Raw genomic sequence first — 72,089 nt, forward strand, 5'->3', positions numbered from 1 at the left:
ATGTTTCGTTATTATCTCGACACGCTCAATTATAGTTCCATCCATCAAACTTTTTACTATTATGTCTGTTTTTATTTCTTTCCTTATACTTTTAACTATCATATATTTGGTCTTATCTGCATTCATTTTTAACATATTCACATTCATCCATTCTTCAAGTATACCGAGCACCATATTTAGTTTTATTTCTAATTCCTCACAACTTTCTCCTGTTACACTTGCGGTCGTGTCATCTGCAAATAATCTAAATATACTTCCCTCCGGACAGACTTTAACTATATCATTTATATACAAAATAAACAATAGAGGTCCTAATACTGATCCCTGTAGCACGTCATATACTGTCTCAATTATTTTAGAACATATATCATTGAATCTAACTTGCTGCTTTCTATTACTTAAATACGATATTATCCATTCCAGTACCACTCCTCTTATTCCATACTGATATAATTTTTCCACTAATCTTACCCTATCTATTGTCTCAAACGCTCTCCTGAGATCCAGGAATAACACCCCCATCATTTTTTTCTCCTCAATTATCAACTTCCATTCTTCGATAAAACTTTGAATTGCTGTCTCACACGACTGCTGTTTCCTAAATCCCGATTGGTATTCGGTTATTATTTCATTGTCTTCTAGAAATTTTTCCAACTGTTTTTTTACAACTAACTCTCATACTTTTTCATATATCGGTAACATATTAATCGGTCTATACTCGCTCGCTTTTTTTGGTTTGTTTACCTTTGGTATCGGTATTATCGTAGATGTTTTCCATCCTTCTGGAAATTTACCTGAGAGAGAGAGAGAGAGAGAGAGAGAGAGAGAGAGAGAGAAAGAGAGAGAAATGATTGATCATATAGTCAATGCGTACATAGTAAGTGCTCAGGTGACCGTAGTCGCTCTTACAATTGACGAAATAGGTGAAAAATTATTACTGCGTATTCAAAGAGAACTTTCAAAGTGAAATTTAAGAGGAATTTAAATATTTCTTATTCTTAATATAAAATAACTATGTAGTAAAAGAAAAACAATTTTGTAAATGATAATATCTTGTCACTCCCAAAAACGTTACATAATGTAAAAATTTATTTAAATATTGCATATACAAGGTGTACCATTTAAAACAGTACAGTTAAATAACTCATAAAGGAAAAGGTTGAGAAAAAATGTATTAGGCGAAAGTTTTATACGGTTCGAAGAGGGCCAATAGATCATATATTATTAGATTTTGGATTATCCGGGGCCCGTGTTGGCGACTCAAGGCTCAATTCTTTTAAGTGAAAACCCTTATTTTTTATTATATCATTGTTTTCTACTAATTAATTTTAACAATTTTTTAATTTTACGATTATGTAATGTGTAAACCGTAATAGGGTAACTTGGGGGAATATGTCACTGTGGGGAATATGCCACTCGTTGTGTTTAACAAAGCTACGGCTAAAAACGCTCTTGTAAATACCATGAAATTGTTTATAGTTTTATATCTGATGTTTTGCATAAGTTTTGTTTATTTCCTGACAATATTATAATTTTTATTTTAATAATATTATTGAAATTCAAAGAAAGTAATAAAAACACATTTTTTACACGTTTTAAAACACATGTTTTAAACAATAATGCCTTGAATGTATACGAGGATGACTAAAAAAATATATATATAGTTGAAAAAAGTGTAGCTGTCAGTTATAAAATTTAAAGTTATAAAATTTACAAAGTTTTAAGATTTCAAGGTTTATAAGGTTTTAAAATTTGTAAGGTTTAAGGTTTTAAAGTTTTTAAAATTTATTTTTTATTGCTTTCTCATAGAGGAAGCTTTGTGATGATAAAAAAATTTTTTTTCGAGATTTGAAAGAAAATAGATTTAGAATGTTCTAAAATGTCGAGAAATTAATACTGTATAAAGGCTCAATATATCAAATATTAGAATTAAACAGGCAATAAGAGCCAAGCGTGGTTACAATCGCTAAAATTTATTACATGTCAATAAAGTGTCAATTACAAAATTACGTACGTTTCGACCCTTTTTTTGGGTCATCCTCAGCGCGTTGTCTACACATTACATAGTACTAAATCTAAATAGGGCCTTCCTTTTTCTTTTCCGTAAGCCTCTTCGACGAATCAATTCCTCCTAACAGTCTTTTGGGCAGATGCACACTCCGAAGCCTTCCCAGGTATCTTAGTGTGTGATTTCCTGGTTTGAGCGCCAGGAAATTCGTTTGCAGATAATCAGTCATGATTCGATGGAAAAGATACCTATACAGATACTCAGAGTGACAACTACCCCAGGACTGTATGCATACAACACGTTATGCGATGCGTAACGCTACTTACAGATAGTGCAGTCATTCGTCACATCGCAGTTATTCTCCTTGCACGACTATCCGTGACAGCAAAGGAACGGACTGTGTCTCGTCAACGTTTAGACGAACAATGACACAACCGCTCTTACAATATCATTGCTGTACATGGAAGGGGAAATATGACAAACAAGAACAACAATGTTTTTATATTTTCGCAAGACCTTCAATAACATTTATATATATTTCAGGCAAATTCTCCGTGTCTGTTTGCAAATTTATACCGTTTGTTTGTTTTTTTATGTAAATCATTTCAGATATTAATCTTTTATTTAGAAACCGTTTCCTATCTAAGATCTTTACATCATTCCAAATAAAATCGTGATTGCATTCAACCCTATGGTCCGTCACCACTGAATGACCGCTACCATTCCTCCTTATGTGAGATTCATGCTCTTTTATTTTCGTATGCAGTTGTCTACCGGTCTGTCCAACATAGGATATGCATCACAGTTTTTACAGTTAATTTGGTATACTACGTTCCTAGCTGACGAATTAGGAAGAACATCCTTATGTACTTTAATGAATGTGATACCATATGTCCCCACATTAACAGAAAAATACAGAAATATCACGAGAGATCTTGAATTAAAAGTCACAAACAAATTAAACAAATTCATTAAAGTACATAAGGATGTTCTTCTTAATTCGTCAGCTAGGAACGTAGTATACCAAATTAACTGTAAAAACTGTAATGCATCCTATGTTGGACAGACCGGTAGACAACTGCATACGAGAATAAAAGAGCATAAATCTCACATAAGGAGGAATGGTAGTGGTCATTCAGTGGTGACGGACCATAGGGTTGAATGTAATCACGATTTTATTTGGAATGATGTGAAGATCTTAGAACAATCTTAGGGAACGGTTTCTAAATAAAAGATTAATATCTGAAATGATTTACATAAAAAAACAAACGAACGGTATAAATTTGCAAACGGACACGGAGAATTTGCCTGAAATGTATATAAATGTTATTGAAGGTCTTGCGAAAATATAAAAACATTGTTGTTCTTGTTCGTCATATTTCCCCTTCCATGTACAGCAATGATATTGTAAGAGCGGTTGTGTCATTGTTCGTCTAAGCGTTGACGAGACACAGTCCGTTCCTTTGCTGCACGGATAGCCGTGCAAGGAGAATAACTGCGATGTGACGAATGACTGCACTATCTGTAAGTAGCGTTACGCATCGCATAACGTGTTGTATGCATACAGTCCTGGGGTAGTTGTCACTCTGAGTATCTGTATAGGTATCTTTTCCATCGAATCATGACTGATTATCTGCAAACGAATTTCCTGGCGCTCAAACCAGGAAATCACACACTAAGATACCTGGGAAGGCTTCGGAGTGTGCATCTGCCCAAAAGACTGTTAGGAGGAATTGATTCGTCGAAGAGGCTTACGGAAAAGAAAAAGGAAGGCCTTATTTAGATTTAGTACTATGTAATGTGTAGACAACGCGCTGAGGATGACCCAAAAAAAGGGTCGAAACGTACGTAATTTTGTAATTGACACTTTATTGACATGTAATAAATTTTAGCGATTGTAACCACGCTTGGCTCTTATTGCCTGTTTAATTCTAATATTCGAGAAATTATATTAGTAGAAAATGCCCGGAGTATGTATGTATGTGTGTGTGTACGAATTTTTGTACATGCATCTACTTCTACAATTTTTTAGATACCGAGTTGAAGTTTTGCACACAAATAAAGTATCATAGAAAGTATGTTCTCCTCCAATTTTATTAAAATCCGTCGACAGGTACGGATTTTAAGGGGATTTTCATTTTTTAGAAAAGCGTGTTTACGCTATAGCTTTCTCAATATTTGAGATATCGATCTATTTCTAATTCTATTATATTTTTCAGTTTTTTCTGCCCCTATTTCATATATAATTCTTTAAAATTTAATTAATCAGTTCTTGAGTTATAGAAATTTCAATAAACTTGACTGCTTTTTTTAACAGAAATTGGTAACTCCTTTATTATTAACAATTTTTATTAATTCTATTATATTCTTCAGTATTTTCTACCCCTATTTCATATATAATTCGTTAAGATTAGTTCTGGATTTGGTTGATTAGTTACCAATTTCTGTTAAAAAAAAAAACAGAAAAGTTTACTGAAATTTCTATAACTCAAGAATTGATTAATTAAATTTTAAAGGATTATGTATGAAATATAGAGGTAAAAATAATTGAAGAATGTAATAGAATTAATAAAAATTTCTAATAATAAAAAGGTTACCGATTTATGTGTAAAAAAATCTACGTGATTACTCTAATTTCCGCAAATTTTGAGATATCAACCCAAATACAACACCAATCTATCTTTAATGATACTCTATTTATAAAAAAAAGTGTGCAAGTAGAAACTTGCACATTGCTTCCTCATAGTTTTTAAGTGTGCAAGTAGAAACTTGCACATTGCTTTCTCATATTATATCTTAACCTTTATTTATTTAATCTTAACGAATTATTTTAATTTTAATTGTTATAATCCAATATTACAATAATTTTAACATTACAATTTAATTTTAAAATTTTATTTTTTATGTTAAAAACTATTTGTACTGATTATACTGACTTATTTTAAAGACTATTTGTACTGTTTTTATAAATAAAGTAACTTTTGAAGTTAAATTACTACATATTTGTATGTAGTAGGAAAGACCGGGGCTAACTCGACATCGGGGCAAACTTGACACTAGACTTTTTGCTAATTTAAATCTTTCGTAGAAACTTGTCTTTCCTACTGTAAATGCGTCTTTATGTGCTAGTATTATCAACGGGATTTGATGACATTCTGAGTTATGGTGTAATTTTTAGCGCGACATAAGCGTTTTTGATGGTGAAAAGTAATTTTTCTGATCTCTCGAAAATTTCTACTCTTTCATCGAGCTTTACTCTTGCAAACCTATATGTAAGTGATTTTCATGGGAAATTTGATACTCTATATGGGGATCCGATAATCGTTTTTGGATATTTTCAAAATTTTCATGTTTTTGAAGTGACAAAAGTGAAAAACGACGTCCGGGGCAAAGTCAACACCACGCCGCGCGCCGTTTCGTCGGTTCTCAGTAACAAACGATGCTTATCATGCAGCCGTATGGCTCATGACAAATGTATGCGCACGTCCGATCGCGAGTTTACCTGCATTAAATATTTTTCAGACATGAGTTTAGATGAAGATAATTAAAAGTTCAACAATTTTTGTTCTCATTATTTTAAATGATTGTTCTAGCTACTTTATTCCGAATTTTTGTACTTTTTAAATACACAATAAACAATGTATTTTCATTTTCAGACAGTAAAAAATAAGTTCCAGATCAAATTGTGTCGATCAGACAAAGTGTTGAGTTTGCCCCGGCGGGGTATCGAATTTACCCCGGCATTTTTCAATTCAAAAATTTGTCTTTGCGTCACTTTTTCTTTCCTGGCGGCAAAACAAAGCGACGTACAGCAAAACTTTTTGAATCAATTTTACCTAAAGGAACACTTTTTAAATATATACCATTAAATTTGCCTAAAAATTTTAATTAAATATTAAAAATTGTTTTTGAGAAAATAGTGTCGAGTTAGCACCGATCTCCCTTATATTATTTTATACTATGTGGCATATTACCTATATGGTTGGGTAATAGTTATTTGTGTAACAAGTGTGGGAAGTTGCGAATTAGACACGAGTGCGGAGTGGACGCACGAGCCGAAGACGAGTGCGATCACCCGCACGCGTGTCCAATTTTCAATCCGCACGTGTTACACACCCTATTTTATATTACAAAGTGCGTGGAAAGTGGCCGATTATTGCGCGCGCGCCATCTGTGCGACGGATGGCCAATTCCACACACGAGTCGAAACAGTGCGGTAATGTTACATTACCGCACTGTTTTGATTCGTGTATGGAATTGGCTATTTGTCGCACAGATGACGCGCGCGTAATGGGTCACTTTTCACGCACGTGTGATATAATATGCCATTTTGCAACACTTTTGTATTTCTTTCTTTTTAATAGTAGGTAAGCAATTAAAATATTTGATTAAAGTCATGTACAAATGACAGATAAAAGAAGGAAAAAAGAGACCAGTATGCAAAAAAACTTCAAAGAGAAAGAAAAATTAAAAAATCAAATTTTTTTTAAGTGTGGCGTATTCCCCCGAGTTATCCTATACAGTATTTCGCATGCTATGTTTAAGTATTGCATAAAATGCACATAGACTTTACACAAGAATTTTTTGCATTTGTTAAATAAGATAGAGCAATACAAATGTAAAATGTACTCGTATACGTACTAAACGTATGTAAGCACATTATATTTCTCACTTAATACGTACCTATTCGTTGTAAATTAACTATAACCCAATCTTCACTCACATGTACAAAGTGATCTATACTCATCGAAACATACCGCATTGACTTGGATGAAGGAAAATTACTTTCCTCCATCACCATTGCGATATAATAAGATATCTACCACTCATTTTCGCTTTCCTTTGTACTTGTACTCTCTGTTGTTACTATGAAGTGAGTCTTATTTTGCGTAACATTCATCACAGGATAATGCTCTCGCGTCATCCAAGCCTCCATTGTCTCTTTTTAAATTTAAGTACATTACATCCTGCTCGTCATAAGCAGCTTGCATAGAAATCCAGAAAGCTTTAATATCTTCTATTCCATAAGAAGGACTATAAAATTTAACGATATTATTATTAATAAATATTCTAATAAGTTGCATTACGTAATTTAAAATTATTACATTTTTATACTAGCAGAAAAATTTATATTATACTTTATACATGTTACACACACAAATCTTGAATATTATACATCACTTAAATTCATTATTATATTTCCTAGTATTTTAGAAATTATGATGTTACAATTTTTACTTACTCATTGCTGAAATATTTTTTTAAACCATTCTGAAACACGAATTTACGAAGCGTCCGTTGTAACATGCGCAATATATAGCAGGTGCTACGAAAATTCACGTTATAAAATGAGATCATATACATTTAAATCGTATTTGTTGTAATCTACGCATATATTCGTCAAAATAATTAATCTTGAAAAAAGATAACAAATTTAGTTCCTCAAATTAATTATATTTTTCTATTTTTTCTTTTACTATAAAATTTAATTTATAATATGTAGAATAAAAATAAATATTTATAACTTATTCTTCTTTGACGTTTAAAAATTTATAGACTATTATTTAATTTTATTTATAATTGCTAATTTACCTTTGATATAACAGGCAAAATAAAAACCTGAATCAATGTCAGAAGAACCGTTTACTTCTGATATAAGAGGCTTCATGATGGAATCAGTATCGAGACAAAGTGTTTCTTGTAGAGTTTGAATCACACAAACAAATCTTTTATATGGTAATTTTGGTAAACCTAGAAATGAAACGTTTTAATTTAATTTAATTTAATTTAATTTAATCGATAAATATTTAATTGAGCTGAGTAAAATTTCTGTAAAATGTGTAATGTCAATAATTCAGATAAGCTAGTATCTGAATTACTCGAAAAAGATCTTTGCAGATCTTTACTCTATCAATTTTATTTTAATATATGTTCTATTGTTTTTAAATATATGTCCTAATTTTGTGAAATTGCGTTAATTTAAAAATACCTGATCGATAGCGTCCATTGCGAGTAACATTGAAATACCCTGATTCAACCATATGTAAGACCAAGAAGATAAACCGTTGCGGTTACTAAGGCACTGATATGCCACTGCATGTCCTAATAAACGGGCAATGTCTATTTGACGCATAGGCGGATCTTTCTTTTCATCAAATATAAAGGTGCGATTTCATTGACGCTAGAAACCAGCGGCAGCGTCAAAAAAATGTAGTGGGGGAAGAAGTTCAGACCGTCTCAATTTTTTAACGTCAATGAAATCGCACCTTTATAGCTGTTTCTCTAGAAAACATTTTGTAATAGTAGGATTATTATACATTTTTGTTGTTCCTTCTGTTTAACTGTATGAGAGATATTAACATAAAAAGTGCATATGCGTGTGCGTGTGCGCGTGTGTGTGTGTGTGTGTGTGTGTGTGTGTTTATTTGTTTGTTTGCTTGTTTACACCGTTAGTCATAATATATATCAATACAGTCATGATATATCAAATTTCAAATAAATCTTGCCGCTTTCTTTAATTGTCACTTATTGCAAAATGGCATATAAATTGATTATTTTATATTGTATAGGTACTATAACCGAGAATTATTTCTATATACACTGTTATATTTGTAATGTCAAATTACATTCAATTTAATTTATGTTTATCGATTCGAAGAGGTCGCCACTGCTCCTCCTCAATATTGTCAATTTAACAACATAATGTTAATTTAACTAAACAAAAGGAGTTATAATACTCGCTTGTGCTAAAATAATAAATTTTGATACACGTGGTACGTGTCTCAATAACAAAATATTTTCTGACGTAAGGTACTGATTTAAAATTTTTTAATGTTTAACGGTGTATTTGCATTTTTGCAAAATAATAAACTAATAATTTGTGGCTCAAACGTGTTATAATATATTAATATGCATACATGCTATATATAAGGTCACAAAAATAAATTTATATTGTTCTATATTTTTTTTGTATATTGTTCTTTTAAAAATATGATATTATAATGTATTGCATGCATATTTCAAAACGTATGTGAGACAATAATTAAATATAAAAAATGTGTTTCTAAAATTTCTATAATGTTAAAAAAAACTATTATCTCTTTAAATATTCCTTCATACACTTGTCATTACCTATAAGAAATGAGTCCCAAATTTGACACGGCATCATGTCGGAAACCAGGAATTGCGACATGAGATAATTGGTTTAAATTCGGCAAATACATCCTTTGCGATTTGAAATATTGTGTGATTTTGTCAACCACGGAAAGTGTAAAGTTTATGTAATAATAATTTAATTGCTCTCTGTGTTCTATGTGGACATCAGTTATATTAATAGTAGATGAAAAAGACGATAATAGTATTGCTGAGACGTGATACGTAGGGATTGGAGGAGTTCTCAAAATGTGTCCATATCATATCAGATTGCTCAGTTATACTTGTTTTTTGTTTTAGCATATTCGACAAAATTTTATAACTCTTAGGATGTTTTATAAGAATGCTAAAATTCGCCTGGATTATCGGTTCATCAAAACAAGGAAATAATCGTCGGGCTCCCATTGGCCACAGATCTGTCGCTACTACCCATCTGTCACACATTAACAATATATTTCAGATAACTATAAATATTCTTAATTATTGTAATTATTAAAGGTTGAGGAATGTACAAATCAGTTTTTTTGAACGCTATTTCAAGATCAATTCCGTGTTTTTTTTTCTTTTTTTTCAATCAGTTTTGTTTTATTGTAATATAATATCATGCTAGGATATTTTCCTACACACAGTTAAAATTTCACTTTTATTATAATAAAGAGTGATATTTGTAGTGCAATACGTAATATACAAGTGCAATGTAAACTTACGAAGCATGGAAAAAGGTTTAATATCCTTTAATTATTATTTCACTCAACTAAAACATTTTTGAAAGTTTTTGAAAAACGTAAGTTTAACAGAATTGATATGAGTGACACAAATTATTTTATGGTACATTGTAGATTATTATTATTAGATGTAGATTATTATGCATATTAACATAATTGTGTAATTATATTTGATAAATGTCTAGAAAAAAAGCAATCTTACCAATAACCTTGAGCTTGACATACATGTTGTCAAGGTCATTGTCCTGAGTAACATTGACCTTGAAAAAAGTAAGGATCTTAATCCGTTCAAAAATTATGAGGCAATACACAAAGTATATGCGTGAGTCCCTTTCCCGGGATTTCATTTCACATTTTGGACAAATTATAATCGCAAATAACACAATAAATGAAAAATTAAAATTTAATAACGTCTCGTAATTATCGACGATGCGTACAAATTAATACATTTTCATATTGAAGACTGTTTCTTCAACTGTTGAAAGCAAACTACATGATTGTCCCTATCAGTCTACATTCCTGAACAAGAATGTAAATAGAAGAATAAAAAGAGTAACGGCGTTGTTTACATTGTTAGAGAGTAGCATTTCAAACATTTTCAGAAACTAAATCGCCAAGTTTAAATGTATAGCAGAGACAGATGTAAATTGTTATGTGGGTGGAACAGTATATATGCGTGATTGTAGTGGGTTTCGAACCCCCCCCTTGCGGGGGACATTATCTCCAAAAAGAAATAACCTAACTCAACTCAGTTGTTACATGGATGGATTATACATGTGTGTGTGGTTAAAGCAAAAAATACTTTGTATTCATACTTTTCTACAACATAAAATTGATGTATACATACTTTTCTATACCAACTATTCTCTGCTTTAACAAAAAGACTGTTTAATATATTAACGATTTACTGCTTTAAATGACTTTCCTTCGTTCATACATGTACTATTTCCACATACATATTAGTCGCTTATGCCTTTTAATACTCAAAATAACTGTTATATTTTTCAAACTTTTTTAATAAACAACGACCGCTGATTAAAACTTTTTGAAGGATACTCAAGGTATTGACCTTGACAACATATGTCAAGGTCAAGGTCATTGGTGAGGTTACTTTTTCTAGACATTTACTTTATATTTAAATGTCAAAAATTTTCTAAAATTTTTTTTTGTTATATTATTTGTTTATATTATTTTTATTAACTTTAAGCTTAGCTTACAAAATAATGGAAAAAAGTTCAAAAGTGAACCCTGTCATTCTTTATTTTATGTTCATGAGTACTTTCTCTTATTAAACCTCCAAATAAGAGAAAGTACTCATGAACATAAAAGAAAGAGTAACAGGGTTCACTTTTGAACTTTTTTCCATTATTTTGTAAGCTAATATAATGGTTAAAGTTAATAAAAATAATATACAAATATATCTTGTTTTGGTTTTTTAACAGATAAAATTCAAAATCATAGATTTTTTTGAAATATCGTATAAAAGTTCTTCTGGCTACAAAAACTTTTTTATGAAATATAAATTTTTTTCGGATGACTGTCGATAAACCTATCGTAATTTCATACTCTAATTTCAAAGACAAAATTCATGTTGACTTGTGTTATTACACGTTTGTATTTTTATCATATTTGTTACATATAATATGAATGTATACTTGTTTATAAACCTTATAAAATTGTATATATTATGTTCTTTCATAACAAGGAATTAGCTCTTCATTCTGTTGTTCATTTCCATTGCACATTTAACTTATTATAAAACACATCTCAAAGAAAATGTAAAATAATGTATTAAGAAATGCTATAAAAAGTGTCTCTCTAACATTCAATATATACATCCATTAATACAATAATTTTATACCGCCAGAAAATTCTTATAGATTTGAAATCTCTGAGTACAAAATTTTAAGATAAAACTGTGATATACAAACTTGAACTTGTTTTTATATCAACGAAAGTATGGGGGGCAGCAATAATAGCAATATTAACAATTATATCAAAATATATTTAAATATATTTATTTAAAAAAATAAATTCTTGGAGACAATAATTTTTAGAAGATGATCTTTTCAAAATTAGAAGAACAAAAATGTATATTTCGAATTCCTTCTTACGAATTATTTAAACGTAGCTCTACGCTATATGTTATTGTTGAAATAAGTGAAGGTGTAACTTACCATCTAATGACGAAATTGAAATATTGAAATTGTGTGCCGATTAGAATACAGCTTTTAGAACAATTAGCTATGGTTAACACATGCTTATCCCGATGTGGCTTTGGAAAATTCTTCAATACGAAATTTAAGGAAAACAGTTTAACTGTCCTGGGGAATCTCCGAGAACTGACAAAGCTATACGTATCATAATAAGTATATATCTTAATACATGTAAACATCTAGCTAGAGGAGCGGAGGAGAGAGGATAGCTATGTGAAGGTAAGAATGATAACAACAACAGTGCTGACTTCCCGACAGTAGTTCTCGTTCTAATCAAAGTACTGCGTGGTAATTGTTTCTTGTTAGTCGGATAAGAGAGAGAGAGAGAGAGAGAGAGAGAGAGCAAAAGAGATTTATCATGTTAAAAGTTTAAATATTCTATTTTTGCAAATATATAAGTATTAAAAATGCAAAAACAATAAAAACGTTAAACATAATTATATTTGTAATAAAATCTTAAAGTAATTTGGAAATATAATCAAAACTGCAAACATCCTCAAAATAATGAATATTATATACTCACAACTGCATATATGTATCTTACAACTTACAACCGCATATATCCTGAGTATTCTACAAATAAGAAATAAGTTAACAATTTGCAATTCTCTCAATACACCAGCAAGAATTCTAAATATACCTCTGTTTAAAAACCGATTAATTAAAAATCCATGTTTTAATTATATTTGAATTTACTGAATGGAAGCTTATGAGGTCTGTGTAATTAATGTGGATAATGATATCGGGTTCGAATAAAGTTATGACTCTCGACGTTTATTAATAGCTCATAATGTTTTATAATATTCTTAATATTCATAATTTTCTTCAGAAAAAAGAGCTACCTCGGCGGAATTGAATATTAGATAGCTAAATAGCAGTTTTGAAAATGCATACAAATTTTTGTTGCCTATATAAGAACATATCTCCTAAAAAAAGATTCCATGAAAATGCATTGTAGAACTCTCTGTCAGTTTAAATATACGTATAAGAGGGAGATATATAAATATAATATACGATTGTATGTACAGTAACCGAAAAAAACGGAAAAATAAAAAATCTTGTTGACAAAAACTGATAAATAAATTAATTTTAATATAGAAATAATTAGAAGAGTAATATGTATCTATTTGATTATAAATTATGTGCTTTCAGTGACTGCACTGTTTTGAGAGGTTTATATTTATTATATTTTTAAATATCAAAATTATTGTGCGCCTAACTGAAAACGATGATTTGTGACAATTAGCTGTGCTTAACACGATATCTTGAGTCGTTAATTTTAAAATATATACAATCGCCATCTTATCTTTTTCAGAAACAATAAAAAACTTACAACATTTTCGGTATACCATAATAAATGTTTAATCATATACCGTGGTTTTATTATACTTTATAGTTGTTTCAAAATTGATATTCCGATTGTATATTACAAATTGTAATCTTGCTTCCTTATAGAGGAAGCTTTGTGATGGTGAAAAAATATTTTTTCGAGATTTTGATGGAAATAGGTTTAGAATGTTCCAAAATGTCGAGAAATCATATTAGTAGAAAATGTCCGGAAGTATGTATGTATGTGTGTGTGTGTGTACAGATTTTTTGTACACGCATCTACTTCTACAATTTTTTAGATACCGGGTTAAAATTTTGCACAAATAGAGTATCATAGAAAATATGTTCTTCTCTACTTTTATTAAAATCTGTCGACCGGTATGGATTTTAAGGGGATTTTGATTTTTTAGAAAAGTGTGTTTTACGCTGTAGCTTTCTCAATATATGAGATATTGATGTATTTCTAATTCTATTATATTTTTCAGTTTTTTCTACCCCTATTTCATATATAATTCTTTAAGATTTGGTTGATTAGATCCATTTTTATATGCGATTAAATGTCCATAATTTTTTTAGAAATATGTGTGGCTAATTTTTAAATATTGGGGTATTTATCGTTTTATTATATTCTTGGCTTAATTGTCTAGATCGGATCATAATCTAAAATCGGTATGATTCAAGCAATTAAGTCAAGATCGGGGCATGATTCAGACAATTAAACCATGATTGGGGCATGTTCCGTACTTATAATACCAAAATTATAGTAGCCACTAATTTTGGTATTAGAAAAATAATTTCGGACACAATTACAACAAAACATCTCAAAAATATGTTAAATTTAAAAAGAATAGTATTTATAATCTTTATTTAATTAAATAATAGCTACAGCTACATCTAATACTTGTCTAATACTTGTCAAGTTTCATAAATTCTTAACACATTCATACTCCTTTGAATGTTCAAGACGCTTGTCGTCACCTTAGCAGCAATAGTGTTTTGTTTACAGATTTCGATTGAATAAATTCATTGAACGTTCTTAATAAAACTAGCTGGTTACCCGGGCTTCGCCCCGGAGGACATGTGTAATAATACACGCAAATAATCCACTTTTAAAAAAGGCGTGTGTTACCTGAGTGAATTTCGTTTGTATCGTAAAATTGAAGCCTCTTTTCCGCGATGCCGATTGGCTATCTCGATTGATTGCCGCGCCGCGTAGCTTGCTTCATCCCGTGAGGGACTGTCATCGCGGAGTGTGGCGAGTTTCGTGCGTGTATAGTGCGTCGTGTGTGTCATGATGTGACAGCTCGCGTCGTGTCGCGAGGTTAATCGTCCCGCGTCGTGTCGCGATTATTATACAATAGCATAATGTTAAAGCTAAATGGCGCGCGCGAAGCGCGCGCGTCTGTAGTGTCTAGTCCACTTTTAAAAAAGGCGTGTTACCTGAGTGAATTTCGTTTGTATCGTAAAATTGAAGCTTCCTTTTCCGCGATGCCGATTGGCTATCTCGATTGATTGCCGCGCCGCGTAGCTTGCTTCATCCCGTGAGGGACTGTCATCGCGGAGTGTGGCGAGTTTCGTGCGTGTATAGTGCGTCGTGTGTGTCATGATGTGACAGCTCGCGTCGTGTCGCGAGGTTAATCGTCCCGCATCGTGTCGCGATTATTATACAATAGCATAATGTTAAAGCTAAATGGCGCGCGCGAAGCGCGCGCGTCTGTAGTGTCTAGTCCACTTTTAAAAAAAACGTGTTACCTGAGTGAATTTCGTTTGTATCGTAAAATTGAAGCCTCTTTTCCGCGATGCCGATTGGCTATCTCGATTGATTGCCGCGCCGCGTAGCTTGCTTCATCCCGTGAGGGACTGTCATCGCGGAGTGTGGCGAGTTTCGTGCGTGTAGTGCGTCGTGTGTGTCATGATGTGACAGCTCGCGTCGTGTCGCGAGGTTAATCGTCCCGCGTCGTGTCGCGATTATTATATCTGTAGTGTCTAGTCCATTTTTAAAAAAGGCGTGTTACCTGAGTGAATTTCGTTTGTATCGTAAAATTGAAGCCTCTTTTCCGCGATGCCGATTGGCTATCTCGATTGATTGCCGCGCCGTAGCTTGCTTCATCCCGTGAGGGACTGTCATCGCGGAGTGTGGCGAGTTTCGTGCGTGTAGTGCGTCGTGTGTGTCATGATGTGACAGCACGCGTCGTGTCGCGATTATTATATAATAGCATAATGTTAAAGCTAAATAGCGCGCGCGAAGCGCGCGCGTCTGTAGTGTCTAGTCTTAATAAAACTAGCTGGTTACCCGGGCTTCGCCCCGGAGAACATGTGTAATAATATACGCAAATAATCTAACTCAAGAGGATCTCGAGAGAGAGAAAGAGCTAGGCGAGAGGAGAAAGAGAAGAAGTGAGAGAGCGAACTCGATAGAGAGAGAGAGAGCGAGAGAGAGGAGAGACGGAGGAGAGAGAGGAGGATAGAGAGAGAAGAGAGAGGAGAGCGAGAGAGAAGAGAAGAGAGAGAGATAAGAGAGAGAAGAGAGTAGAGAGAGAAGGGAGAGACAGAGAGACTGAAGCAGAGAAGAGACGAGAGAGAAGAAGAAGAGAAAGAAGAAAGAAAAAGAAAGAAAAGAAAGAAAGAAAGAAAGAAATAAAGAAAGAAAGAAAGAATAGCAAGAAATAAGCCTAACATAAAAGAATCCCTACCAACCTCCTACCGCACCTCCCTCACCTCCCTCCTCCCTCCCTCCGACCTCCCTCCCTCTCTCCCTCTCTCTCTCTCTCTCTCTCTCTCTCTCTCTCTCTCTCTCTCTCTCTCTCTCTCTCTCTCTGCCCTGCCTCACGTGGGCAATCTCCTTACTTCATTCTTCAACAGTTGTCTCAAGCTCTGTTACTTCCCGTCATTGTGGAAACGAGCCATTCTACGCCCGCTATCCAAAATTAAATCTCCTGCCTCTCCTTCCGACACGAGACCTATAGCCAACCTGTGTGAGCTCTCCAAATTATTCGAAAAAATTATGCTTCGCCAAATCACAGACTTTATAAATTCTCATCGCATTCTTGACGACAGGCAGTCTGGTTACCGCAAAGGTTACTCGACCCAGTCTGCTCTTTTACGACTAGCTCATGACATCAAGAGTGGCGTTGACGTAGGTGAGGTACTGATTCTCGTTCTTTTCGATTTCAGTAAAGCTTTCGACACTGTCTCTCATCCGCTGCTTCTTACCAAGCTCAGGAAACTCGGCTTTTCTGACCAAGCCTTGAAACTAATTTTTTCGTACCTCACCGGTCGTCTTCAAGCGGTCGTTGATTTGGAGGGCGTCTTCTCAGAGTGGCTGTCTGTCACCGCCGGCGTCCCGCAAGGATCCGTCCTTGGACCACTCCTTTTCTCTCTTTTTATTAACGATATCGGCGCGTTCCTAAGATTCACGGACCATTTGATATTTGCTGATGACACGCAAATTTACCGTAGGTGTCTCTTAAGTCAACTTAATGTCGGGCTGCAACTTGTGGCGCACGATGTGAGTGTTGTCTCGGAATTCGCGGCCTCAAATGGACTGACCCTCAACCTCAATAAATCCAAGGTCTTGGTATTTGGAAGCAGAAGCAACACGAAACAAATTAACCTCAACGACCTTCCTCTTATCTCCGTTGGTGGTGTTTCGATTCCCTACGTGACTGAGGCGCGTAATCTGGGAGTTATCATGAGATCTGACCTATCTTGGGTCAGCCATGTCTCCCATATTTCCAAAAGAGTCCACTTTACGCTTTATAAGCTCAAGTTTCACAGGAACTCCTTATCGCGTCAGTTACGGGTGAGACTTGTTACCGCACTCATTTGGCCTTTACTTGATTATTGTTCCCTAGTGTACAATGATGTCACCGACGAGCTTGACACCAGATTGCAAAGACTAATTAACTGCGCGATTCGCTTCATATTTAAATTAAGACGTGATGAGCATATTACACCTTTTCGTCATCAACTCGGATGGTTGTCAGTGAAGAACAGGCGACTCTATTTTTTGGGAATTGAAATGTATAGGATATCCCGTGGTATGTCTCCGGGTTACCTCACCAACATTTTCATCAAACCCGATTCCTTGATTAGACATTCGTCACGTCTGGAGGTGGAGCATGCATTTCAAATTCCTATCCATAGGACGGAGACATATCATCGTTCTTTTCATCTCGCGGGTGTCTACTTATGGAACTCGCTTCCTTCAGAGATTGTGTCCTCATCGACCATCATTCAATTCAAACGAAAGCTTCACAATCACCTCTTTTCCCTCGAGTCTAGTTCCGTGCCTGCTTCCACGTAGGTGCAATCAAGCGTTTGAATACGTGTCGTACTTAAGCTAGTCGCTCTAGTCAGTAATTTACTCTCAGTTTAAGTTATATTATCTATTTTGTGTTTTCTTACGTTTTAGTTTTAAAGTTATATCTATTTTGCGTTTTCTCACCTAGTTTTGAGCATCATGATTCATTTTCAATCTAGTCGTGTTATTCGGATAGCTCTAGTTTAGTTATTTCGTCAGAATTTTTGCGTCAAGCGTCAATGTAATATACATTCGCAGATATTATAGATATAAGTCATAATTATTCCTGCTTTTATTTTGTACATAGAGAAAATATTAGATTTAAGTATTATTTGTAAATACGTTATACATTTGTTTGTTCTTGTTTGCCTAAAGTCATGGACTAGGGCATAATAAATCCCATCAATCAATCAATCTCTCTCTCTCTCTCTCTCTCTCTCTCTCTCTCTCTCTCTCTCTCTCACCTTTTGTCAATGAGGCCAGGAATCTGTAATATTTACGTCTAACTTATCCTGGAAGTAGCATGTTTTACATGTCTCTCAAAAAGTTCACTATGCTTTGTATAAACTTAAATTTAACAAAAATTCTCTTTCTACCAGGTTAAGAATCAGACTCGTTTTGGCTTTAATCATTCCGCATATTGACTACTGCTGCCTAGTATATCATGGTCTGAGCGGAGAGCTGAACGCCATATTACAGAGACTTGTCAATTGTTGCATCCGCTTTATTTTCAATCTTAAACGAGACGAACACATTACTCCTTACAGGCGTCAGTTAGGGTGGCTTTCTGTTGAAAATAGAAGGCTATACTTTCTGGGCTGCCAAACGTTTCGTATACTGCATATGCGCTCTCCTTCTTATCTGCGTGAGGATTTCACCTTCCTTGATCCGTCTTTGAGGAGGTTGGTCCGCTCTTCTGTTGCATCGAAAATTTTTCACATTCCTTCCCATAGAACAACTACCTATAGAAACTCCTTTCATCTTTCCGCTGTCTATTTTTGGCATTCTCTTCCTGACAGTATTACCTCTGTTTCCTCAATCATGTCCTTTAAAAGACTTCTGAAAGCGTACTTGCTTGCACGTGAAGTTGGATGACTCGTCTCTGGATATGGCTTTCGTTGCTTGCTATTCTTGTCATTAGTTTATAAGTTATCTTGCGTTTAGTTCTTAGTTTCTATTCTTACTGTACATATTTTTACTTTAAGTTGCGCGCTTTTATTATTAAGTTGTGTTAGTTATGTTCGGTTATATTTCACTTATCATGCTTTATGTGAATGTACATGTGCTTGAGAGAGCATGTATAATTTTGTTATTTAGTCTTATCCTGTATTTGCTCTTTAGCCTATGCTTGGGCATAAATAAATCATATCATATCATATCTCTTTCTCTCTCTCTCTCTCTCTCTCTCTCTCTCTCTCTCTCTCTCTCTCTCTCTCCCTCTCCCTCTCTCTTTCACGAAAAATTAGATTATTTTACACACATAATTTAACAAAATTTTGGCATCATTCTTTTTTGTGTAAATTATTTCTTGAAAATTTTTCTTTCTATTTATCCAAATTTTTAATGATAATCTTATTTATATAAAAATCGAATAAGTTGTTTCTCTCGTTTTAACTGCAGGTTATTGCAAGAAAACTCCAATAACTTTTCTATCATTCGCGACAGTCACGAAAGCCACGAATTGAAGTGACTGTTCACATATAATATGTGAAATAAACAACTTATCCTACATAAAAAAATAAATAGTTATCGAAAAATAATACACATCGTGGCAATTAAACCCATCCTCGAAAAATTAATAAAATTTTTGAAAGATCGGTAACAAAAAACTAATTCAGCTTATAACACTTCCCGAGAAATTCTACCTCTGTTTTATATACAATTCTTTAAGATTCGATCAATTATTTCCCGAAAAATTCAAACAATTTCTGATAACAATTTCCAAAAAAATTTAAAAACAAAAACTTATACAAAAATAAATTTAATCAAAAACAGGTTTAAAAAATTTAAAATAATAATAAACAAAAATTTAATAAAAACTTTTAAAAGTTTAAAATAATATTAATTATAAAATATTAATGCAATTGACACACTATTAGGAAATATTATCTAACAAATATGATTGAAAATACATACAAATACTTGATTACTTACTACAAATTATTATTATTATTATTATTATTATTATTATTATTATTATTATATTAGGCATTATAGACGCACGCTTTATGCGCGCTATTTAGCTTTAATATTACACTATTACTATTATACTATTAACTTTTTCATACACATAACTGTCAAAATATACAATGACAGCCGCTCACGAAGTAAGCGTAGCCAGAGAACCAATCGGCATCGTGGAAAAGCAGCAACAATTAATAAATTTCGATAAATTCGAATATTAATTTAACATGCCTTTTCAGAAATGGAACTAGAACATTAACGAAAAAAAAGTGAATTAAAGACTTAAATTTTATAATGAAAAATACTCTCTTATTTACGCTATAATTATTAATTGCATATTTTAAAAGAGCAGTCGGGAGACGCCACGCCGAATTTTACACTTAATAATTCAGCATATATTGGTTGCTTCTTTCTGTACGCATTTCTCTGTTTATGTATGTGTCATGCGCGCGTGCGTCGTATATATGCACATGTATATAAGAATACACATATAAATGCACACATGAGCGTGCATGTGACACAAACACATTTTAGTTTAACCATAAGAATACACATATACATGCGCACGCGCGCGCAAACCCACAAACACATTTCAGTTTAATACTAAGTATGAAGTTATAACAGTTAAACAATTTAAGTACAGAATTTTCTATGACATCTAAAACGTGATTGAGAAACGCTTGGCGTGGCGTCTCCCGACTGCTCTTTTAAAATATGCAATTAATAATTATAGCGTAAATAAGAGAGTATTTTTCATTATAAAATTTAAGTCTTTAATTCACTTTTTTTTCGTTAATGTTCTAGTTCCATTTCTGAAAAGGCATGTTAAATTAATATTCGAATTTATCGAAATTTATTAATTGTTGCTGCTTTTCCACGATGCCGATTGGTTCTCTGGCTACGCTTACTTCGTGAGCGGCTGTCATTGTATATTTTGACAGTTATGTGTATGAAAAAGTTAATAGTATAATAGTAATAGTGTAATATTAAAGCTAAATAGCGCGCATAAAGCGTGCGTCTATAATGCCTAATATAATAATAATAATAATAATAATAATAATAATTTGTAGTAAGTAATCAAGTATTTGTATGTATTTTCAATCATATTTGTTAGATAATATTTCCTAATAGTGTGTCAATTGCATTAATATTTTATAATTAATATTATTTTAAACTTTTAAAAGTTTTTATTAAATTTTTGTTTATTATTATTTTAAACTTTTTAAACCTGTTTTTGATTAAATTTATTTTTGTATAAGTTTTTGTTTTTAAATTTTTGTTTTTAAATTTTATTTTAAATTTTAGTTATTAAATTTTTTGTATAAGTGTTTTTATTTACTAATTAATTTTTAATTTTTATTTTTTGCATTTAATTTAACCTAGTTTAGGCAGCAGTCGGGAGTTTTTTTTGTTTAAAAAACAATGTTTTTATTGTTTAATTTTTTGTTTCTAATTTTTATTTAAATTATGTTTTTAAATTTTTTTTAAATTAATTTTTTGTTTTTAAATTTTATTTTAAATTTTATTAATTTTTATTTTCTGCATTTAATTTAACCTAGTTTAGGCAGCAGTCGGCAGTTTTTTTTTTTACAATTTTTTTATTGTTTAATTTTTTTGTTTTTGTTTTTAATTTTTTTTATTAAATTTATTTATTATAAGTTTTTGTTTTTAAAATTTTTTTATTATAAGTTTTTGTTTTTAAATTTTTTATTATAAATTTGTTTTTAAATTTTTTTATAAGTTTTTGTTTTTAAATTTTTTTTGTTTAATTTTTTATATAAGTTTTTGTTTTTAACTTTTTTTATAATCTTTTGTTGCTGCTCCGGAGATTTTAATTAATTATTTATTTATTTCATACTTTTAAAAGCAATATATATATATATATATATTGCTTTTACGAGAGATTGATGGTTCTGCGGATAGTGAGCAAAGTGGGAGTAAAGTCCCTAGAGCGTGACGTATCGTATATGTAAATAAATACTCTGTGGGTGGAGACCTGCGCGAGACGGACAAGTTTTCGTCCGATCTACTCTCAATCTCTCGTTGGACGGAGTATATTCAGGTTGTCCCAGAGGACCCTTGACGCTCGTGAGAAGCTAGAAGGGATCGCGATAAACAATAATTACTGCTTTATTAAGCATTATAGAAAAAAAAATAACTCAGAACTTTTCGACTTACAATTAATATTGAAGAGAAATAACACTGTGTAATTAGTGGGCGGTCTTTAAGTAACACTCTATATATTATTAATGTGTATTGGTCAATTTATAGATGCTTGTTTCTTAACTATATAATGAATTTGATTATCATCTCTGTCCTTTATTGATCTTCATATATGCTTGATGTATTTTTTTATTAAATTCATAAATGTCCATTCTTCTAATGTCTGGTTTCTTATCTTCTCAGATAATGAGGCGCAACATTGCTGCCAATATGCACATTATAAGTACGGCGCAACCATGCTGCCAATATACATGTGTGTAGTGCAACCATGCCGCCAATATTCATCTGTGTGGTGTAATCATCCTTTTCTTCTTTTTCTTCTTTTGTATACATGCAAGTTTTAATTATTAATAATTAATAAAATGTAGTACTGTATAATATTATATAATATTACTAAAGAATATATAAATTACTATATACTTACCAATATATATCTCATTATGCAAATCCAATAAACGGCACATATTTGTACTATAATTGTTTTAATATAATAAAGTCAAAAATAGACACCTAAACAATATATTAATTAATAAATACAATAATTATTAATATAAATATAATTCTGTAACAATAATTATTAAATATAATTCTGTAAATAAAAAGCAATTAATGTTAAGAAAAAGTACAGTATTTCCCGGTTTTAAAACTGACTTGTCACAATTATACGATTCATGCTAATAGTACAATATTTCGAATAATTATACGATTGCGAATAATATGATATTTCCAAAAATATTTTATCTCCTTTTTTTTACTTTTTTTGCAAGTTAATGGAATATTTATCTAAAGCTCTATATTTTGATTACAATAAACAAGCAATAATATTATAATAATATAAATATATAAATTAAATTATAAATAAACGAGAGATACTGTACTCATAATACGAGACATAATGTGTGCTTTTTATTTAGCGACCCAAGTCGACACAAGCGTCATTCTGTCTCTTTTTTCAACATCTAGTGAGCAACAAAGATAGAATGACGCTTGTGTCGTTAACTGGAAAGCATCTATTGTACAATAATGTTACAGATAGCAATTTTCAAGAAAATAATAATATAATGCAAATATTTACCTGTTTTACATTGTTAATAGAAACATCCATTTTCTTATAATGTTTATTATTAACACTCTAATTTTCGACACTTTTATAAAATATACGACGAAAATGTGTAGTAGAAAACGCACTGTCGTTTTAATATGTATGTACACAATGTTATGTTCACAATAACATAACAACATAACCTAACTGTATTGACCGCCACTTCAAAATGACATATGGCCCCAGCAGACTAGTGCGATAGTGTCGCGCGATATCCAATGAGCGTGCAGCAATGAACAGAAAAGCTGTACGTTCTGCCGAAGCTCAATAGAGGTAACTGGAAGTCACTAAAATTCCCCATGCGGATGCATATCATTGGTTAATCAATTTCCTTTGTAACTCAGTCGATAGCCAATAAGAGGACATATAAATGTAACATATCGTTTTTTCGCTTTTTGTTTAACACAACGATTAATGATTATTATATGCTATAAACCTTGCTTGATCAATAAGAAACTTATATACGGAAGCACATATCGAAGTATGTTGTAGTTATCGAGAACTAAGGTAACAAAGGTTCGGCCCCAGTGAAACGCATACTCCCTCGTCTTCGCCAACCGAAGGTTGGCAGCAGCCGGGAGAATAAGAAACTTATATACGGAAGCACATATCGAAGTATGTTGTAGTTATCGAGAACTAAGGTAACAAAGGTTCGGCCCCAGTGAAACGCATACTCCCTCGTCTTCGCCAACCGAAGGTTGGCAGCAGCCGGGAGAAAAAGATCAGTAACGAAAAATTATACACTTTATATCACAAAATTCAATTCTTTGAAATTCGGGCAATTAATTTTCGAAAAATTGGAAAAAGTTTGATACCAGTTTCCAAAAAAATCGGAGATGAAAAATTATACACTTTATATCACTCTCCGGAAAATTCTAACCCTGTTTCATATATAATTTTCTGAGATTCGGTCAATTATTTCGCGTAAGAATTTTAAAAATTAGAAAAACCGGTTTCCAGAAGATCGGTAACGAAAAACTATACACTCTATAGCACTCTCCGGAAAATTCTAGCCCTATTTCATGTACTTGTGGTAAAAATTAGGTCCAATAGTTTTCAAGTTATTAACGTTCAAACATACACTACCCGTAAAGATTTTATATAATAATATAGATATAGATAAGAAAAATTGCGCCAAACCAGTTGCAATTTATTCAATTCTAAATCTGTTATATTCTTCAGTCTTATATTCTCAAGTCCATATGTATATGGACCATGTAGCCTGAACTACTCAAGTCAACATCGATTTAACATTGTGTCGATTGTAAAACTTTATGTGCCTTTAATTTATTATTTCATAATTTTAGTAATAAAATTACTTTTTATATATTTAAAGAATTATTTTAAAATAGAAATAAAAAACTAATGTATAAATAAAAAAAGAAACAAAATGGAAAAATTAAGAAATATCTGCAATTAGTAGGGATCATTTTAATAAAAACATTAATTATTTAATTGATTTTTGTAATAGTATAACAAATATTAGTCGCAATAAAGCTTATCGCAATAAAAAAGTGTGCAAGTAGAAACTTGCACATTTGCTTCCTCATAGCTTTAAATGGGCAAGTAGAAACTTGCACATTTGCTTTCTCATAATTTTTAAGAGTACAAATTGTAAATTTGAACATTATTTCCTCACAATTTACAAGTATGCAAATTATAAATTTGCACGTTGCTTAATCAACATTTTATTTCGCTCATAAAGCTTTTTCTATGAGGAAGCCAAATTAATAAATATTTCCTAATAATTATACATAAAAAAATAGGCTCAAATTTATAATTTGTACATTTAAAAATTATAAGGAAGCAATGTGCAAGTTTCTATTTGCACACTTTTTTTAATATATTTATATAAATATGTATATTTTAATTTTTATTACGTTTAATTATAAGAAATACTCATAATAAATCCAGACATTCGTTGCTATAGATTGCATGTCTCTTATTTTTGCTGATTAGGAAAACTGTATGTGTCCATAAAGTAGAATTTCATACATTTTCATACATTCCCTAATTATCACGAAGATATAGCATGTTACGTCACGTACGTTAATAAACGTACTCAACTGTCACGCTACATTCTCTATTGCCGCTTTGCCACTGATATACAGTTTAAAAGGTCTATGCAGATTTCAATTAGTACTGTCCAAGACATCAGGCTAATCGTGAGACATCCGAAATTCTATCACATACGTGTAGCACGTATATCCGAGATATATGGAACTTATAAGTATATATTTCATTCGCTGTCATTAAAATGATCATACTTTAGTCGAACAATTGTGCAAGACAAGTTGGCTTGCAAAGAATTAATAATTATTGGGCACGCAATCATTTTTCGATTACATTCAACTACACATTGTAATGCATTATTTGAAAGATTCCGCACATAAACAAGTTAATATAATATTGCATTTGATATTGTTTGAAAGTCAAAACGAAATATATTATCTATATCGTGTGGCATATACAATTTAAACTCGTCGATATTCGCTGCCCGGTAACGTTCAGTCGTGAGCCGCGATCACGCGCTTCGAAGAGCGTCGCACGCGATTATTCGTTGAAGCACCACGCCTCGCAAACAGTAGCACGTGCTCGACGCGCGAGCATTAGCAACCCTGTAATGAAAAACTAAAGCTTGAAAATAGAGTCACGCGTGATTGACCGAATAAGCGCGTTCTTCGGTTTTCCACGGCGCGATCACGGAACGGAGAGTTTCGGAGCAGGCAGAAGACTTTGAATCGTCGGCTCGTTCGCACGGGAGCTGACGATCTTTGATAAAATCTCGTGTCAACCGTTCTAAGATTGAAAATCGTTTGCGTGCGGTAAAGACCAGTTTACAATGAGTCGTTAGTTGTTAGTCAAATGTCGGAAGAGAGTCGGAAAAAGTCATAAATGTATCGTAAGGCGATCGGAAGCGATTGGCTAAATGCCATCTCTTACGATCACCAATTTCAGACTTCCGATTGCCTTACGATACGCTTATGACTATTTCTTTCGACATCTGACAACGACTAATGGACTCATTGTAGACTGCCATAACATTGAGTGTTCCGTGATTTTGTGAGCTGACGCCCGTATCATTCTCGCGATCATCCTCGGCCTCGCGATCAAGATCTCCGTCGGCCGCGAGCAAGATCTCCGACTGCAAAAGATCTCCGATTTTTACTTCCAATTCGCGGAACGGCCTTGTCAGAAGGACGAAAATCCCCGCGTGTACGCGAATTGCTCCGGGCGTTGCCTTGCTCCATCTTGTGCACGAAATAAACGTTTTGTTAATACAAACAAATTCTGTCAACATTGTTATTGCTTTCACTTCCATAGGAGTTTGAATTCAAAGTGGCTAGATAAAACTAGTATATCGATGGCTTCGATAAAACTAGTATCGTTCGAGGAGGAACTGAAGAATAATCCTGAATTAAAAGAAGCAGATATTCAAATGTTGAAAGAATGGTGCAAAAAACAGCCTCACTTGCCCAAAATATCAGACAGCGAATTAGCATTGTTTTTGCATAGCAATTATTATCGACTCGAACCGACGAAAACTACTATCGATACTTTTTACACAGTTAGAACTCACGTACCTGAGTTCTTCTGCAATCGAGATCCTAATAACAATAAGGAACTCAAAAAAGCAATTGAAACGGCGTAAGTATATTATTTATAATCTTTTTCTTTTTAATTATTTGTTACATTCATGTGTGTGGTATTCCTTATACACGACAAATGGATGCAGTAATAATATTTCTCGCAGAGAAATTTCGCATACAAAGTATAAGATGATCTTATTATCGACAGAACACACCAAATTTTGGAAGGAACTACTAAAGAAGGCTATAAAATCATTTATGGGAGATTCCTAGACAGCGATCCATCGCATTTTGTTTACAACGATGTGATGAAATTTCTAAATATGGTGATCGATCTATGCCTTTACACCGAGGGCACTTGCGAAGGCTACATAATGTTATTTGACGTGAAAAACGTTTCTTTCGGTCACGTCGGCCGTTTGAGTCCTATGGGCCTAAAGAAATGGCTCTACTATCTACAAGAAGGATTGCCTGTCAGATTGAAGGGTTTCCATTTTATGAATTCTTCTCCGGTAATGGATGTCATTATGAATATGATGCGACCATTCATGAAAAAGCAGTTGATGGATATGGTAAGATTGAAATTATATACACACATTACCGATCAATTATATCCACATCATTACATTAAAAGTGAAATAGTGAAAAGATCAAATTTCTTATTTGATATAGCAAATTGTTTATATATTAAACAACGCTGCATCTTCGAAATATAATTTTAAATGCTAAGAGATAAGAGAAATATTGTATTTTACTTCTTTGCTGCGTATATAATACGCGTATAAATACGTATATGTATAAATACGTATTTTAATTATATTTTTATTTCTGGAAAAAATTGCGCGGAGCGGAATATAATTCGATGAAAAAAGTATAAAAGTTTTGAACTATATGTTTCTATAAATTCTAGTTGCATATGCATACCACGAGCGACACTCTGGAGAAATTCATATCGCTCGAAGTTCTTCCGAATGAATCAAGCGGTCAAGCCGGTTCTCTACAGGAGTTACATGATAAACAAGTCAAAAAATTGGTAGATTACGTTGCTTGGTTCCAAGAGGAAGAAGGTCATCGCGTTAATGAGGCGCTACGACCGGGCAAGCCGAAGACAGCAACGAATTTGTTTGGAGTTGAAGAAAGCTTTAAAAAGCTCGAAATCGATTGATTGAATAATTAAATGTGCAACACCAATGGTATAGTTATTTGGTTTTATTTTTAGAATATGCGGCGATAACCACACAGTTTTGGAAAATAAAAATATTTCATGTTTATTAACATTAAATATTTAACCATGGCAATCTTTATGGAATTAAATATAGTATAGTAATAACAACTAATAACAATTGTACTGATTGTTTATTAGATTAGATCAGATTAAGCATATAATAGTTAGATATATCATAATTGCATGCACGAATCACAAATTCTTATTACTTCACGTTTACTTGGTAATCAGGTTTTTTATTTGCGTTTTTTCATACATATAATGTTTTTCTACGGCAATCAAATTTAATTATTCAATCCTAACATTTAGTAACAGATAAAATTATATTATTATGTTAATTTCAACAAAGATTAGTATTAAATTTAAACAGTTTAAATACATTTATACGTTAAGAAACTCTTTATAATTAATACATTAGAATGTATAAAAATGTACTATGAAGAAAATGCATACGTAAATAAAATTACAGATTTATTACATATATAAAACAGAAATTGTGAATTTTATTTATTATAATATAATATCAAGTTACACTGAGATTTTATTTACATATCAGTCATTTATGTCTTTTAGTACTAAGGATAACTATTATATTTTTCAAATTTCTTGGTTTAATTTTTTAATAACAAGCGACGGTTGAAACCTTTTAAAATTGATGTCCCTGATAATATATTACCATTTACCATACATCAAAGTCATTGAAATTGATGTGGTCGCCACTAACGTAAATGATTATCAAGCACAGGATATTTCTTCCATTAGTACTTACCTATTTGTTTTAAATTAGTTATAATAAATTTATCCTTTTCATTCTTATATGTAATTTGACCTTCACCCGACAAAATATACCAAAAGAGATTCTTGTAGAGTTTAAACGACAAACAAATCTTTCATTGGGTAAGCTAGAGTCTAAACATGAAAAATTTTAATGTTATCTGTGAATTTTTAGTCAGATGGAAAACTCATATTGACAGCATGCATCACTATCATATTACACTGAATTATTATTGCTAATAATTTCACTACTTTTTTATTAAGTTTGTGATATGTACAGTAAAGTTTCTGTAAAATATATAAATGTGATTAATTCGTATTAGGTAGTATTTGAACTACCTGAAAAAAGTCTCTGCCGATTTTTACTCTGTTAATTTTATTTAAACATTCATGCTACTGTTTTGCGAAATTACGTTAAATAAAAAAAACTTGTTCTATATAGCGTCTATTGCGAGTAACGTTGAAATACCCTGATTCAACCACATGTAAGACCGTGAAGATGGACCAATACGGTTACTAAAAAGGCATTGATATGCCACTGCATGTCCTAATAAACGAGCAATGTTTACTTGACGCATAAGAGGATCTTCTTTTTCATTAAATATTACAACTGTTTCTCTGAAAAACATTTCGGAATAATATGATTATATTTTACATTTTTGCTATTTTTTCTGTTTAATTGTTTTAAACTTTAATAAGACTTTAATTATAGTCAAATTTGTAATATATTACAAATATATATACCGGGTGTCTGAGACCACCCGCCCACCCCTTTTCTTTCAAAAACTAAACATTTTAGAAAAAAACGTTTCAGACAAAAATTGTATGGTTTTGAAAGGAACATAAGATGGTGTCATTGATTTGACCTTGGGTGGCATTGTTAAGGACAGGTCAAGGACACCTTTAGTTTCTTAAATAGAACTCCCTATTTTTTATTGCATATTCTTATAGCTTATGTCGAGAGCTTTCCAAAACACTATAATTAAGTATTTTTCTATTAAGTACTTTTCGAGTTATAAGGCTTGAAAGTTACAGTATTGTGACATAATATTTTGTTAAGTATTTATAATTCAAATTCCTTACTTTTTATTTTTTGCAAACAATATGAATCAATTAATGTAAAAAAAATAAAATTTTCTTACAAAAAAACTTGTTGTGTAAAAACGCGTAATGTGGCACAGTAGATAGCGCACTAATCTACAAAGCTGAAGAACAATTTTAATGCCATTTATAATGAGTGTAATTCTTGTACCGTTATTAAGAACAATGTCTAAAATACCTGGAATAAACTATTGCGCGCTGTGTAATTTCTGTAGGCATTCATATTCATGCATTAAGTTTCATTCTTACAGAATGTCTAATGTCTATTCACCAAGTACATATTAAATTACTTTCAACAAAGACTTAAATTTAGCGTATACCATGAAAGAAGAGTACCGATTTTTTATTGCGTGATTGATAGTTATTGAAAAAGCACCCCGAATCGTGAGAGACAAGGTGACTCACGCAAATCAAGCACCCCGAATCGTGAAAAGCTAAGAAAATAATGAATATGCAATAAACAGTTACACAAGTTTTTTTTTAAGAAAATTGTGTTTTCTTTACATTAATTGATTCGTATTGTTTGCAAAAATAAAAAGTAATAAATTTGAATTATAAATAAATACTTAACAAAATATTATGTCACAATACTGTAACTTTCAAGCCTTATAACTCGATAAGTACTTAATGAAAAAATACTTAATTATAGTGTTTTGGAAAGCTCTCGACATAAACTATAAGAATATGCAATAAAAAATAGGGAATTCTATTTAAGAAACTGAAGGTGTCCTTGACCTGTCCTTAACGATGCCACCCAAGATCAAATCAATGACACCATCTTATGTTTCCCTCAAAACCATATAATTTTTGTCTGAAACGTTTTTCTCTAAAATGCTTAGTTTTTGAAAGAAAAGGGGTGGGCGGGTGGTCTCAGACACTCGGTATATATTATATATATACACACACACATTCTGCGTTAATATAAATATATTATGCAGCAATTAAATCTAAGGAAATAAGTATTTTTAAAATGTTTAATGTTAAACTAAAAAAATGTCACTATAAATATATATAAAAATATTTCTTTCTATATTTGTTATTACCTACAAAAAATGAGTCCCAAATTTGAAATGGCATCATGTCGGAAACCAGGTATTGTGACATGCGATAATTGTTTCAAATTTTGCAAATACATCCTTTGCGATATTTGAAATACTTTGTGATTTTTTTCAAGAAAGAGAAATATAAGTTATTAACTTCCATCTAGTTACGATTATATCGTGAATATCATGTGTATATTAACAGAACGGAAATCTAGTAACAATACTGCTGAGACGTGATACGTGGGTATTTGAGGAGTTTTCTCAAAACGTGTTTATATGTCAGGATGATGAGCACTATATGTTTCTTGAATTGGTAAGACTATTCGACAAGACTTTGTAACTCTGAGAATGTTTTATATTAATGGTAAAGTTTGCCTGAAATTCCGGATTATCCCAACAAGGAAATAATCGTCGGGCCCCTATTGGCCATAGATTTGTCACCACTATCCATCTCACATATTAGCGATAAATTTCAGACAACTATAAATATTCAATTATATTGTGATCATTAAAAGTTGAGCCGAGGAATATACAATTTAGCCTTTCTATTATTTCAAGATTAATTTCAGTTTTGTTCTATTGTAACATCTCAGCAAATACTGAGTTGCACGTAACTCACATGCAAGTTACAATTTCTTACCCAACAATGTAAATGAAATATGTTGTTATCATACTACGATATTTTATTCCTACACTCTCTTCTTACAGTCTTTATTTACAAGTAAGAAGATACCCAGGTAGCAAGCACTCGTGATTTTGACGTCAAAAGACGTTAAAATGACAGACTTTTGACGTCAATCGACGTCAAAATGACGAGTGCTTGCTACCTGGGTATTGGAAATGGTTTGCAGAGATCAGTAATTTGTAGTAAAATATTTGCAACGCATTGCTTAACAATATATACTTGTAACATTTCAATTCTTAGTCACGCTCTATTTTCGATATTTATCTCCAGATCATTTATCTCTTGTTCAATTATGAATGATGTTCTGAAGATGCTCCCCTTGTTATCATCATCCGTTATTGTTATTGTATTGATATATGTTAAATACAGATCGTAATAACCAGATAAAACCTTAACGAAAAAGACGGTATAGATGTCAGTTTTAACATTGTACGATCCGTATATTGGCCGATGATATGTCGCATTTGTTGTACTATTTGCAGATTTTATTCGATCAAATATTAATGCCCGTAGTTGCGATCTGTGTGTCTGCGTGAAAGCTAATATCTCGCGTTGGACAGTTGACCAGAATGGATATTTTGCATTCACCGCGAGAAAAAATTTTACTATTATTGCTATCCGCCTCATGTAGATTTAAATAAACTTTATATAGTGCAGCGGTATTATAACATTGTTCAGTAAATTGCCCTCATTTGTCAATCTATCGTTATTTCTTGAATTTTCATCGATAGCTAGCGTTGTCACACTAAGAAATAGTAGGCTCTTTAATAATAGTATGAAGGATTCCATGCCAAAATTCGTTGCATGTATCTATAAGAAGAATTTCTTAATAAAATAATAACAAAGTATCTAGCTAGATAGATAAAGGTGAAAGTAAGAACGAGAATACTTGAGAGTGCTGACTTCTCTACAATAGCTCTGATTCTTATAACGGTGCTGCTCGATAATTGTTTTTGATAATCGGATGAGAAGGAGAGAGAGAGAGAGAGAGAGAGGTTTATCATGTTAAAATATAAGATGTTTAAATATTCTATCTTTGCAAATATAAAAGTTCCAAAAATGTAAAAACAATGAAAACATTAAACATAATTATTATATTTGTAATAAAATCATAAAATAATCTGAAGTATAATTAAAACTGAAATCTTCAAAGTAATAAATATTATTTATGTATCTCACAACCACATACGTATCTTACAACCGCATATATCATGAGTATTCCACAAAATAAGTAATAGATTAATAATTTGCAATTCCTCGATATACGAGCGATTACTCGAAATTTATCTCTGTTTTTGAACCGATTAATTAAGAATGTTTCAATTATGTTTAAATTTATTGAGTGGAAACTTATGATGTCTTTTGTGTGATTAATGTAAATGATAAAATCGAAAGTCCGTTTCGACGTTTATTAATAGCTTGACATCATAGACTGCGTTTCGAAATTCACTGCCAGGACTAAAAATCTATAATATATATGTGACATAAACTATCGATTTTCAGAACTTACAGTGAATCAAGAGACACGGTAGTGTCTCGCGCCAAGTACACGCAAAGCGAGACCGCACAGTGACTCTTTTACGCGACGCGACGAGTTGCGAGTACTCGAAATGTTGAGATACCGAATACAGCCATAATGTATCGATACTACATACATCTTTTCGTCATACGGAAATAAACTTCAGTGCGCGTAATCGATTGTTTGTTATTTTTTTCCAAAAAATATACCTAGCGGAATTGAACATATTGGATCGTCAATTAATAGCAGTTTTAAAAATATCATGCCAATTTTTGCTTCAGGTGTCCGTAAGAACATAGATATCTCCTCGAAAACATGAAACGCAGAATTTTCTGTTAGATTTGATTTATAAAAAAGAAAAATATAAATACAATATAGTAACCGGAAGAAATATAAAGTTAAAGAGTGAATCTTGTTGATGAAGATCGAGAAAAAACAAATTTTAATATAAAAGTAATATGATGCATTTAATTGATTATAAATTACTGTGTTTCAATAATAACAACTGCTTTGAGGTGCATATTATCTCTAGCAATTTATCTTATACAGCAAAATTATGCACATAATTAAAAACAATTCTAAGTGACAATTACCTGTGCTTAATACCATATTCTTTGCTGTTGATATCAAATATATATACGATTTTATGTTTTCTAGAACTAATAAAAAATTAACAATTTTGGCATATTACAATAAAGCACGCATGTTTAAGATGTCTTCACGTTTTTTAGACATGCGTGCCGCTTGATGTGATACCTATACAAAATCGCTAACACATACTAATCAGTAGATACTGTTATTCAATATTATAATCAGGTGAATTTTATAGTAGGGGAGACCGAAGCTAACTCGACACAATTTTTTCAAAGGCAATTTTCAACAATTAATTAAAATTTTCAAGCAAATTTAATGGTACACATTTAAAGAGCGTTCCTTCAGGTACAAAATTGCTTAAGGAAATTTTGTTGTACGTCGCTTAGTTTTGCCAGGAAAGGAAAAGTGACGCGAAGACAAATTTTCAAATTGAAAAATACAGGGGTAAATTTGACACAATTTTTTCAAAGGCAATTTTCAACAATTAATTAAAATTTTCAAGCAATTTAATGGTACACATTTAAAGAGCGTTCCTTCAGGTACAAAATTGCTTAAGGAAATTTTGCTGTACGTCGCTTAGTTTTGCCCGAAAGCTCGATGAAAGAGTAGACCATTTTCGAGAGATCAGAAAAATTACTTTTTACTATCAAAAACGCTTATCAAAAACTATCAAAAACGCTAACTCAGAATGTTACCAAATACCGTTGATAATATTAGCACATAAAAGACGCATTTACAGTAGGAAAGGCAAGTTTCTACGATAGATTTAAATTGACAAAAAGCCTAGTGTCGAGTTAGCTCCGGTCTCCCCTAATCTCTGTCAAAAAGCTAAAATAATTTTTAGTAACATCTAGAAAATATATTTTATATTTTTATTCTTTTATCGTAAGCTAACAGAAGGCATAAATTAGCACTTTGTTTGGTAATTGTTTAGATAGGGGGGACCACCTTGGATGACCTTGATATTTTAGTATGTTGTCAAGGTCACTCTCCTGAGTGACCTTCAGAAGGTTTTAACCCGCGCTCATTATTCGTTAAAAAGTTATTAACAAAAAATGTTTCGAAAATATAGCAGTTATTTTAAGTACTGAGAGGCATAAACGACTAATATTACGTTTTTCTTTAAAGCAGAGAATACTTTATTTCGCGAGAAAGTCGCTGCTTTACCAAAACACAACATTTAAAGTAGTAAATTGTTGATAAATTGAAGTCTTTTTGTTAAAGCAGAGAATACTTACATGGGTTAGATGACGCGCTTTAAACAGTTGAATACTTTTAAAGCGCGTCATCTAACCCATGTGGCATCTCGCATATTAACTTTCCACGCATGAAAAGTTCACGCATACACTTTTCACGCAAACCGAGGTTTACGCACACCTTCCCCTGTTTTCGGGGAAGGTGCGGTAGTCCCGAAATAGTTCACGCATACACTTTTCACGCGAACCGAGGTTCACGCACACCCCCCCCCCTGTTTTCGGGGGAGGTGCGGTAGCCCCGAAATAGTTCACGCATACACTTTTCACGCGAACCGAGGTTCACGCACACCCCCCCCTGCTTTCGGGCCGGCCGCAGGGGGGGGGTGTGCGTGAACCTCGGTTCGCGTGAAAAGTGTATGCGTGAACTATTTCGGGGCTACCGCACCTCCCCCGAAAACAGGGGGGGGGGGGTGTGCGTGAACCTCGGTTCGCGTGAAAAGTGTATGCGTGAACTATTTCGGGACTACCGCACCTTCCCCGAAAACAGGGGAAGGTGTGCGTAAACCTCGGTTCGCGTGAAAAGTGTATGCGTGAACTATTTCGGGACTACCGCACCTTCCCCGAAAACAGGGGAAGGTGTGCGTAAACCTCGGTTTGCGTGAAAGTTGTATGCGTGAACTATTTCGACATATATATTAGTCATTTATGCCTTCCAATACTCAAAATAGCTGCTATATTTTTGAAACATTTTTTGTTAATAACTTTTTAACGAATAACGAGCGCGGGCTAAAACCTTCTGAAGGTCACTCAGGAGGGTGACCTTGACAACATACTAAAATATCAAGGTCATCCAAGGTAGTCCCCCCCATCTAAACAATTACCCTTTGTTTATTATACCATATAGTATTATTGTATTTTAAAATAACTTTAAAAGTGATATTAGCGATTGCACATTACGAATATTGCAATCTCTTTTTAATTGCGTGTATTTTATGTTTTTTATATATATTAATCTATTTCTACTATTTTATAACTTGAAAAAAATAGTTATAAATATTTTTTATTACGAAAATTTATGTAAAAATATACATATTAAGATTAGTATTTATAATAAATATAGATATATACAAATAGTAAATATAAATGTAAACATTAAACATAACATTGATTAAAACATTATATTAAACAATAAATTATAATTTTTTAAACTGTTAATACAGATTTATGAGTAAAAACTCCAAAAGTGATTCACGCTCATTATTTCAGATAAGCGTAATTCTATTTTGCGTTTAAAATGTGACATTTTCGCATAAATTAAATCTCATGGCACACTACTCGTGCATTTTATTATCTAAAACGAAATTAGGTCGATTAAAAGAATGCATTTAACATTAGTAAATAATAATTCGTCATCAAACCATAAGAATTTCATACAGCATTATTTTTTGTAATTATGGTTATAATTAAAATAGAGTAATACACACGCGCACGTGCACGCGTACTCGCGTATGTAAATATGAGATAATTGTTTCTGTAAATACATCCTTTGCGATTTGAAATATTCTGTGACTTTGTGAAACACGATAAGTGTAAAGTATATGTAAGAACAATGTAACTGCTTTCTATGTTCGATGTAAGTATCAATTATAGTAGATGAAAAAGACGACAATAGTATTGCTGAGTCGTGATACGTGAATATTTGAGGAGTTTTCTCAAAACGTGTCTATAATATCAGGTTGATCAGTTGTAATTATCTCTTGCCTTGGCATATTCGACCGAACCTTGTATGTCTTAGGATGTTTTATGTTAATGCTAAAATGTGCCGGATATATCGGATCGTCCCAACAAGGAAACAATCGTCGAGCTCCCATTGGCCACAGGTCTGTCGCGACTAACCATCTGTCACATATTAAAGGTATGTTTCGAATAATTATAAATATTTAATTATTGTAACTATTAAAATCCTCAGTTGTCACACCTCTTCTTTCGAACACATTTGTCACACGGGGTCAATGTGATCTCAACCAAGTTTCAAGCAGTTGTTGTTCAAAAAACAACAGTTTAAGGGGGTATGACACCTTTGAGTATAAAATTTAATCTCTTTTTGACGATTTTTTTTAACATATAAGGAATAGAGCAATCAAAAATCGGCTTTAAGGGGTCTTTTTATTATACATTGAAGATGTAAAAAAAAATTTTTTTGTATATAAAATTATTCGAATATAAAATATACACCCTGTCAAAAGAGGCCGTGTGCGTCACGGGGTTCCAGCTGGTGTACACGATTTCTGCTGATTGGTATGACCTAGAACAGAAATCCAAAGAAATTTTTAATCTGTGATAGATTGGCTATGGAAGTACGTAGGATTTTTGAAAAATATTGATTTTTGCGAAATTGACACTAATTTGAACAAAAGTGTCCAAATTTACACTGAAAAATCGTGTATAAAATTGGTTTTCAAAAAAAACTAACAATCCAATTAAAAACGGCTACGTACTTCCATAAAGAAGTTTATTTAGAGTAGAAAAAAATTTGGTTCATGTCAATCCGATTAAAATTGTTAGAGTTATGATGTACACCAGTTTGAAAAATGGTATTTTTCAGAAATCGCGTTTAAAGTTTTGCAACGAGAAAACTTGTAATTATTAGCTTCTCACCTTTAATCGGCAATGCCTGCACCATACAGTTGTCCTTCCAGGTTAACATCTTCGTCATTTGTGGCCTTTCTAGTTGAAATTTGTTGTCGGCGAGCTTCTTTTGCTTCCTCAGTCATGGCGCGCTCAGCTGCGCGGATCCGGCATTCGTCAGTTTCAATGCAGAAATTGTAGCAAGTACTTCCAATAGTCATGTTTAAAACTTGCATAATTTCCATAATGCTCCGCAAACCGTCGTTGAAATTGCAAACTGCAATATTGGCGGCAATATCGACGATTGCTTTGCTACTGTGGACCGCTTTCAGCGCCATTGACCACAGCACAGCATTAAAGCTTTCATTGCTGTTTTGTGTAAACCCGTGTACTACCATACTGTTCTGAACTATCAGGAAGCCTCAAATACTCGAAAAATAAAGTAGAAAGGAAAAACACTCGGACAGCGCTCCGAGGCTCTCTCTGCGCGCTATGGAGTTACGCACAAACATGGCTATTTTCAACATGAAAATAGTTTCAGACTGACTTAATATGAATGGAATTATATTCTATACATATCAAAGTATCATTTAAGCAAAAAAAAATTTAAATTTTTTCGACCCACAAAGGTGTCATACCCCCTTAAGTGAATCGCAAAAATTCTAGAATTAAATTTAAACATTGTAGAATGTATTTTTATTATAGAAAATTAACTTTTTAAGTGGCATAATGTTAAAAAAAATTCTTTAAAAAATGTAAGTTTAAAAAAAACACTTTTTGCGGAAAAAATCATAACTCTTATTTTTCAATGTTTTTTGGTCAAAATTTTGTATAGTATAACTTTTAAGATCCCCAAAGGGGAGGGCTCTAGTTGCCTACAAAACGATTGCCTACAGATTCGTTTGCACACACCCATTGCACACAATCCCGATAGCACACATTTCAATTTGCCCACAAAGCAATTGCCTACAGGCATTATTGCGCACATATCTCTTTGTCTACACGATCATATTGCACACAGCGCATTGCACACACGACCGTATTGCACACAGCGTATTGCACACATGGCTGTATTGCACACAGCGCATTGCACACGCGACCGTATTGCACACAGCGCATTGTACACATGGCTGTTATTGCACACACGACCGTATTGCACACACGGCCTTATTACACACACGGCCGTATTACACACACAGCCGTATTGCACACACGGTTGTATTGCACACATGGCCGTATTACACACATGGCCGTATTACACACACGTGTCCGTATTGCACACACGGCCGTATTACACACACAGCCGTATTGCACACACGGCCGTATTGCACACACGGCCGTATTGGAATATTGCTTTAGTTTTATGTATTCTAGAAGACGATAGAAATGATGACGACGTTTACACCGAGTGATGACGGCTCGATTTACACCGAACTTTGAATATCGATGATATAACTTAATTCAGCGTAAATCGGGCCGTGTAAATGTAGTCAATGCTGTAGTATTGATACATGCGCTTCCAAAGATTAGCGCTAGGTTAAAAATCCAATTGCCTGTGTTATTTCCTGTTCCTGTTGCCTGTACTTTTGTATTGCATTCAGCTTAGGGCTTCGGGATACTCACCGTCGCCATATTGGAATCATGACGTCAGACGCGAGAAATAACACGCTGAGAATTTTGCGTGCCATTTTTACATAAAAAGATATTTGGATTTAAAAAAACACTCCAGGTCGCTTTAACACACTTCTAAAATAGTCCGAAACTAACCTTTTCTGTTATAAGTTAATAATTAAGGGTGGTTAAATAACTATATGGGACTTGGTGCAAAGTGTCATGATGCGATCAAGTGATTGTGCATCTGCAAGCTAGGTTTCATATTACAGTCATTTTTCAGCTGTTGATTGATTGTCAACAAAAAAGGTTAGTTTTCGGATTATTTTAAAAGTGTGTTAAAACGATCTGAAGTGTTTTTTTTTCTAATCAAATATCTTCGTTAAAAAATAGCACGCAATAATTCTCCATGTATTATTTCTCGCCTCTGACGTCACGATTTTTAATATGGCTGATTAAGTATTGGGTTGGCAAATAAGTTCGTTCGGTTTTTTTGACTGGTATATATCCGAAAACTAACCTTTTTTATTGACAATCAATCAACAGCTGAAAAATGACTGTAATATGAAACCTAGCTTGCAGATGTACAATCACTTGATCGCATCATATGACACTTAGCACCAAGTCCCATATAGTTATTTAACCACCCTTAATTATTAACTTATAACAGAAAAGGTTAGTTTCGGACTATTTTAGAAGTGTGCTAAAGCGACCTGGAGTGTTTTTTTAAATCCAAATATTTTTTTATGTAAAAATGGCACGCAAAATCTGTCTGACGTCTGACGTCATGATTCCAATATGGCGGCGGTGAGTATCCCGAAGCCCTAAGCTGAATGCAATACAAAAGTACAGGCAACAGGAACAGGGAATAACACAGGCAATTGGATTTTCAAACTAGCGCTAACCTTCGGAAGCGCGTGTATCAATGCTACAGCATTGACTACGTTTACACGCCCCGATTTACGCCGAATTAAGTTATATCATCGATATTCAAACTTCGGTGTAAATCTAACCGTCATCACTCGGTGTAAACGTCGTCATCATTTCTATCGTCTTCTAGAATACATAAAGCTAAAGCAATATTCCAATACGGCCGTGTGTGCAATACGGTTGTGTGTGCAATACGGCCGTTTGTGCAATACGGCCGTGTGTGCAATACGGCCGTGTGTGCAATACGGCCGTGTGTGTAATACGGCCGTGTGTGCAATACGGTCGTGTACGCAATGAGCTGTGTGCAATACGGTCGTGTGTGCAATAACAGCCATGTGTGCAATGCGCTGTGTGCAAAACGGTCGTGTATGCAATTCGCTGTGAGCAATACAGTCGTGTGTGCAATACGCTGTGTGCAATACATCTATGTGTGCAATGCGCTGTGTGCAATACGGTCGTGTGTGCAATGTGCTGTAAGCAATACGGTCGAGTGTGCAATGCGCTGTGTACAATACAGCCATGTGTGCAATGCGTTGCATGCAATACGCTGTGTGCAATACAGCCGTTTTGGCAATGCACTGTGTACAATACGGTCATGTGTGCAATAACAGCCATGTGTGCAATGCGCTGTATGCAATACGGTCGTGTGTGCAATACGCTGTGTGCAATACGGTCGTGTGTGCAATGCGCTGTGTGCAATATGGTCGTGTAGACAAAGAGATATATGCGCAATAATGCCTGTAAGCAATTGCTCTGTAGGCAAATTGAAATGTGTGCTATCGGGATTGTGTGCAATGGGTGTGTGCAAACGAACCTGTAGGCAATCGTTTTGTAGGCAAACGAGACCCTCTTTCCCCAAAGTGAAAAATGGAATTACTGCTTTGACCCTAAGGACAACCTTTAAAAGTTAATCCGAGGATTATATGAATCAGCTTTTGTGAACGCTATTTCGAGATCAATTTAATTTTTTCGATCAGTTTTGTTTTATTATAATATGTTATTATGATAGGATATTTTTCTATACACAAGTAGTTAAAATTCCATTTTTATTGTGATAAAGAGTGGTATTTGTAGTGCAGCATGTAGGTGATATACAAACGCAATATAAACTTATAAATTATGAAAAAAAGTTTAATGTTTCTTAATTTTAATTTTACTTTAACCGAAACATTTTTGAAAGTTTTTGAAAAACATAAGTATAGCAAAATTGATATGAGAGAAACAAATTATTTTATGCTACATTGCTGATTATTATTATTGTTATGCATTTTTACATAACTGTGTAATTATATTTAAATGTCAAAAATGTTCTAGATTTTAGTGAAGCGCCATAATGTTTAATTGGTATCTTATCACGTATTACAAAACCTACGTTCAAAGTTTTTTATATGGCTTGACGAGAGTAAAGTATCGGAAATGTAAAGAATAATAATTAGAGATATTTGCAACTCGCGCATTGCTTAATTATCTAGCTATAGCATTTTTATTTTTACTTACGTTCTGTTTCCGTCATCACTTATAAATGATGTTCTGAAGATGCTTCTCTTAATTGTTACTATCTTCTACATTGTTATATGTTAAATACAGGTCGTAATAACCAGATAATTCCTCAGTGAAAGAGAAGGTACAAATTCAATATATTGTACCAATTTTTTGTTGGCGGATGATATGTCGTCTCTGAGGCATTACTGTTATAGCTTATTAGATAACAAGTTAATGCCTGTACTTGCGATCTGTCTACGTAAAAACATATATTTTTCGTTAGACGGTTGACCAGAATGGAGATTTTGCATTCACCGCGAAAAGAAATATTGTTGTACGTGGCATTTAGTTCCAAATCGACTTCATAGTTTAGCGGGATTACATTGTCTGGTATACTGTCTCCGGGATCTGTCAATCTATCGTTATTTTCTGAATTCTCATCGATAGCTAATGTTGCCGCACAAAAAAATAGTAGGCCTTTTAATAATAGTATGAAGGACTCCATGCCAATTTTAATATTGCAGATATCTGTATAAAAGATTTTTTATGAAACAAAAGATTATATTGTTAGTCAGAACGCAGCGCAGAGTTTTGTAATTTTTATCTTATAGGAGACACCTACTGTGTTAGTATTATTGTATTAATAGTTTAATAACATTTTATTATAACATTGTTTACAATATAAAATTTATTTTATATTGTTGTGGCCGCGTGTGCTCTTATCAAGATGGTACCACACTAATTAATCGCTAACTCGCGGGCAAAACGCCTTTTTTTCACACTCAGTCGCGCCGACTAACATATGTAAACAAAATTGGCAACAATATTCGTTGTCCTGATCGACGCTCTCTCCTACGATCTCATCGGACGACGCTACCAACAAAAGCAAATTGGGCACATACTCGTGGAGTCTCACCATCGCGACTCGCAGAGAGTTGCAAGGTATTTTTGGAGACACATTCTAAACATACATCATTTCAATCTGCATCTGCATATTCTTTTTCTACAATCATCATCATCATCTTCACTTACAACAACCGCGACGTAATCCTAAAAATATATTTATGTTGTGTTATGATAACGCATTCTTGATTATCTAAATCAGTGATCACATTTCTACGAATTTTATGAATCATCTAATTCTAGTAGAATACGTTTTATCATTATAGGTCAAAATTTTTTTGTATATCTTATTTATTTTATATTATGGCATCAACGATTTGCATTTCCTTTTCGATTGTTCCTTAAATAATCTTTGACCAAAAGAGAAATTTCTGATTATATATTTCTGATTTTTATCGTGCACAGTAAGGTTTTTTAAATTTTTATAAAGCAAAATTGTATAGATATATTTATTTATTTCTGACATTTTAATATTTTTAATATAACATTTAATATAGATAGATAGATAGATAGATATATAGATAGACTTTATTTCGTATCCCCGCAAGGTTTGAAAGGCATTTTTCTCAAGGAACGGTCCCAAACCTTTTACAGACTATATCATACATACATCTTAACACATCCCTTTATACCCAACCCTTTACTACCTTTACTACACTCAACCCTTTACACATAACCTTCACGTCCCGACCTGACCATTAAGCAAGGCCTTTTACAATCTTTTTCCATCCCTCCCTTCCTCGCCCTCAACCCTTTCTCCTTTCCTTCTTAGCTGTCCCTTTCTCCGCTCCTTCCTATCTTACCTCATCTCCCATTCCTCCATCTCCTCGCTCCATCTCCACTCTCTGTCATCTATCCATATATTTCTATTGTCACTCGAACTTTTCTTCCCTTCGCCCTCTCCTCCTTCGCCTTCTCCACAATCTTCCACCTCGTCTTCCGCTCCTTTTAGGTCATTTTAGGTCTTCATCAACCCCCACCTTTCAGTGCTTCCTTATCTCCCAACCCTTTTTCAAGATCTTTTCCCTATCCCTTTCATCCTCTACTTCCACTAATATTACTACTCTCCCCCCTCTCCCTTCCTTTTCTGTACCCCTTTCACTCTCAACCTCCTCCCTAGCACTCTCTCCGCTATGTCCTCCATCAGCTCTCTTCTCTCCTCTGCGTCTCTTTCATCCACCCCCCTCCAAATCAAGTTCCTTTTCCTTGCTTTCTCTTCTCTCTCGCTTCTTCTCTCTCTCCTCCCTTGCCCTATCCCTCTCCTCCCTTTTCCTATTTACTTCCTCCTACCTTCTCCTTACCACCTCCTGCCCTTCACCACTCTTTCTACTCCCTTTCCCTGCCTCCTCTTCTCCCACCACTTTCACTCCCTCCAGCTCTTTCCATCTCGCCCACGCTTCTGGCCCCATTCTCTTCTCCGTCATCTCGTCTATCCATTTCTTTATCCTCTCTCCTACCTTTTCTCCCTGCACCTTCCTTTTCTGCTTCCCGCTCTTTTTCCTACCCCCGCACTTTTTCTCCTCCTTCTCAACTCTTCGGTTTTCTCTTTTCTTCGTCTCGCTCTCTATCCTCTTCGCTTTTTCCATCTCTTTCTTCTTCTCCTCCGCCTCCATCTCCAGCTCTTCCCATCATCCCTCTGACCCACCCTTCTCTTTCTCCTGCCCCCCAATCTCCTCTTCTCCCTCCTCACTCGGCTGTCTCACCTCGATTTCCTGGCTCGAATCGTTTCCGCTCCCCCCTCTCTGCCCGCCAGTATCTTCCTTATCTTCTCCAATTCCTCCCCCACCTTCGTTATTCACCTCGCCAGCTCCTCCACCCACTCCATCTCCCGCCTTTCTCTTTGCCGACCCACTTTCTTCACCCACCTCTCTTTTTTTGCTTTTTGCACCTTTTTCCTTTCCGCTTCCTCTCTGTCGGTCTCCTCTCGTTCCTGCGTCTTCCAGTTGCTCTTCCTATCTCCTTCTTCCGTTCTCCAGTCCTGCCTCGGGCCGCTTTTCCGCCACTCTTTACCTTTCTCCTCCTCTTTATTCTCTTTTTGTCTTTACTCATTCCTACTCTCCCTTTCCTCTACCTATGACATTTAATATAATATTTTAATATAACATAAAATTTTAAAACAAATAATTGCACTGTAAACCGCAATAGAATGGGAAAGTTTGTTATGGAGGCAACCTAGAAGAGAATGAATAGTATCAGTTTTTTTTAGTACACCAGGAATGTTTAAAAATAATCTATTAAATTTATTAATGTTTTTTTTCAATAAATTTATATATTATATTTCCAATTGTGTGTACAGTAGTTTAAAATAATGACAAATTAAAAATATATTCCATTAAAAGAACATTAAACACAAAAATTTAAAGAGTACTTTTTTAATGGATTTTTTTCGAAAGCTTTTTTAATCAGACTAATTTTTTGCAACTAGTTTTAAAGAGATTGACATAACAGATCAACGATGTTTAATATATAAAATATATATATGCTTCGAATTCCGTCTTTCGAATGATTCAAACGTGTTCTACACATTGCGCGTTTGTTGCATTTTTAAGTAAAAGTACAACTTACTGCCTATAAAGACGTAGACTGCATTCTGATATTCACTGTCAGTACTGAAAATTTATATTTTTCTATATTTTACGTCACGTATACTATAGATTTTCAGTACTGACAGTTGTTGATAGTAAATATTGAAATGTAGCCAAAATATGTATATTCAAATTGTGTTCCAATTAGAATATAATTTTTGGAGCAATTAGCTACAGTTATCACATTCTTACCTTAATGCGGCTGTGAAAGATTGTTCAATACGAGATGTAAGGAGAACGGTCTGACTGTCCTGGGAAATCTCCGAGAACTGACGAGACAATAGGTATCATAACAAGTACAGAGTGTCAATACATGTAAACTATGATATAGATGGCTTATAGATGGCTATAAGGTAAGAGTATAACGAAAGAGGATATATGACAGGGTTGACTTTTGTAGAAATTTTCGTTCTGTTGAAAGTGCTACGTGGTAATTGTTTCTTATTAATCGGACGAAAGAGAGAGAAAAAGAAAGAGTAATTTATATCATGTAAGACGTTTAAAAACTCTAACTTTGCAAATAAAAGTATAAAAAGTGTAAGAGCAATAACCGAAAACACCAAAAATAATTGCATTTGTTAAAGTTTTAAAATAATCTGGAGGTATAATCAAGACTGCAAGCGCATTCTCAAAATAATGAGTTATATACAACCGCATGTTACTATGAGTTACTATGAGTGTTCCACAAAACAAGAAATATATTTACAATCTGCAGTTTCTCGTTATACGAGCGATTATTCGGGATATACATATACCTTTCTTTAAAAATTGATTAATTAAGAATTAATATGTTTTAGTTAAATTTACTGACAAGGGAACCTCGCAAAGTGGAAAATTCTGATTTTAATGAAACTTTCCACACATGTAGGGGGAGTAAAAAGATGAATTTAGATATTTTTTGTAGCGGCCCAAAAACGGTTTTAAGGGGTGAAATCCACTCCTCATATGTAGAGCGGCTTTTTGCTTTTCTCGATATATTTCGAAAAGTATTCGAGATATAAAAAAATGTTTCAAATAAAAGTTTTATGTTAAAAACATCTCTATTTAACCACATTAATAAAATTTTGAAAAAAAAATTTTTTAAACAAAAATTATTTTTAAAAAATATTATATTAATGTTGTTGAATAGAGGAGATTTTACCATAAAACTTATTTGAAACATTTTTTGATATCTCGAATACTTTTCGAAATATATCGAAAAAAGCAAAAAGCCGCTCTACATATGAGGGGTGGTTTCACCCCTTAAAACCGTTTTTGGGCCGCTACAAAAAATATCTAAATTCATCTTTTTACTCCCCCTACATGTATGGAAAGTTTCATTAAAATCAGAATTTTCCACTTCGCGAGGTTCTCTTGTGAGTAGAAACTCATGACGTCTGTTGTGATTATAATATGATTATAATGTGCAGCTAATGATATTAGATGTGCTGTTGAATTTACGGCGAATTTACTTTTGACGTTAAATAAGCTTAATATCAGAATGGTTCGGTGAAACATATCTCTTTGTCGTACGGAAATCTACTTTAGTGCGTAATCTATATTGTTTAAATGTTTACCAGAAAAAACCACGTCGGCGGAATTGAATATTCGATCGCCTTAATAACATTTTTAAAAATGCCATGCCAATTTTCATTTGAGGTGTCAGTAGGAGCGCATATCTTTTAGAAAAATAATTCCAAGAAACGCAGAACTCTCCGTCAGTTTTAATATATAAAAGGGCAAATTCAAATATATACAATTACAGTACAATCGGAAGAAAGATAAAAATATATAGAGTAAAGTGAATGTCAGAATACTTTCTGTCGCGATTTTATTTTTTTCAGATATAATCGAGAAATAACAATGCTTTCGGTATATCGTTAATAAAAATTTTAGCACTTATGTCTGAAAATGACGATGTAAAGTAGTCTTTAGAAGTCTTATACACATATGTCTAAAAGACATCTAAAAAGGTTTTTACTACTTCTTTAGACATGCGTGCCATATGGGAAATAACATATAAAGTTAATACATACTAGTCCATTTCTCGTATCATGTATTTATTATATTATATAATCGCTTTAAAAATTATACTGCGATTGCACTACTGTTTTTTTCAAATTATTTTATAAATTTTTGAAAAATACTTATATTTTTTATTAGAACGTTTACTTGAATAATTGTATGTATTAAGCAGTATAGTATTTGCAACAAATATGTATATATATATATATATATATATATATATATATATATATAATATATACAGGGTGTCTCACATGACTCGAGGTCCATGCTGAGCGTGTTATTGAATAAGTCATTTAGAGTTGAAATTGTTTAAAAACGTACATCCATAAATGCTTCCTGACTGAACTACAACCATTAAAAGTTGATGTAAATATTTGGAAAAAAAGACATTTAATTTAACTTGTTTATTTACAAATCCCGAAAAAAATGGATATAGTATGGTCAGATGATGTAAAAATATATTCTTAGATATGAAAAGATCTAATTTTATATAAATTTTATATTATTATATATAACCAGATCTGAAATTTAGCGCGATATGATCATATCTTTATGTAATCATATTCGACTTAATCTTATTATATATGATAACAGATCTGTTGTCATATATATAATCTGATTATATATAATTATATATAAAATTCATATAAAATTAGATCCTTTCATATTATATCTAATAATATATTTTTACATCTGACCCACATTATATCCACTTTTTTTTCTCGGGATGCATTTTTTAAATTTTTAGATAGTATTACAAAATCAGACAATTCTTTTATTTATTTATTATAAAAAAAACACAAGCAACATTTATTTTGTTAATTTTTATCATATTTCATAAGCAATATAATACAGAAAATCTATTTTGCTACAAAAACTATTTGTCAGACGCAATTTTGCTGAAGAAAAAAGTTGTTTTTTTTTAGCATAAAGAATCGCGTCTTGTACTCCATATCTGCGAGTTTTGGGACACCCTGTATGTATAGATATATAATCGACAAATTAATAGACAGCGATACGAGTCAGGCGCGGGACGTAGTGCGCAAGTAAAGAAATTAATAGTTACAGAAGTAACAAATTAAAATGTATGTAATATACATTATTAAGTTGAAATATATGTATATTATATACATTTTAATTCGTTACTTGCGCACCACGTCCCGCGCTTGACTCGTATCGCTGTCTATTAATTTGTTGACATTTTCACGAGTCTAATGATATCTCTATATATATAATCGATTCATAATGTAAATTGAATGAATTTATGAGGAAAGTAGAAGTAATGTTTAATGCGCAATACATAAATCTTATAGACACGTGTAAAACGTTGGTCTTTAAATTTTCTGCTCTTTAACAAAATAAATATTAAAAATGTATATAAAGACATTCTTATTTTTCTTATTCTACTTTCTTAAAAATACCAAGAAATAACAGATGTAAATTATTACGGTTCAATATTTAACACATGCATAACAGATAAAATTTAGGTGTTATTAACTACCTTGATATAAGAACTTTCTTCAAATGGGAAGAAAGACGACAAATATTCAAAAGCCTTGAACATCGTATACCATGCTATATAATTTCTCTCTATCAATAAGTATGTCGTGAGTTTCTCGAATACGGACAAATCGAGTTGGCCTCTTATCAAAAAATAAAATGCATCATCCATGATTTGAGCACGGTTGAGAACATGTATTCTGATATATTGCTCAGAGTTTAGATAGTTCGCAATTTTTTCCAGACTCTGGCCATCGTAATTGACGCGATAATATCCTGTTGTACAAGCAAGAAATTGATTCGATTATTACATACTTTCGATCAATTTTTGCAGATAATATTTTTAAATATCTGTACTTTTTTTATGATTGATAAATTATTATTATACAGAAATGTATTATAAATAAAATTGCATAATATTGTATATGTATAAAGTTTCAGATTTATATTATACATAATAGAAATTGTGATTTTTGTTTATTATTATATCAAATTGAACTAAAATGATTATAAGGATTCTGTATATTAAATCTTGGTTTCTTCTAATTAATTTGTGCGCCAAGAAATATGAATTAATTTAAACACATAAGATAATATAATATGTGTGAGCGGTTTATTAAATCAGGCACAACGTACCTAACACGCTGGATTACAAAAGAACAGAATACTTTATTTGGCTTCACTATGCACAATCGCACATAGCTTACACTTGAACATGTGCCACGCTAGCGAGCCTTGCGAGGACTGACTACACGGCGTAGAGGGAGATGGCACCGTAGACGTGAAAAGGGGGAGAAAAGAAATAATACCGCATTTCAATGCTATCTCTGATCCTAAACTCTAAAGGTGAAAGCACATAAAGTTGCAGGAGCCATGAGCAGAATGCAGAAGCCATATGCGCATGCGCTGTGGTATCTGTTAGAGCTCTACAAATACCATAGCGCATGCGCATATGGCTTCTGCATTCTGCTCAAGGCTCCTGCAATTTTATGTGCTTCCACCTTAAATACTAATGTTCGCATACGATGATTCGCTTCTAACAATATGAAACTAGTCACATATTGATTATTTATTTATTTTATAAAAAAAACTTTTCATGTGTGCTTGTGTGTTAAATATATTACAATTTACAATATTACCATTTCTAAAAAAATTGATAAGATATGTTAAATATATAACGGCTAGGATATGCAAGGAAAAATAAATCGATTCATGTATTAAAAAATGTCATTGTTTCAACGGATATAGAGTCTAACTCTTCCGGTACGTCATTATTGAATAAACCTTTAGGTTGCATAGTTATAGATAAATTATTTTTTTATAAACATTAAACGTATTTAAAAAATGTTGATCAATGACTAATAGTCAATCTGCGTGTAAATTAAGTTCTCTGCTGTAGGTGACTACCAGTTGTCGCTCTTACAAATGTACGCTCTTAACGAAATGATTGAAAAGTTACTGCGTATGCGTACTCAAAAAGAACTTTCGAAACGAAATATAAGAGAGAATTAATTATGATTTTATTTTCAACAATAAAAAATGACTATGTAGCGGAGAGAAAACTATTTTGTCACCCTTGAAAACGTTGCATGACGTGAGCTTACTTAAATGTTATACATAATATTATACTGTTACTAAACAAAAATTTTACATATCTAATATTGATATGAAAGCTAAATTTTAATTGTAAAAAAAGTGATAAAACTTTGCAGAATATATTTGCCTCAATTTTATGATTATGTAATGTGTAAACCACATAATATATTATACATATAGTATAAAATTTTATATACTAAATTGAGTTTATGTATTGTTTTTTTCAAAGAAGATAAAGAAATACAAATATACTAAAAAAGAAATAAAATATACTAAACTTAAGCGTAGCACGTTTCTCAAATACTACTTACCTATTTGTTGTAAATTGACCATAAGCCAATCTCTATACATATATGTAATGTGTAATCCACTCAAAACATATGGCATTGACTTGGATAAGGGAGAACCAGGATCCTCCTTTGAGGTTGAGATATATGGTATCGACCATTTCGCTTTACTTGTATTTGTTCTTTCTGTTGTTACTATCATGAAAGTCTCATTTTGCGTTACTTTTATCACAGGATAGTGCTCCTGCGTCATCCAAGCTTCCATTATCTCTTTTACATTGAAGTGTACTACTTCGTACTTATTATGCTCTTCATAAGCAGCTTGCACAGCAGTCCAGAAAGCTTCAATATTTGTCTTTCCAGAATAAGATAAACTGTAAAATTTAATAATATAATTATTAATAAATATTCTAATAAGTTGCATTACGTAATTTAAAATTATTACGTTTTTATACTAGAAAAATTTATATTATACTTCATACATGCGTTACACACACAAATCTTGAATATTATACATCACTTAAATTCATTATTATATTTCCTAGTATTTTAGAAGTTATAATGTTACAATTTTTACTTACTCATTGCTGAAATATTTTTTTAAACCATCCTGAAACACGAATTCACGAAGCGTCCGTTGTAACATGCGCAATATAGCAGGTGCTATGAAAATTTACGTCATAAAATGAGATTATATATATACGTCTAAATCTGTATTTGTTGTAATCTACGTACATATTCGTCAAAATAGTTAATCTTGTAAGAAGATAATAAATCTAGTTTCTCGAATTAATTATAATTACTTTCACTTTCTTCTTTTATTATGAAATTAATTTATAATAAAATAGAGATAAATACTCAACTTATTCACCTTTGACGTTTAAATATTTATAGATCATTATCTAATTTTATTTATAATTGCTAACTTACCTTTAATATAATAAATATAGGCCTTTAATACCTTTAATATATAAATATAGGCAAAAGAGAAACCTGAATCAATGTCAGAAGGACCGTTTATTTCTGATATAAGAGGCTTCATGATGGAATCAGTATCGAGACGAAGTGCTTCTTGTAGAGTTTGACTCACAAACAAATCTTTTATATTGTAATTTGGGTAAACCTAGACATAAAACGTTTTAAGTTAATTTAATTTAATCGATAAATATTTAATCAGGCTATAAATCAAGAGACACGGTAGTGTCTTGCGCCAAGTACACGCGGAGCGAGACCGACCGTGACTCTTTTACGCGACGCGACGGGTTGCGAGTACCCGAGATGTTGAGATCTCGATAACGAGTGAACGGATCAAGTTCTAAGTAGGCTTGATCGATAGCTTGGGGTCCAATTAGGGGAGGGGTTTCAACTTATAATATCCCGCTCCGTGCCCTACGAGCAGAGATATTGCGACGCAAAGTCCAAATGTGAAAATTTTTTATTAAGATACTTCTTCTTCAATCTACTTCTAACGCCGACGTCTTATATGACACTACAAAAAGGCGTAATATCCGTACAAAATTACCTTTTTCAAAAAAAAGGTAAAAAAATGCGCCAAGTACACGCATAGTAGTATATATGTATTATGTTGTTACCTCGAAAAAAACAAAGTGGTAATATTATACCTCGAAATAACACCCTGTACATATTGTTTATACAATGCGTAATACTACAAAAAGGCGTGATATCTGTATAAAATTACCTTTTTTAAAAAAAAGGTAAAGAAAGGCGCCAAGTACACGCATAGTAGTGTATATGTTGTTACCTCGAAAAAAAAAACAGTGGTAGTATTATAGCTTAAAAAAATCTAAGTAACAAGTGGTAGACGAAATCTTTGTATCTTGAAAAATCGCGAAAAAACCTAAACAGTAGTATCTTCACCTCGAAAAAAAAAAACAAAGTAGTAGTATTATACCTCGAAAAAACCTAAGTAACAAGTGGTGGACGTAATCTTTGTATCTCCAAAAATCTCGAAAAAACCTAAGCAGTATTATTTTTATTTCCAAAAAATTATTACTCAAGTGATACACATCACAAAATTACGTTACTTTATCAAAAAATGAGTCGCGCTTCAAGTGATCTATTATTACAATTACAAAAAAAAATGATATCTCTTTTTAAATTACAGCGCCAATTACAAAGAACATATATTTTTCGAGATACAAAGATTACGTCTACCACTTGTTACTTAGGTTTTTTTGAGGTATAATATTACTACTGCTTTTCTTCGATTAGAATAAAAAATTGAATCATGAAGAATTACACAGAGGTAACAGTACAAAATACAAATATTTTATTAAAATATTTAAACCCAACAAGGGAATACAAGGTATTTAAATACAAAGTTTATATATGTATTTTAAAAGATTTAATCGCATCGCAAAGAATTACAGAGGTAACAGTACAAAAAATAAAAATATTTTATTAAAATACATAAATTTTTCTTGTCAAAAAACTTGGCGCTGCTAGAAAGAAAGAGAGAGAGAGAGAGAGAGAGAGAGAGAGAGAGAGAGAGAGAGAGAGACCTTTTACAAATGTAGATATTACTTATTCTATACTTATTCTATACTTAATTCTAATCGCTTTAAAAATCTAAACTTATCCTATACTTAGTAATAAGCCGCATTATTCACCGTCACACACACACACACACACACATCGCCCACACCCACTCGCTCGCACATACACACCAGGCTGACCTAATTTTGAGGTCTAGCAGCGCCAAGTTTTTTGACAAGAAAAATTTATGTATTTTAATAAAATATTTTTATTTTTTGTACTGTTACCTCTGTAATTCTTTGCGATGCGATTAAATCCTTTAAAATACATATATAAACTTTGTATTTGAATACCTTGTATTCCCTTGTTGGGTTTAAATATTTTAATAAAATATTTGTATTTTGTACTGTTACCTCTGTGTAATTCTTCATGATTCAGTTTTTTATTCTAATCGAAGAAAAGCAGTAGTAAATATTATACCTCAAAAAAACCTAAGTAACAAGTGGTAGACGTAATCTTTGTATCTCGAAAAATATATGTTCTCTGTAATTGGCGCTGTAATTTAAAAAGAGATATCATTTCTTTTTTGTAATTGTAATAATAGATCACTTGAAGCGCGACTCATTTTTTGATAAGGTAACGTAATTTTGTGATGTGTATCACTTGAGTAATAATTTTTTGGAAATAAAAATAATACTGCTTAGGTTTTTTCGAGATTTTTGGAGATACAAAGATTACGTCCACCACTTGTTACTTAGGTTTTTTCGAGGTATAATACTACTCCTTTGTTTTTTTTTTCGAGGTGAAGATACTACTGTTTAGGTTTTTTCGAGATTTTTCAAGATACAAAGATTTCGTCTACCACTTGTTACTTAGATTTTTTTAAGCTATAATACTACCACTGTTTTTTTTTTCGAGGTAACAACATATACACTACTATGCGTGTACTTGGCGCCTTTCTTTACCTTTTTTTTAATACTCATTAACAGCATGCATTATTGCTATGGAACTGATTGTGAATTATTACTAAATATAACTTTACTATATTTTATTAATTTTGAGTAAAATTTCTGTAAAATGTGTAATGTCATTAATTCAGATAAGGTAGTATCTGAATTACTCGGAAAAGATCTTTGCAGATCTTTACTCTATCAATTTTATTTTAATATATGCCCTATTGTTTTTAAATATATGTCCTAATTTTGTGAAATTGCGTTAATTTGAAAATACCTGATCGATAGCGTCCATTGCGAGTAAAGTTGAAATACCTTGATTCAACCATATAGACCAAGAAGATGAATCGTTGCGGTTACTAAGGCACTGATATGCCACTGCATGTCCTAATAGACGAGCAATGTCTATTTGACGCATAGGCGGATCTTTCTTTTCATCAAATATAATAGCTGTTTCTCTAGAAAACATTAGTAGGATTATTTTACGTTTTTGTTGTTCCTTCTGTTTAACTGTATGAGAGATATTATGAGAGATAACATAAAAAGTGCATTCGCATATGCGTGTGTGTGTGTGTGTGTGTGTGTGTGTGTTTATTTGTTTGTTTGGTTGTTTACACCGTTAGTCATAATTTATATCAATACAATCATGATATATCAAATTTAAAATAAATCTTGACGTTTTCTTTAATTGTCACTTATTGCAAAATGGCATATAAATAGATTATTTTATATTGTATAGGTACTATAACCAAGAATTATTTCTGATTAACTTATTTATATATACACTGTTAGGAATAGGGTCCCTAAGGCCTGTTTTCGGCACCCCTTCAAAATTGGGCCAAAATGGCTGGAATCACTTCCTTATACCCTTGGAAGTAATATTTAGTCAATTCCAGCCTAAACGGAAGTATTTAGAGTGTATACTTCAAGTATACATGGTGCATCAGCGCGCCCGTATCAAGCATTTTTTGGAAAACTAAGCGTTATTGAGAAAAATGTTTCAGATAAAAATTGTATGGTTTCAAGGGGGACATAAGATGGTGTCATTGGTTTGACCTTGGATAGTCATTTCATCAGACTCACCTTAACCAAGCACCCCAAAAGGTGAAAGGCAAGGGGACTCACCTTAATCAAGCACCCCAAAAGGTGAAAGGCAAGGGGACTCACCTTAATCAAGCACCCCAAAAGGTGAGAGGCAAGGGGACTCACCTTAATCAAGCACCCCAAAAAGTGAGAGGCAAGGGGACTCACCTTAACAAGCACCCCAAAAGGTGAGAGGCAAGGGGACTCACCTTAATCAAGCACCCCAAAAGGTGAGAGGCAAGGGGACTCACTTTTTAAATCTAGCACCCCAAAAAGTGACAGGCAAGGGGACTCACGTAAATCCAACACCCCACTCTACGTGGCTTCTTAAAGAAAGATTACGTTTACAATTTTACTGTTCACGTGTGGAGAATCAACAAGAATGAATAATATGATTTCAATTTCGGATCTTTTTAAGTAACGTTTCTACAAATCTATCTGTAAGAAGCCTCATAACTCGCAAAGTACTTAATAAAAAATGACTTAGTTATGAGTGTTTTGGAAAGCTCTCGAAATAAGCTACAATTAAAGATATGTAAAAAAATAGGGGGTTCTATATAAAATATTGAAATCGACATTCACGTGACCTTCAAATGACTATCCAAGGTCAAACCAATGACACCATCTTATGTTCCTCTTGAAACCATACAACTTTTATCTGAAACATTTTTCTCAAAAACGCTTAGTTTTCCAAAAAAATGCTTGATACGGACGCGCTGATGCACCATGTATACTTGAAGTATACACTCTAAATACTTTCGTTTAGGCTGGAATTGACTAAATATTACTTCCAAGGGTATAAGGAAGTGATTCCAGCCATTTTGGCCCAATTTTGAAGAGGTGCCGAAAACAGGCCTTAGGGACCCTCCTCCGTAATGTCAAATTATATTCAATTTAATTTATGTTTAACGATTCGTATAGGTCGCCACTGCTCCTTCTCAATATTGTAAATTTAACAACATAATGTCAATTTAAGTAAACCAATGGAGTTTTAGTAATACTCGCTTGTGCTAAAATAATAAATTTCGATACACGTGGTACTTAAAATAACAAAATATTTTCTGACGTAAGGCATTGATTTAAAATTTTTTAATATTTAACGGTGTATTTGCATTTTTGCAAAATAATAAATTGTGGCTAATAATTTGTGGCTCAAACGTGTTATAATATTAATATGCATGCATGCTATATATGAGGTCACCAAAATAAATTTATATTGTTCTATATTTTTTTTATATACCTATTGTTTTTTTGAAGATATGATATTATAATGTATTGCATGCATACATCAAAATGTATGTGAGACAATAATTAAACATAAAAAATATGTGTTTCTAAAATCTCTAATGTTAAAAAAACAACTAGCTCTTTAAATATTTCTTCATACACTTGTTATTAGCTATAAGAAATGAGTCCCAAATTTGACACGGCATCATGTCGGAAACTAGGGATTGCGATATGAGATAATTGGTTTAAATTCTGCAAATACATCTTCTCCGATTAGAAATATTGTGTGATTTTGTCAAGCACGATAAAAGTAAAGTTTATGTAATAATAATAATTTAATTGCTCTCTGTGTTCGATGTGGGCATCAGTTATATTACCCTGGTAACACAATCTGATAGTTCAGATAGGTCCCGAAGAAGTGCGTAAGAAAACAGTCCAAAATTGCAACAGATGAAGTGCGCAAGAATTGCGACAGTTTTATATATAAAATTTCACAGTAACTTCTTACAGCAGACTGCTGCAATAGTACAGTAAGTACTCGTTCAATCACAGATATTTATACACTTCTGTCGCAATTTTGGACTGTTTTCTTGCGCACTTCTTCGGGACGTATCTGAAATATCAGATTATGTTACCAAGGTAGTAGTAGATGAAAAAAACGAAAATAGTATTGCTGAGACGTGATACGTAGGAATTGGAGAAGTGTTCTCAAAATGTGTCCATATCATGTCAGATTGCTCAGTTATACTTGTTTTTTGTTTTGGCATATTCGACAAAATTTTATAACTTTTAGGATGTTTTATAAGAATGCTAAAATTCGCCTGAAGTATCGGTTCATCAAAACAAGGAAATAATCGTCGGGCTTCCATTGGCCACAGATCTGTCGCCACTTCCCATCTGTCACACATTAACAATATATTTCAGATAACTATAAATATTCTCAATTATTGTGATTATTAAAGGTTGAGGAATGTACAAATCAGTATTCGTGAACGCTATTTAAAGATCAATTCCGTGTTTTTTTCAATCACTTTCGTTTTATTGTAATCAAGAGACACGGTAGTGTCTCGCGCCAAGTACACGCGGAGCGAGACCGACCGTGACTCTTTTACGCGACGCGACGAGTTGCGAGTACCCGAGATGTTGAGATCTCGATAACGAGTGAACGGATCAAGTTCTAAGTAGGCTTGATCGATAGCTTGGGGTCCAATTAGGGGGGGGGGGGGGTTTCTCTCATAATATTCCGCTACGTGCCCTACGAGCGGAGATATTGCGACGCAAAGTCCAAATGGGAAAATTTATTTTTAAGATACTCCTCCTCCTCCTCCTCCTCCTCCTCCTCCTCCTAACGCCGACGTCTCAATATTATTATGATTATCAGAGAAACGTCCCTTTCACTTTTTCGACGCTGGCGGCGCAGGTATCGCCAGTTTCGATATCGCGCGCGTATTTCGAAATTAGGTCGATAGACTTATCGGTCAGGAGGAAGATTTCTATTTAGGTAAATTAGGTAATATATAATATATATTGAGTCAACGGAAAAGAAGGTTCTCTACGCTTGACAGAAAGTGCCGCTAGGGAATTTTTAAGTCGATTCTTATGAATCAAGCTTGAATTCGATGTCTAGGTATCCCAGGTTGCCGATGACGAGGTCCACATAGTGCGCTCCGTAGTTTTCAGTGTCTACGTGTATTAATACCTTGAATTCGATGTCCACGTGTCCCAGGTTGCCGATGACAAGATCCAGATAGTGCGCTTCATAGTTTTCGGTGTCCAGGTGTAATCGTACGTTGAATTCGATGTCTAGGTGTCCCAGGTTGCCGATGACGAGGTCCACATAGTGCGCTTTGTAGTTTTCGGTGTCTACGTGTATTAATACCTTGAATTCGATGTCCACGTGTCCCAGGTTGCCGATGACGGGATCCAGATAGTGCGCTTCATAGTTTTCGGTGTCCAGGTGTAATCGTACGTTGAATTCGATGTCTAGGTGTCCCAGGTTGGCGATGACGAGGTCCACATAGTGCGCTTCGTAGTTTTCGGTGTCCAAGTGTAATAATACGTTGAATGCAATGTCTAGGTGTCCCAGGTTGCCGATGACAATGTCTAGATAGTGAGCTCCGTAGTTTTCGGTGTCTACGTGTATTAATACCTTGAATTCGATGTCTAGGTGTCCCAGGTTGCCCATGACGAGGTCCACATAGTGCGCTCCGTAGTTGTCGGTGTTTACGTGTATTAATATCTTGAAATTGATGTCTAGGTGTCTCAGGTTGCTGATGACGAGGTCCAGATAGCGCGCTCCGTAGTTTTCGGTGTCTAGATGTAATAATACCTCGAATTTGATGTCTACGTGTCTCAGGTTGCCGATGACGAGTTCCACATAGTGCGCTTTGTAGTTTTTGGTGTCTAGGTGTATTAATAACTTTAAATCTGAATGTAGGACACTATGTGCACTATGTGGACCTCGTCATCGAAAACGTGGGACACCTAGACATCGAATTCAACGTATTATTATACCTGGACACCGAAAACTATAGAGCGCACTATCTGGAACCCGACATCAGCAACCTGGAACACGTGGACATCGAATTCAAGGTATTAATACACCTGGATACCGAAAACTATGAAGCGCACTATGTGAACCTCGTCATCGGCAACCTGGGACACCTAGACATCGAATTCAAGCTTGATTCATAAGAATCGACTTAAAAATTCCCTAGCGGCAGAATCAAGAGACAACGGTAGTGTCTCGCGCCAAGTACACGCGGAGCGAGACCGACCGTGACTCTTTTACGCGACGCGACGGGTTGCGAGTACCCGAGATGTTGAGATCTCAATAACGAGTGAACGGATCAAGTTCTAAGTAGGCTTGATCGATAGCTTGGGGTCCAATTAGGGGGGGGGGGTTTCTCTTATAATATCCCGCTCCGTGCCCTACGAGCGGAGATATTACGACGCAAAGTCCAAATATGAAAATTTTTTATTAAAATCCTTCTTCTTCTATCTACTTCTAACGCCGACGTCTTATATGACACTACAAAAAGGCGTGATATCCGTACAAAATTACCTTTTTCAAAAAAAAGGTAAAAAAATGCGCCAAGTACACGCATAGTAGTATATATGTATTATGTTGTTACCTCGAAAAAAACAAAGTGGTAGTATTATACCTCGAAATAACACCTTGTACATATTGTTTATACAATGCGTAATACTAAAAAAAGGCGTGATATCTGTACAAAATTACCTTTTTTAAAAAAAAAGGTAAAGAAAGGCGCCAAGTACACGCATAGTAGTGTATATGTTGTTACCTCAAAAAAAAAACAGTGGTAGTATTATACCTTAAAAAAATCTAAGTAACAAGTGGTAGACGAAATCTTTGTATCTTGAAAAATCTCGAAAAAACCTAAACAGTAGTATCTTCACCTCGAAAAAAAAACAAAGTAGTAGTATTATACCTCGAAAAAACCTAAGTAACAAGTGGTGGACGTAATCTTTGTATCTCCAAAAATCTCGAAAAAACCTAAGCAGTATTATTTTTATTTCCAAAAAATTATTACTCAAGTGATACACATCACAAAATTACGTTACCTTATCAAAAAATGAGTCGCGCTTTAAGTGATCTATTATTACAATTACAAAAAAGAAATGATATCTCTTTTTAAATTACAGCGCCAATTACAGAGAACATATATTTTTCGAGATACAAAGATTACGTCTACCACTTGTTACTTAGGTTTTTTCGAGGTATAATATTACTACTGCTTTTCTTCGATTAGAATAAAAAATTGAATCATGAAGAATTCCACAGAGGTAACAGTACAAAATACAAATATTTTATTAAAATATTTAAACCCAACAAAGAAATACAAGGTATTTAAATACAAAGTTTATATATGTATTTTAAAAAATTTAATCGCATCGCAAAAAATTACAGAGGTAACAGTACAAAAAATAAAAATATTTTATTAAAATACATAAATTTTTCTTGTCAAAAAACTTGGCGCTGCTAGAGAGAGAGAGAGAGAGAGACTTTTTACAAATGTAGATATTACTTATTCTATACTTATTCTATACTTAATTCTAATCGCTTTAAAAATCTAAACTTATCCTAACTTATCCTATACTTAGTAATAAACCGCATTATTCACCGTCACCCACACACACACACACACACACACACACACACACACACACACACACACACACACACACACACACACACACACACACACACACACACACACATCGCCCACACCCACTCGCTCGCACATACACACCAGGCTGACCTAATTTTGAGGTCTAGCAGCGCCAAGTTTTTTGACAAGAAAAATTTATGTATTTTAATAAAATATTTTTATTTTTTGTACTGTTACCTCTGTAATTCTTTGCGATGCGATTAAATCTTTTAAAATACATATATAAACTTTGTATTTAAATACCTTGTATTCCCTTGTTGGGTTTAAATATTTTAATAAAATATTTGTATTTTGTACTGTTACCTCTGTGTAATTCTTCATGATTCAATTTTTTATTCTAATCGAAGAAAAGCAGTAGTAATATTATACCTCGAAAAAACCTAAGTAACAAGTGGTAGACGTAATCTTTGTATCTCGAAAAATATATGTTCTCTGTAATTGGCGCTGTAATTTAAAAAGAGATATCATTTCTTTTTTGTAATTGTAATAATAGATCACTTGAAGCGCGACTCATTTTTTGATAAGGTAACGTAATTTTGTGATGTGTATCACTTGAGTAATAATTTTTTGGAAATAAAAATAATACTGCTTAGGTTTTTTCGAGAATTTTGGAGATACAAAGATTACGTCCACCAATTGTTACTTAGGTTTTTTCGAGGTATAATACTACTACTTTGTTTTTTTTTCGAGGTGATATAATATCACGCTAGGATATATTTTCCTACATACAGGTAGTTAAAATTTCACTTTTATTATAATAAAAAGTTATATTTATTGTAGTGCAACACGTAATATACAAATGCAATGTAAACTTACGAAGCATGGAAAAAGGTTTAATGTCTTTTAATTAGTATTTCACTCAACTAAAACATTTTTGAAAGTTTTTGAAAAACGTAAGTTTAACAGAATTGATATGAGGGAAACAAATTATTTTATGGTATAACATTGTAGATTATTATTATTATATGTAGATTATTATGCATATAATTAACATAATTGTGTAATTATAATTGATAAATGTCTAGAAAAAGGGAAACTTTACCAATAACCTTGACCTTGACATATGTTGTCAAGGTCATCGTCCTGAGTAACTTTGACCTTGAAAAAAGTAGGGGTCATAATCCGTTCAAAAGTTGTGAAGCAATACGCAAAGTATATGCGTGAGTCCCTTTACCGGAATTTCATTCCACATTTTGGACAAATTATATATCGCAAATAACACGATGAATGAAAAATTGAAAAGTACAATAACGTCTCGCAATTATCGACGATGCGTACAAATTGATACAATTTTATATTGAAGACTGTTTCCTTCAACTGTTGAAAGCAAACTAAATGACTGTCCTTATCAGTCTACATTCCTGAACAAGAATGTAAATAGAGGAATCAAACAGTAACGGCGTTGTTTACATTGTTAGAAAGTAGCATTTCAAACATTTTCAGAAACTAAATCGCCAAGTTTAAGGCTTGGCACATAGAAAAACTTAAGCAGTAAGAAATCAACGGTATGGATTTGCTACCGCTTAGGGCCGTGCCTTAAGTTCTTAACTGTGATTGGCTGATTTGCTTACTGCTTGAGTTTTACTGCTTAAGTTTTTTTATGTGCCACGGCCTTAAATGTGTAGCAGATGTGAATTGTTATGTGGATGGAACAGTATATGCGTGCCCGGGAAAAAATGTTTATATACAATTTTATCTAATTATATATATAAATAGATAAAATTGTATATGATTATATGTAATTAGATCAAACTATGCATACTTTATATATATATATATATATAAATGATTAGATATAATTATATATTTTTGGATACATTTAGATCAAATTTTTATTGGGTCCATTTTTGTGGTAAATATGTAGAATCAAAAGTAAAATGATTTATTCTATTATTATAACTTATAGCACTGCTTGAGACAGTGCCATGTCCCTTGATACCGTTTTTATACTACTGTTCGTCAAATTTTAAATACGAGAAACAAATCCTATCGAATGCCATCTATTGGATAATCCAAATTTAAAGTTTATATATGATTATATATAATTATATATAATCTTTTTTATATTTGTAACACACTAAATTTACTAAATTCTATTATGTGAACAATAAAATATATGTGTACGCATACATATAAAAATATTATATCACAAAATTGCGTTACTAAACTCAATCCAAGTGATACGTACCAACCTAAGTGGTAGTAGGCTTATTTTTCCTTAACAAAATTATGTCACAAAACTGCGTTACCTAACTCAACCTAAGTGATATGTTATTTCAAAAAAATATATGAAATCTTTAAATTACGCCAACTACAAAGAGAATATATATATTGCTTTGAAAAATGATTGTAGTGCAACTACTCTTAAAAAATAAAACAAAATTGTTTTACCTAACTTAACCCAAGTGGTATGTATCTTTTGTATTCCTAAGGGTCTTTCTATCAACCCAAGTGGTAGAGTTTTAATTCTCCTTGATAAAATTATAATATTACAAAGAATTATTTTAATCACAAAATACTAATAGCAGGCAATTTAACAAAACAATCCAAATTTAATTTTTTTTAATGCTAGATTATATCATTTGTTCACAAATAGCAAAATGGTGCAAATTAGAAATTTGCACTTGGTTTTCTCATAGAGGAAATGATGTCTTAAGATGCTAATACGGCCCTCTGATTGGCTGATGACGCCTTAAGACTATACTTAAGACGATCTTGAATATAAGTCCCGACTATGAATACCGGCCTTAAAGAATTATATATAAAATAAAAAAAAAATAATTCAACACCAACCTACCTTTAATGATAGTCTACGATTTTTCGACGTTTTCGAACATAAGCAACACATTGACATCGAAAACTCAAAAAACAATTTTTACTTCAGTCTCTTTTCTACTCCTATTTCATATATAATTCTTTTAAATTCGGTTGATTAGTTTTATATGCGAGCTTTATATGCTCTAGCTTTATATGCGAGCAAAATTATAGACCTTTGATCGCGTATAAAGCTGGATCTAATCAACAAAATCTTAAAAAATTATATATAAAATAGGGGTAGAAAAGACTGAAAAATATAATAAAATGAGAAATTGATCGATATCTCCAAATTTGCGGAAGTTAGAGCAACCATGGACAGTTTTAAAAAAATTCACAATTTAAATTTAAAAAAAGAACCCCTTGATTATTGATTATTAGCAATTTTTATTAATTCTATTATATTCTTCAGTTTTTTCTACCCCCATTTCATATATAATTCGTTAAGATTTGGTTGATTAGTTTGGTTGATTAGTCTGGAGTTATAGAAATTTCGGTAAATTTGGCACATACATACATACACACACACATACACACACACATACATACATACAGACATTTTTTAAAACTACAATTTTTTGACGTTTTAGAACATTCTGAACACGTTCAGAAAAACAAAAAAAAAATTTTTTTTTACGAAAACAAAGCTTCCTCTATGAGGAAGCAAAATTAAAAAGGTAACATTATAAAATAAAAATATTTAATTAAAATAAAATAAATAAATTTTTCTTGTAAAAAACTTGGCGCTGCTTTTTTAAGGTGTATCCAGACAAACTTGCATAGGTGCATACAATAAGCATATGCATAAAGAGATGGATTGGTTTATTTCCTTTTGCACATATATATGAACCAATCAATTTCTTACGCATATGTTTATGCGCTATGCAATTTGTCTGGATTGACTTTAAAAAAGCAGCGACAAGTTTTTTACAAGAAAAATTTATTTATTTTATTTTAATTAAATATTTTTATTTTATAATGTTACTTCTTTAATTTTTTGTGATTAAAATGATTCTTTATAATATTATAATTTTATCAAGGAGAATTAAAACTACTACCACTTGGGTTGATAGAAAGACCCTTAGGAATACAAAGATACATATCACTTGGGTTAAGTTAGGTAAAACAATTTTGTTTTATTTTTTAAGAGTAGTTACACTACAATCATTTTTTAAAGCAATATATATATTCTCTTTGTAGCTGGCGTAATTTAAAGATTTCATATATTTTTTTGAAATAACATATCACTTAGATTGAGTTAGGTAACGCAATTTTGTTAAGGAAAAATAAGGCTACTACCACTTAGGTTGGTACGTATCACTTGGATTGAGTTTGGTAACGCAATTTTGTGATCCCTGGTAACATTTCCATTGCAATTCTGCTGTAAAACTGCACGAAAAGTCGTGCATTAACTTTCGGGCAGATCATGCGTTTTCTATTTCCAACTTTGACTATTTTTCTGTTGGCAGAAACTTGCGCTCGTCGTAGTGCAACAGAATTGTGGAAGATATGTGTATGCATTTACATATAGCAGAATAGTGCAAGAAATGCGGCAGATGCTTGCGCAAATCGCAGTGCAACATAATCGCACCAGATTTGTAGCAGCGCCTACTGCTACCCATACAGCACAAAATATTTTTAAAATATTTTTTAGAAAGATTAAAATAATTTACAAAAATATTTTTTATATTTATAGCACCGCAGTGAAGTTGGGTAAGCCTTACGTTGCATTGCTGGCGAAGATATTGTAGCGAATGTCGTGATTTTGCTTCGCCGGAGGCCTGCTTATATTAGATCCCAACTGAAATTTACTTACGAGTTAGTTTTACCATTACGCGCTGCCTAGCGGCATCGTTGCAAACTAGCACATACAGCAGAATTCAACAAGAATTACGACAGATGCTTGCGTAAGAAGTAGAGCAGCAGAAATACAAATGATTTTGGCAGAATATATACCGTACATCTGATTTATCAATCAAACATTTTTCGAAATTTGTAACGCCAAAATGGACCGTATAGGCGTATAGCCTACATCTTACAGCACGAAGCTATCACAATCTCCAGTTAACCTACAGTAATTATTTCTATAAATATTTATAACATAAATTAAAAACAACTTTAATAATATTGATGATAATTATTTACACTTTATTTTAAAATATTTATTATAATCTTTTAGATACTTTTATTTTCCGGACATTATAATATTTACAAAATATTCAACGTATATATTTTCAAAATATTTAAATCTTTTTTTTAAATATTTTATAAATATTTTATAAATATTTTGTGTTGTCTGGGAGTTTAGCGCGCTCGGCTGTTCTTTTTCTGACGGGCAGAAACGGGCTTGCACGCTTTTTTCGCATTTCTGTCACTCGGATCTGTATAGCAAAAACAACAATTTAAGCGACATTATACACTTGTGAAATTTTGCTGCAAATATGTTTGAAGAGTCTAGCACACTCGACTGCTCTTTTTCTCACGGGCAGATGCTTGCACGTTCTTTTCGCGTTTCTGCCGGTCGGATCTGTACGGCAAAAACAACAAAATTTAAGCGACATACACTTGTGAAATTTGGCTGCAAATATGTTTCAAGCATCTAGCACACTCGACTGCTCTTTTTCTCACGGGCAGATGCTTGCACGTTCTTTTCACGTTTCTGCCGGTCGGATCTGTACTCAAAACTGCTGCAAAAAGCAGTCGAGTGTGCGTGAAGAGTCTAACGCGATTTGCTGTTATTTTTCTGTTGGGCAGATACTTCCATATTGTTTTCACATTTCTGCTGCATGTTTACTTTTAACAAATAGTATAAAATTTCACAGTAGCTTCTTACAGCAGACTACTGCAATAGTACAGTAAGTACTCGTTAAACACAGATATTATGCACTACTGTCGCAATTTTTGACTGTTTTCTTGCGCACTTCTTCGGGACGTATCTGAACTATCAGACTGTGTTACCAGGGATATAATAATAATTTTGTTAAGGTATATATGTATACATATATATACCTATATATATTTTCTCTTTGTAATTGGCGCAGTATTAAAAGATTTTACATATTTTTTTTAAATAGATACCACTTGTTATTTAAGTTTTTTTTAGGTAGATATCACTTGGATTGAATAAAGTAACAATTTTGTAATATAATAATTTTGTTAAAAAAAATTAAAGCTACTACCACCTAGGTTAGAATAGATTTTATTTATTTTTTAATTTAATAGATACCACTTGTTATTTAAGTTTTTTAATAAAAATTTACATAATGTTGTGATGAAACAAGTGATTCATGAGCCATGTGGAGATTAGTATCTTATAAACGATAAATGTTCCTTTCCAAAATTATTTTGATATCTTAATACACGTAAACATCTAGCTAGAGGAGAGGAGAAGAGAGGATAGCTAAATGTGAAGGTAAGAACGATAACAACAACATCAACAGTGCTGACTTCCCGACAGTAGTTATTCTCGTTCTAATCAAAGTACTGCGCGGTAATTGTTTCTTGTTAGTCGGATAAGAGAGAGAGAGAGAGAGAGAGAGAGAGAGAGAGAGCGAGCAAAAGAGATTTATTATGTTAAAAGTTTAAATATTCTATTTTTGCAAATATATAAGTATTAAAAATGCAAAAACAATAAAAACGTTGAACATAATTATATTTGTAATAAAATCTTAAAGTAATTTGGAAATATATAATCAAAATTGCAAACATCCTCAAAATAATGAATATTATATACTCACAACCGCATATGTATCTTACAACTTACAACCGCATATACCCTGAGTATTCTACAAATAAGAAAGAAGTTAACAATTTGCAATTCTCTCAATACACCAGCAAGAATTCTAAATATACCCCTGTTTAGGAACCGATTAATTAAAAATCCATGTTTCAATTATATTTGAATTTACTGAGTGGAAGCTTATGACTGACGTCTGTGTAATTAATGTGGATAATGATATCGGATTCGAATAAAGTTATGACTCTCGACGTTTATTAATAGCTCATAATGTTTCATAATGATACGACATATCTCTTCGTCATACGGAAATCGACTTTTATAGTGCAATATATTAACTATTGTTTAAATTTTCATTAGAAAAAAAGCTACCTCGGCGGAATTGAATATTAGATCGCTAAATAGCAGTTTTGAAAATGCACACAAATTTTTGTTGCCCATATAAGAACATATCTCCTAAAAAAGGATTCCATGAAAATGCATTGCTAAACTCTCTGTCAGTTTAAATATACGTATAAAATGGAGATATATAAATATAATATACGATTGTATGTACAGTAACCAAAAAAAACGTAAAAATAAACGTAAAAATAAAAAATCTTGTTGACAAAAACTGATAAATTAATTAATTTTAATAGAAATAATTAGAAGCAATATGTATCTATTTGATTATAAATTATGTGCTTTCAGCGACTGCACTGTTTTGAAGTTTATATCTATTATATTTTTAAATATCAAAATTATTGTGCGCCTAACTGAAAACGATGATTTGTGGCAATTAGCTGTGCTTAACACGATATCTTGAGTCGTTAATTTTAAAATATATACAATCGCCATTTTATCTTTTTCAGAAACAATAAAAAACTTTAAACATTTTCGGTATACCATAATAAATTTTTAACCATATACCGTGGTTTTATTATACTTTATAGTTGTTTTAAAATTGATATTCCGATTGCATATTACAAATTGTAATCTTGCTTCCTCATAGAGGAAGCTTTGTGATGGTGAAAAAATTTTTTTTCCAGATTTTGATGGAAATAGGTTTAGAATGTTCCAAAATGTCGAGAAATCATATTAGTAGAAAATGTCCGGAAGTGTATTATTATTATTTTTTTATTTTTATTTTTTATTTATTGCGATGCTTAGTATGTGCGTATGATGCTTAGTATTGCGAGGTATTTGTGTGTGTGTGTGTGTACGGATTTTTTATACACGCATCTACTTCTACAATTTTTTAAATACCGGGTTAAAATTTTGCACACAAATAGAGTATTATAGAAAGTATGTTCTTCTCTAATTTTATTAAAATCTGTCAACCGGTATGAATTTTAAGGGAATTTTCATTTTTTAGAAAAGTATGTTTTACGCTGTAGCTTTCTCAATATTTGAGATATCGATCTATTTTTATATACGATTAAAGATCCATAATTATTTTAGAAATATGTGTGGCAAATTTTGAAATATTGGGGTATTTATAGTTTTATTATATTCTTGGATTAATTGTCTAGATCGGATCATGATCTAAGATCGGTATGATTCAAGCAATTAAGTCAAGATCGGGGCATGATTCAAACAATTAAGCCAAGATCGGGGCATGATCTAGACAATTATACCAAAAAAGATCGGGGCGGTAGCACGACTAAATATTTACGACTAAATATCTTCGACAAAATAACTCGGGAAAAATATCTCGTCGAAATATTTCTCCGGCACAATATTTTCGACAAAATATCTTATTGCTTTTATTTATGTTGTAATAAACGCCAATTTTGCAATAAACGTCACACTATGTGTCTAGTTTGATAATAGTGAAGCCCCCCGCAGGGGGGCGGAACCTACTGCCTCCACGCATACACTTTCCACGCGAAACGAAGTGCCACGTGGGTTTATAACTTTCCACGCGTGGAAAGTCCACGCATATACTTTGAAGGCACACTATGTGTCTAGTTTAATAATAGTGGAGCCCCCGCAGGGGGGCGAAACATACTGCCTCCACGCATAGACTTTCCACGCGAAACGAAATGCCACATGGGTTTACAACTTTCCACGCGTGGAAAGTCAACGCATGTACTTTGAAGGCACACTATGTGTCTAGTTTAATAATAGTGGAGCCCCCCGCAGGGGGGCGGAACCTACTGCCTCCACGCATACATTGTCCACGCGAAACGAGGTGCTACATGGGTTCACAACTTTCCAAGTGAATTTGCGATAAACGCCTTATGTTCAGCTATATTGTTCATATTTGTGAAATTATCTGTCGGCGAAATATTTAGTCGCGAGATACTTTGTCGGTGAAATATTTTGACCAAGATATTTTCTCGAAGATATTTAGTCGGAGATCAATTGTTACGCAGCCGATCGGGGCATGATCCGGACAATTAAGCCAAGATTGGGGCATAATCCAGACAATTAATCCAAGATTTGACCATAATCCAGACAATTAAGCCAAGATCGGGGCATGATCCGTACTTATAATACCAAAATTATAGCAGCCACTAATTTTGATATTAGAAAAATAATTTCAGACACAATTACATCACAGTATCTTAAAGATATGTTAAATTTAAGGGGGCTTTCTTGGTCTATTGCACATATTTTCAAGAATTTTTTTGTCAAAGTAAAATGTATTGAAATATCTCGAAACTTTTATATATTTTCTCACATATATTGAAGTACATAAAAAAATTTTTTTTTTTGTTTTTCTTATTTATGGCGACAAAATGGCGATGTAAGCAGGGACCATTTTTTGCAACTAAAAAAGTCCGCCATTTTGTTTCTTTTTACCCAAAATGTTTAATTCTAGTACCGACTATAGCCACTTACTTATATTTTAATATCCCGTTTGAATTTTTTGTTTCTGACGTTTCTAACTCGAGATATTATGTCAACCAGATCAAAAAACGAAAAGTGTTTGTACACTAATTCTACATATATATAGTACACGAAAATGATGTTTTTAGAAAATCGAATTTTTCAACAAAATAGACCTAGAAAGCCCCCTTAAAAAGAATAGTATTTAATCTTTATTTAAAATTAAAGAATAACTACAACTTCATCTAATACTTGTCAAGTTTCACAAATAAATTCATTGAACGTTCTTAATAAAAAGACAGGATGCCTCAAGCACTAATCAACCAAATATTAAAGAATTATATATGAAATACGGGTAGAAAAAACTTAAAAATATAATAAAATTAGAAAAATTGCGCCAAACCAGTTGCAATTTATTCAATTCTAAATCTGTTATATTCTTCAGTCTTATACTCTCAAGTCCATATATGGACCATGTAGCCTGAACTACTCAAGTCAACATCGATTTAACATTGTGTCGATTGTAAAACTTCATTTGTGCCTTTAATTTATTATTTCATAATTTTAGTAATAAAATCACTTTTTATATATTTAAAAAATTATTTTAAAGTAGAAATAAAAAACTAATGTATAAATAAAAAATGAAACAAAATGGAAAAATTAAGAAATATCTGCAATTAATAGGGATTATTTTAATAAAAACATTAATTATTTAATTAATTTTTGTAATAGTATAACAAATATTAATCGCAATAAAACTTATCGCAATAAAAAAGTGTGCAAGTAGAAACTTAGAAACTTGCACATTGCTTTCTCATAATTTTTAAGAGTACAAATTGTAAATTTGAACATTATTTCCTCACAATTTACAAGTATGCAAATTATAAATTTGCACGTTGCTTAATCAACATTTTATTTCGCTCCTAAAGCTTTTTCTATGAGGAAACCAAATTAATAAATATTTACCAATAATTATACATTAAAAAATAGGCTCAAATTTATAATTTGTACACTTAAAAATTATACGGAAGCAATGTGCAAGTTTCTATTTGCACACTTACGTCACGAACGTTAATAAACGTACTCAACTGTCACGCTACATTCTCTATTGCCGCTTCGCCACTGATATACAGTTTAAAAGGTCTATGCAGATCTCAATTAGTACTGTCCAAAACATCAGGCTGATCGTGAGACATCCGAAATTCTATCACATACGTGTAGCACGTATATCCGAGATATATGGAACTTATAAGTATATATTTCATTCGCTGTCATTAAAATGATCATACTTTAGTCGAACAATTGTGCAAGACAAGTTGGCTTGCAAAGAATTAATAATTATTAGGCACGCAATCATTTTTCGATTACATTCAACTACACATTGTAATGCATTATTTGAAAGATTCCGCACATAAACAAGTTAATATAATATTGCATTTGATATTGTTTGAAAGTCAAAACGAAATATATTATCTATACCGTGTGGCATACAATTTAAACTCGTCGATATTCGCTGCCCGGTAACGTTCAGTCGTGAGCCGCGATCACGCGCTTCGAAGAGCGTCGCGCGCGATTATTCGTTGAAGCACCACGCCTCGCAAACAGTAGCACATGCTCGACGCGCGAGCATTAGCAACCCTGTAATGAAAAACTAAAGCTTGAAAATAGAGTCACGCGGTGATTGACCGAATAAGCGCGTTCTTCGGTTTTCCACGGCGCGATCACGGAACGGAGAGTTTCGGAGCAGGCAGAAGACTTTGAATCGTCGGCTCGTTCGCACGGGAGCTGACGATCTTTGATAAAATCTCGTGTCAACCGTTCTAAGATTGAAAATCGTTTGCGTGCGGTAAAGACCAGTCTACAATGAGTCGTTAGTCGTTAGTCAAATGTCGGAAGAGAGTCGGAAAAAGTCATAAATGTATCGTAAGGCGATCGGAAGCGATTGGCTAAATGCCATCTCTTACGATCACCGATTTCAGACTTCCGATTGCCTTACGATACGCTTATGACTATTTCTTCCGACATCTGACAACGACTTAACTCATTGTAGACTGGCCATAACACTGAGTGTTCCGTGATTTTGTGAACTGACGCCCGTATCATTCTCGCGATCGTCCTCGGCCTCGCGATCAAGATCTCCGTCGGCCGCGAGCAAGATCTCCGACTGCAAAAGATCTCCGATTTTTACATCCAATTCGCGGAACGGCCTTGTCAGAAGGACGAAAATCCCCGCGTGTACGCGAATTGCTCCGGGCGTCGCCTTGCTCCACCTTGT

At 32.9% G+C, this 72,089-nt stretch overlaps 2 protein-coding genes and 1 long non-coding RNA gene across 9 annotated transcripts in view; 2 read left to right on the forward strand and 1 right to left on the reverse strand.

The window, feature by feature from the left end:
* Positions 1-21,547: 21,547 nt before the first annotated feature.
* On the reverse strand, positions 21,548-23,729 carry LOC139816655 (uncharacterized). Of its 2 annotated transcripts, XR_011733052.1 has the most exons (3): positions 23,216-23,729; positions 22,565-22,650; positions 21,548-22,460 (listed from the first exon to the last, which is right to left on the reverse strand). It is a non-coding gene; the product is annotated as an uncharacterized lncRNA (long non-coding RNA). The 2 variants fall into 2 exon arrangements; XR_011733053.1 differs by having other exon boundaries at positions 21,548-22,611; positions 23,216-23,313.
* Positions 23,730-25,927: 2,198 nt separating this feature from the next.
* On the forward strand, positions 25,928-28,449 carry LOC139816324 (alpha-tocopherol transfer protein-like). Of its 2 annotated transcripts, none has more exons than XM_071783734.1 (4): positions 25,928-26,067; positions 26,567-26,890; positions 27,041-27,404; positions 27,743-28,448. In XM_071783734.1, exons 2-4 carry the CDS (start codon positions 26,607-26,609, stop codon positions 27,995-27,997), a joined length of 903 nt encoding a protein of 300 aa, XP_071639835.1. In that variant the 5' UTR covers positions 25,928-26,067; positions 26,567-26,606; the 3' UTR covers positions 27,998-28,448. The 2 variants fall into 2 exon arrangements, with proteins under 2 accessions (XP_071639835.1, XP_071639836.1); XM_071783735.1 differs by having other exon boundaries at positions 25,944-26,067; positions 26,275-26,890; positions 27,743-28,449.
* Positions 28,450-71,048: 42,599 nt separating this feature from the next.
* Positions 71,049-72,089, forward strand: part of LOC139816150 (alpha-tocopherol transfer protein-like) — a 3,455-nt gene continuing 2,414 nt past the window's right edge. Inside the window, exons 1-2 of one of the 5 annotated variants that reach the window (XM_071783517.1) lie at positions 71,546-71,660; positions 71,865-72,089. The exon at positions 71,865-72,089 is cut by the window's right edge and continues 387 nt beyond it. The gene's annotated coding sequence lies outside the window, so the exon portion shown is untranslated. The other 4 variants (XM_071783521.1, XM_071783518.1, XM_071783519.1 and 1 more) reach the window with 4 other exon arrangements.

This window comes from Temnothorax longispinosus, chromosome 7 (assembly GCF_030848805.1).
Source record: "Temnothorax longispinosus isolate EJ_2023e chromosome 7, Tlon_JGU_v1, whole genome shotgun sequence".
NCBI classification, from domain to species: domain Eukaryota; kingdom Metazoa; phylum Arthropoda; class Insecta; order Hymenoptera; family Formicidae; genus Temnothorax; species Temnothorax longispinosus.

Excerpts from the sequence above, each read along its gene's own strand:
- LOC139816324 (XM_071783734.1), top strand. The coding sequence starts at position 26,607 with ATGGCTTCGATAAAACTAGTATCGTTCGAGGAGGAACTGAAGAATAAT. Across the intron at positions 26,891-27,040 it reads AAAAAAGCAATTGAAACGGC|AACACACCAAATTTTGGAAG; the intron begins GTAAGTATATTA and ends TATTATCGACAG. Across the intron at positions 27,405-27,742 it reads AAAAGCAGTTGATGGATATG|TTGCATATGCATACCACGAG; the intron begins GTAAGATTGAAA and ends TATAAATTCTAG.